The sequence below is a fragment of the Amblyomma mixtum genome, chromosome 1, assembly GCF_055824585.1.
Source record: "Amblyomma mixtum isolate Tamu chromosome 1, ASM5582458v1, whole genome shotgun sequence".
In the NCBI taxonomy this organism is placed as follows: domain Eukaryota; kingdom Metazoa; phylum Arthropoda; class Arachnida; order Ixodida; family Ixodidae; genus Amblyomma; species Amblyomma mixtum.
In genome coordinates this window covers 115,079,825-115,146,089 of record NC_143012.1, presented here as the reverse complement: position 1 = coordinate 115,146,089, position 66,265 = coordinate 115,079,825, and positions in this window count along the sequence as shown.

Below are 66,265 nucleotides of genomic sequence, written 5' to 3'. Positions count from 1 at the left end.
CAGTTTCGGATTTTTGGAGTTCTGGAGTTTCGGAGATTTGGAGTTTTGGCGTTTTCGAGATTCGGAATCTTGGAGTTTCGGAATTTTCTAGTTTTGTAGTTTTGGAGTGTCAGAGTTTTGGAGTGTTGGAGTTTTAGAGCTTTGGAGTTTTGGAGTTTTTGAGTTTTGGATTTTGACACTTGGAGTTTTGGAGTTTTGGAGTTTCGGAGTTTCGGAGTTTCGGAGTTTCGAATTTTTGGAGTTTCAGAGTTTTGGAGGTTCAGGGTTGTGGAGTTTCGGAATTTTTGAGTTTTGGAGTTTCGGAGTTTTGGAGTTTTGGAGTTTTGGAGTTTCGGAGTTTTGGAGTTTCAGAGTTTTGGAGGTTCAGTGTTGTGGAGTTTCGGAATTTTTGAGTATTGGAGATCCGGAGTTTCGGAGTTTTGGAGACTTGCAGTTTTGGAATTTTTGTAGTTTCGAATTTTCAGATTTTCGGATTTTTGGAGTTTTGGAGTTTCGGAGTTTCGGAGTTTTGGAGTTTCAGACTTTTCGAGGTTCAGGGTTGTGGAATTTCGGAATTTTTGAGTTTTGGAGTTTCGGAGTTCCGCAGTTTTGGAGTTTTGGAGTTTTGGAGTTTTGCAGTTTCGGAGTTTTGGAGTTTTGGAGTTTCGGAGTTTTGGAGTTTCAGAGTTTTCGAGGTTCAGGGTTGTGGAGTTTCGGAATTTTTGAGTTTTGGAGTTTCGGAGTTTTGGAGTTTTGGTGTTTTGGAGTTTCGAATTTTCAGAGTTTCGGATTTTTGGAGTTTTGGAGTTCCGGAGATTTGGAGTTTCAGAGTTTTGGAGGTTCAGGGTTGTGGAGTTTCGGAATTTTTGAGTTTTGGAGTTTCGGAGTTTTGGAGTTTGGGAGTTTCGGAGTTTCGGAGTTTCAGAGTTTTCGAGGTTCAGGGTTGTGGAGTTTCGGAATTTTTGAGTTTTGGAGTTTCGGAGTTTCGGAGTTTTGGAGTTTTGGAGTTTTAGAGTTTTGGAGGTTCAGGGTTGTGGAGTTTCGGAATTTTTGAGTTTTGGCGTTTTCGAGATTCGGAATCTTGGAGTTTCTAATTTTGTAGTTTTGTAGTTTTGGAGTGTCGGAGTTTTGGAGTGTTGGAGTTTTGGAGCTTTGGAGCTTTGGAGTTTTGGAGTTTTTGAGTTTTGGATTTTTGCACTTTTTGAAATTTGGAGTTTTGGAGTTTTGGAGTTTCGGAGTTTCGGAGTTTTGGAGTTTCAGAGTTTTGGAGGTTCAGGGTTGTGGAGTTTCGGAATTTTTGAGTTTTGGAGTTTCGGAGTTTCGGAGTTTTGGAGCATTGCAGTTTTGGAGTTCTGGAGTTTTGGAGTTTGGAATTTTCAGAGTTTCGGATTTTTGGAGTTTTGGAGTTTCGGAGATTTGGAGTTTTGGCCTTTTGGAGATTCGGGGTCTTGGAGTTTCGGAATTTTGTAGTTTTGTAGTTTTGGAGTGTCAGAGTTTTGGAGTGTTGGAGTATTGGAGCTTTGGAGTTTTTGAGTTTTTGAGTTTTGGATTTTTGCACTTTTGGAGTTTTGGAGTTTTGGAGTTTCGGAGTTTCGGAGTTTTGGAGTTTCAGAGTTTTGGAGGTTCAGGGTTGTGGAGTTTCGGAATTTTTGAGTATTGGAGTTTCGGAGTTTCGGAGTTTTGGAGAATTGCAGTTTTGGAGTTTTGGAGTTTCGAATTTTCAGAGTTTCGGATTTTTGGAGTTTTGGAGTTTCAGAGTTTTGGAGTTTCAGAGTTTTCGAGGTTCAGGGTTGTGGAGTTTCGGAATTTTTGAGTTTTGGAGTTTCGGAGTTTCGGAGTTTTGGAGTTTTGGAGTTTTGGAGATTTGGAGTTTTGGCGTTTTAGAGATTCGGAACCTTGGAGTTTCGGAATTTTGTAGTTTTGTAGTTTTCGAGTGTCGGAGTTTTGGAGTGTTGGAGTTTTGGAGCTTTGGAGTTTTGGAGTTCTTGAGTTTTGGAGTTTTGGATTTTTGCACTTTTGGAGTTTTGGAGTTTCAGAGTTTTGGAGGTTCAGGGTTGTGGAGTTTCGGAATTTTTGAGTTTTCGAGTTTCGGAGTTTCGGAGTTTTGGAGTATTGCAGTTTTGGAGTTTTGGAGTTTTGGAGTTTCAGAGATTTGGAGTTTTGGCGTTTTGGAGATTTGGAATCTTGGAGTTTCGGAATTTTGTAGTTTTGGAGTTTTGGAGTTTAGGAGTTTCGGAGTTTTGGAGTATTGCTGTTTTGGAGTTTTGGAGTTGCGAATTTTCAGAGTTTAGGATTTTTAGAGTTTGGAGTTTTGGAGTTTTGGAGAATTGGACTTTTGGCGTTTTCGAGATTCGGAATCTTGGAGTTTCGGAATTTTGTAGTTTTGGAGTTTTGGAGTTTAGGAGTTTCGGAGTTTCGGAGTTTTGGAGTTTCAGAGTTTTGGAGATTCAGGGTTGTGGAGTGTCCGAATTTTTGAGTTTTGGAGTTTCGGAGTTTCGGAGTTTTGGAGTTTTGCAGTTTTGGAGTTTTGGTGTTCTGGAGTTTTGGAGTTTCGAATTTTCAGAGTTTCAAATTTTTGGAGTTTTGGAGTTTCGGAGATTTGGAATTTCGGCGTTTTGGGGATTCGGGGTCTTGGAGTTTCGGAATTTTGTAGTTTTGTGGTTTTGGAGTGTCGGAGTTTCGGAGTGTTGGAGTTTTGGAGTTTTAGAGTTTTAGAATTTTGGAGTTTTGAAATTTTTGAGTTTCGGATTTTTGGAGTTTGGAGTTTTTAAGTTTTGGATTTTTGAGTTTTGGATTTTTGGATTTTTGGAGTTTTTGTGTTTTTGAGTTTTTGAGTTTTGGATTTTTGCACTTTTGGAGGTTTGGAGTTTTGGAGTTTTGGATTTTTGGAGCTTTGGATGTATGGATTTTTGGATATTCAGGGTTTTGTTCCAGAATTTTGTAGTTTTGGAGTTTTGGAGTGTCGGAGTTTCGAATTATTGGTGTTTTCGTGTTTTGGAATTTTTGATTTTTGGTGGTATGGATTTTTGGAGTTTCGGAGTTGTGGAGATTCGGGTTTGTGGAGTTTTGGAGTTTTGGAGTTTTGGATTTTTGCACTTTTGGAGTTTTGGAGTTTCGGAGTTTTGGAGTTTCGGAGTTTTGGAGATTCAGGGTTGTGGAGTTTCGGAATTTTTGAGTTTTGGAGTTTCGGAGTTCCAGAGTTTCGGAGTTTCGGAGTTTTGGAGTTTTGCAGTTTCGGAGTTTTGGAGTTTTGGAGTTTCGGAGTTTCGGAGTTTTGGAGTTTCAGAGTTTTCGAGGTTCAGGGTTGTGGAGTTTCTGAATTTTTGAATTTTGGAGTTTCGGAGTTTCGGAGATTTGGAGTTTTGGCGTTTTGGAGATTCGGAATCTTGGAGTTTCGGAATTTTGTAGTTTTGTAGTTTTGGAGTGTCAGAGTTTTGGAGTGTTGGAGTTTTGGAGCTTTGGAGTTTTTGAGTTTTTGAGTTTTTGAGTTTTGGATTTTTGCACTTTTGGAGTTTTGGAGTTTTGGAGTTTCGGAGTTTCGGAGTTTTGGAGTTTCAGAGTTTTCGAGGTTCAGGGTTGTGGAGTTTCTGAATTTTTGAATTTTGGAGTTTCGGAGTTTCGGAGATTTGGAGTTTTGGCGTTTTGGAGATTCGGAATCTTGGAGTTTCGGAATTTTGTAGTTTTGTAGTTTTCGAGTGTCGGAGTTTTGGAGTGTTGGAGTTTTGGAGCTTTGGAGTTTTGGAGTTTTTGAGTTTTGGAGTTTTGGATTTTTGCACTTTTGGAGTTTTGAGTTTCAGAGTTTTGGAGGTTCAGGGTTGTGGAGTTTCGGAATTTTTGAGTTTTGGAGTTTCGGAGTTTCGGAGTTTTGGAGTATTGCAGTTTTGGAGTTTTGGAGTTTTGGAGTTTTGGAGTTTTGGAGTTTCAGAGATTTGGAGTTTTGGCATTTTGGAGATTCGGAATCTTGGAGTTTCGGAATTTTGTAGTTTTGTAGTTTTGGAGTGTCAGAGTTTTGGAGTGTTGGAGCTTTGGAGTTTTGGAGTTTATGAGTTTTTGAGTTTTGGATTTTTGCACATTTGGAGTTTTGGAGTTGTGGAGTTTCGGAGTTTTGGAGTTTTGGAGGTTCAGGGTTGTGGAGTTTCGGAATTTTTGAGTTTTGGAGTTTCGGAGTTTTGGAGTATTGGAGTTTCGGAGACTTGGAGTTTTGGCGTTTTGGAGATTCGGAATCTTGGAGTTTCGGAATTTTGTAGTTTTGTAGTTTTGGAGTGTCAGAGTTTTGGAGTGTTGGAGTTTTGGAGCTTTGGAGTTTTGGAGTTTTTGAGTTTTTGAGTTTTGGATTTTTGCAGTTCTGGAGTTTTGGAGTTTTGGAGTTTTGGAGTTTCGGAGTTTCGGAGTTTCGGAGTTTTGGAGTTTCAGAGTTTTGGAGGTTCAGGGTTGTGGAGTTTCGGAATTTTTGAGTATTGGAGTTTCGGAGTTTCGGAGTTTTGGAGAATTGCAGTTTTGGAGTTTCCAATTTTCAGAGTTTCGGATTTTTGGGGTTTTGGAGTTTCGGAGTTTCGGAGTTTTGGAGTTTCGGTTTTCGAGGTTCAGGGTTGTGGAGTTTCGGAATTTTTGAGTTTTGTAGTTTTCGAGTGTCGGAGTTTTGGAGTGTTGGAGTTTTGGAGCTTTGGAGTTTTGGAGTTTTTGAGTTTTTGAGTTTTGGATTTTTGCACTTTTGGAGTTTTGGAGTTTTGGAGTTTCGGAGTTTCGGAGTTTTGGAGTTTGAGTTTTGGAGGTTCAGGGTTGTGGAGTTTCGGAATTTTTGAGTTTTGGAGTTTCGGAGTTTCGGAGTTTTGGAGTATTGCAGTTTTGGAATTTTGGAGTTTTGGAGTTTCGAATTTTCAGAGTTTCGGATTTTTGGAGTTTTGGAGTTTTGGAGTTTCGGAGTTTCGGAGTTTTGCAGTATTGCAGTTTTGGAGTTTTGGAGTTTTGGAGTTGCGAATTTTCAGAGTTTACGATTTTTGGAGTTTTGGAGTTTTGGAGAATTGGACATTTGGCGTTTTCGAGATTCGGAATCTTGGAGTTTCGGAATTTTGTAGTTTTGGAGTTTTGGAGTTTAGGAGTTTCGGAGTTTCGGAGTTTTGGAGTTTCAGAGTTTTGGAGATTCAGGGTTGTGGAGTGTCGGAATTTTTGAGTTTTGGAGTTTCGGAGTTTTGGAGTTTTGCAGTTTTGGAGTTTTGGTGTTCTGGAGTTTTGGAGTTTCGAATTTTCAGAGTTTCAAATTTTTGGAGTTTTAGAGTTTCGGAGATTTGGAATTTCGGCGTTTTGGGGATTCGGAGTCTTGGAGTTTCGGAATTTTGTAGTTTTGTGGTTTTGGAGTGTCGGAGTGTCGGAGTTTCGGAGTGTTGGAGTTTTGGAGTTTTAGAGTTTTAGAATTTTGGAGTTTTGAAATTTTTGAGTTTCGGATTTTTGGAGTTTGGAGTTTTTAAGTTTTGGATTTTTGAGTTTTGGGTTTTTGGATTTTTTGAGTTTTTGTGTTTTTGAGTTTTTGAGTTTTGGATTTTTGCACTTTTGGAGGTTTGGAGTTTTGGAGTTTTGGATTTTTGGAGCTTTGGAGGTATGGATTTTTGGATATTCAGGGTTTTGTTCCAGAATTTTGTAGTTTTGGAGTTTTGGAGTGTCGGAGTTTCGAATTATTGGAGTTTTCGTGTTTTGGAATTTTTGATTTTTGTAGGTATGGATTTTTGGAGTTTCGGAGTTGTGGAGATTCGGGTTTGTGCAGTTTTGGAGTTTTGGAGTTTTGGATTTTTGCACTTTTGGAGTTTTGGAGTTTCGGAGTTTTGGAGTTTCGGAGTTTTGGAGATTCAGGGTTGTGGAGTTTCGGAATTTTTGAGTTTTGGAGTTTTGGAGTTTCGGAGTTCCGGAGTTTCGGAGTTTCGGAGTTTTGGAGTTTTGCAGTTTCGGAGTTTTGGAGTTTTGGAGTTTCGGAGTTTCGGAGTTTTGGAGTTTCAGAGTTTTCGAGGTTCAGGGTTGTGGAGTTTCTGAATTTTTGAATTTTGGAGTTTCGGAGCTTCGGAGTTTTGGAGTTTTGGAGTTTCGAATTTACAGAGTTTCGGATTTTCGGAGTTTTGGAGTTTCGGAGATTTGGAGTGTTGGAGTTTTGGAGCTTTGGAGTTTTGGAGTTTTTGAGTTTTTTAGTTTTGGATTTTTGCACTTTTGGAGTTTTGGAGTTTCGGAGTTCCGGAGTTTTGGAGTTTCAGAGTTTTGGAGGTTCAGGGTTGTGGAGTTTCGGAATTTTTGAGTTTTGGAGTTTCGGAGTTTTGGAGAATTGCAGTTTTGGAATTTTTGTAGTTTCGAATTTTCAGAGTTTCGGATTTTTGGAGTTTTGGAGTTTCGGAGTTTCGGAGTTTTGGAGTTTCAGACTTTTCGAGGTTCAGGGTTGTGGAATTTCGGAATTTTTGAGTTTTGGAGTTTCGGAGTTCCGGAGTTTCGGAGTTTTGGAGTTTTAGAGTTTTGCAGTTTCGGAGTTTTGGAGTTTTGGAGTTTCGGAGTTTTGGAGTTTCAGAGTTTTCGAGGTTCAGGGTTGTGGAGTTTCGGAATTTTTTAGTTTTGGAGTTTCGGAGTTTTGGAGTTTTGGTGTTTTGGAGTTTCGAATTTTCAGAGTTTCGGATTTTTGGAGTTTTGGAGTTCCGGAGATTTGGAGTTTCAGAGTTTTGGAGGTTCAGGGTTGTGGAGTTTCGGAATTTTTGAGTTTTGGAGTTTCGGAGTTTCGGAGTTTTGGAGTATTGCAGTTTTGGAGTTTTGGAGTATTGGAGTTTCAGAGATTTGGAGTTTTGGCATTTTGGAGATTCGGAATCTTGGAGTTTCGGAATTTTGTAGTTTTGTAGTTTTGGAGTGTCAGAGTTTTGGAGTGTTGGAGCTTTGGAGTTTTGGAGTTTATGAGTTTTTGAGTTTTGGATTTTTGCACTTTTGGAGTTTTGGAGTTTTGGAGTCTCGGAGTTTCGGAGTTTTGGAGTTTCAGAGTTTTGGAGGTTCAGGGTTGTGGAATTTCGGAATTTTTGAGTATTGGAGTTTCGGAGTTTCGGAGTTTTGGAGAATTGCAGTTTTGGAATTTTTGGAGTTTCGAATTTTCAGTTTCGGATTTTTGGAGTTTTGGAGTTTCGGAGTTTCGGAGTTTTGGAGTTTCAGAGTTTTCGAGGTTCAGGGTTGTGGAGTTTCGGAATTTTTGTGTTTTGGAGTTTCAAAGTTTTGGAGTTTTGGAGTTTTGGAGTTTCGAATTTTCAGAGTTTGGGATTTTTGGAGTTTTGGAGTTTCAGAGATTTGGAGTTTTGGCGTTTTGGAGATTCGGAATCTTGGAGTTTCGGAATTTTGTAGTTTTGTAGTTTTGGAGTGTCGGAGTTTTGGAGTGTTGGAGTTTTGGAGCTTTGGAGTTTTGGAGTTTTTGAGTTTTGGAGTTTTGGATTTTTGCACTTTTGGAGTTTTGGAGCTTCGGAGTTTCGGAGTTTTGGAGTTTCAGAGTTTTGGAGGTTCAGGGTTGTGGAGTTTCGGAATTTTTGAGTTTTGGAGTTTCGGAGTTTCGGAGTTTTGGAGTATTGCAGTTTTGGAATTTTGGAGTTTTGGAGTTTCGAATTTTCAGAGTTTCGGATTTTTGGAGTTTTGGAGTTTCGGAGATTTGGAGTTTTGGCGTTTTTGAGATTCGGAATCTTGGAGTTTCGGAATTTTGTAGTTTTGTAGTTTTGGAGTGTCACAGTTTTGGAGTGTTGGAGTTTTGGAGCTTTGGAGTTTTGGAGTTTTGGAGTTTTTGGATTTTTGCACTTTTGGAGTTTTTTTAGTTTTGGAGTTTCGGAGTTTTGGAGTTTCAGAGTTTTGGAGGTTCAGTGTTGTGGAGTTTCGGCATTTTTGAGTATTGGAGTTTCGGAGTTTCGGAGTTTTGGAGAATTGCAGTTTTGGAGTTTTGGAGTTTCGAATTTTCAGAGTTTCGGATTTTTGGAGTTTTGGAGTTTTGGAGTTTTGGAGTTTCGGAGTTTCGGAGTTTTGGAGTATTGCAGTTTTGGAGTTTTGGAGTTTTGGAGTTGCGAATTTTCAGAGTTTAGGATTTTTAGAGTTTTGGAGTTTTGGAGTTTTGGAGAATTGGACTTTTGGCGTTTTCGAGATTCGGAATCTTGGAGTTTCGGAATTTTGTAGTTTTGGAGTTTTGGAGTTTAGGAGTTTCGGAGTTTCGGAGTTTCGGAGTTTTGGAGTTTCAGAGTTTTGGAGATTCAGGGTTGTGGAGTGTCCGAATTTTTGAGTTTTGGAGTTTCGGAGTTTCGGAGTTTTGGAGTTTTGCAGTTTTGGAGTTTTGGTGTTCTGGAGTTTTGGAGTTTCGAATTTTCAGAGTTTCAAATTTTTGGAGTTTTGGAGTTTCGGAGATTTGGAATTTCGGCGTTTTGGGGATTCGGGGTCTTGGAGTGTCGGAATTTTGTAGTTTTGTGGTTTTGGAGTGTCGGAGTTTCGGAGTGTTGGAGTTTTGGAGTTTTAGAGTTTTAGAATTTTGGAGTTTTTAAATTTTTGAGTTTCGGATTTTTGGAGTTTGGAGTTTTTAAGTTTTGGATTTTTGAGTTTTGGATTTTTGGATTTTTGGAGTTTTTGTGTTTTTGAGTTTTTGAGTTCTGGATTTTTGCACTTTTGGAGGTTTGGAGTTTTGGAGTTTTGGATTTTTGGAGCTTTGGAGGTATGGATTTTTGGATATTCAGGGTTTTGTTCCAGAATTTTGTAGTTTTGGAGTTTTGGAGTGTCGGAGTTTCGAATTATTGGAGTTTTCGTGTTTTGGAATTTTTGATTTTTGTAGGTATGGATTTTTGGAGTTTCGGAGTTGTGGAGATTCGGGTTTGTGGAGTTTTGGAGTTTTGGAGTTTTGGATTTTTGCACTTTTGGAGTTTTGGAGTTTCGGAGTTCCAGAGTTTCGGAGTTTCGGAGTTTTGGCGTTTTGCAGTTTCGGAGTTTCGGAGTTTTGGAGTTTTGGAGTTTCGGAGTTTCGGAGTTTTGGAGTTTCAGAGTTTTCGAGGTTCAGGGTTGTGGAGTTTCTGAATTTTTGAATTTTGGAGTTTCGGAGTTTCGGAGATTTGGAGTTTGGGCGTTTTGGAGATTCGGAATCTTGGAGTTTCGGAATTTTGTAGTTTTGTAGTTTTGGAGTGTCAGAGTTTTGGAGTGTTGGAGTTTTGGAGCTTTGGAGTTTTTGAGTTTTTGAGTTTTTGAGTTTTGGATTTTTGCACTTTTGGAGTTTTGGAGTTTTGGAGTTTCGGAGTTTCGGAGTTTTGGAGTTTCAGAGTTTTGGAGGTTCAGGGTTGTGGAGTTTCGGAATTTTTGAGTATTGGAGTTTCGGAGTTTCGGAGTTTTGGAGAATTGCAGTTTTGGAGTTTTGGAGTTTCGAATTTTCAGAGTTTCGGATTTTTGGAGTTGTGGAGTTTCGGAGTTTTGGAGTTTCAGAGTTTTCGAGGTTCAGGGTTGTGCAGTTTCGGAATTTTTGAGTTTTGGAGTTTCGGAGTTTCGGAGTTTTGGCGTTTTGGAGATTCGGAATCTTGGAGTTTCGGAATTTTTTAGTTTTGTAGTTTTCGAGTGTCGGAGTTTTGGAGTGTTGGAGTTTTGGAGCTTTGGAGTTTTGGAGTTTTTGAGTTTTGGAGTTTTGGATTTTTGCACTTTTGGAGTTTTGGAGTTTCAGAGTTTTGGAGGTTCAGGGTTGTGGAGTTTCGGAATTTTTGAGTTTTGGAGTTTCGGAGTTTCGGAGTTTTGGAGTATTGCAGTTTTGGAGTTTTGGAGTTTTGGAGTTTCAGAGATTTGGAGTTTTGGCGTTTTGGAGATTCGGAATCTTGGAGTTTCGGAATTTTGTAGTTTTGTAGTTTTGGAGTGTCAGAGTTTTGGAGTGTTGGAGCTTTGGAGTTTTGGAGTTTATGAGTTTTTGAGTTTTGGATTTTTGCACATTTGGAGTTTTGGAGTTGTGGAGTTTCGGAGTTTTGGAGTTTTGGAGGTTCAGGGTTGTGGAGTTTCGGAATTTTTGAGTTTTGGAGTTTCGGAGTTTTGGAGTATTGGAGTTTCGGAGACTTGGAGTTTTGGCGTTTTGGAGATTCGGAATCTTGGAGTTTCGGAATTTTGTAGTTTTGTAGTTTTGGAGTGTCAGAGTTTTGGAGTGTTGGAGTTTTGGAGCTTTGGAGTTTTGGAGTTTTTGAGTTTTTGAGTTTTGGATTTTTGCACTTCTGGAGTTTTGGAGTTTTGGAGTTTTGGAGTTTTGGAGTTTCGGAGTTTCGGAGTTTCGGAGTTTTGGAGTTTCAGAGTTTTGGAGGTTCAGGGTTGTGGAGTTTCGGAATTTTTGAGTATTGGAGTTTCGGAGTTTCGGAGTTTTGGAGAATTGCAGTTTTGGAGTTTCCAATTTTCAGAGTTTCGGATTTTTGGGGTTTTGGAGTTTCGGAGTTTTGGAGTTTCAGTTTTCGAGGTTCAGGGTTGTGGAGTTTCGGAATTTTTGAGTTTTGTAGTTTTCGAGTGTCGGAGTTTTGGAGTGTTGGAGTTTTGGAGCTTTGGAGTTTTGGAGTTTTTGAGTTTTGGAGTTTTGGATTTTTGCACTTTTGGAGTTTTGGAGTTTTGGAGTTTCGGAGTTTCGGAGTTTCGGAGTTTTGGAGTTTGAGTTTTGGAGGTTCAGGGTTGTGGAGTTTCGGAATTTTTGAGTTTTGGAGTTTCGGAGTTTCGGAGTTTTGGAGTATTGCAGTTTTGGAATTTTGGAGTTTTGGAGTTTCGAATTTTCAGAGTTTCGGATTTTTGGAGTTTTGGAGTTTTGGAGTTTCGGAGTTTCGAAGTTTTGGAGTATTGCAGTTTTGGAGTTTTGGAGTTTTGGAGTTGCGAATTTTTAGAGTTTAGGATTTTTGGAGTTTTGGAGTTTTGGAGAATTGGACTTTTGGCGTTTTCGAGATTCGGAATCTTGGAGTTTCGGAATTTTGTAGTTTTGGAGTTTTGGAGTTTAAGAGTTTTGGAGTTTCGGAGTTTTGGAGTTTCAGAGTTTTAGAGTTTTAGAATTTTGGAGTTTTGAAATTTTTGAGTTTCGGATTTTTGGAGTTTGGAGTTTTTAAGTTTTGGATTTTTGAGTTTTGGATTTTTGGATTTTTTGAGTTTTTGTGTTTTTGAGTTTTTGAGTTTTGGATTTTTGCACTTTTGGAGGTTTGGAGTTTTGGAGTTTTGGATTTTTGGAGCTTTGGAGGTATGGATTTTTGGATATTCAGGGTTTTGTTCCAGAATTTTGTAGTTTTGGAGTTTTGGAGTGTCGGAGTTTCGAATAATTGGAGTTTTCGTGTTTTGGAATTTTTGATTTTTGGAGGTATGGATTTTTGGAGTTTCGGAGTTGTGGAGATTCGGGTTTGTGGAGTTTTGGAGTTTTGGAGTTTTGGATTTTTGCACTTTTGGAGTTTTGGAGTTTCGGAGTTTTGGAGTTTCGGAGTTTTGGAGATTCAGGGTTGTGGAGTTTCGGAATTTTTGAGTTTTGGAGTTTTGGAGTTTCGGAGTTCCGGAGTTTCGGAGTTTCGGAGTTTTGGAGTTTTGCAGTTTCGGAGTTTTGGAGTTTTGGAGTTTCGGAGTTTCGGAGTTTTGGAGTTTCAGAGTTTTCGAGGTTCAGGGTTGTGGAGTTTCTGAATTTTTGAATTTTGGAGTTTCGGAGCTTCGGAGTTTTGGAGTTTTGGAGTTTCGAATTTACAGAGTTTCGGATTTTCGAAGTTTTGGAGTTTCGGAGATTTGGAATTTTGGCGTTTTGGAGATTCGGGGTCTTGGAGTTTCGGAATTTTGCAGTTTTGTAGTTTTGGAGTGTCGGAGTTTTGGAGTGTTGGAGTTTTGGAGCTTTGGAGTTTTGGAGTTTTTGAGTTTTTTAGTTTTGGATTTTTGCACTTTTAGAGTTTTGGAGTTTCGGAGTTTCGGAGTTTTGGAGTTTCAGAGTTTTGGAGGTTCAGGGTTGTGGAGTTTCGGAATTTTTGAGTTTTGGAGTTTCGGAGTTTTGGAGAATTGCAGTTTTGGAATTTTTGTAGTTTCGAATTTTCAGAGTTTCGGATTTTTGGAGTTTTGGAGTTTCGGAGTTTCGGAGTTTTGGAGTTTCAGACTTTTCGAGGTTCAGGGTTGTGGAATTTCGGAATTTTTGAGTTTTGGAGTTTCGGAGTTCCGGAGTTTCGGAGTTTTGGAGTTTTGCAGTTTCGGAGTTTTGGAGTTTTGGAGTTTCGGAGTTTTGGAGTTTCAGAGTTTTCGAGGTTCAGGGTTGTGGAGTTTCGGAATTTTTGAGTTTTGGAGTTTCGGAGTTTTGGAGTTTTGGTGTTTTGGAGTTTCGAATTTTCAGAGTTTCGGATTTTTGGAGTTTTGGAGTTCCGGAGATTTGGAGTTTCAGAGTTTTGGAGGTTCAGGGTTGTGGAGTTTCGGAATTTTTGAGTTTTGGAGTTTCGGAGTTTCGGAGTTTTGGAGTATTGCAGTTTTGGAATTTTGGAGTTTTGGAGTTTCGAATTTTCAGAGTTTCGGATTTTTGGAGTTTTGGAGTTTCAGAGAATTGGAGTTTTGGCGTTTTCGAGATTCGGAATCTTGGAGTTTCGGAATTTTGTAATTTTGTAGTTTTGGAGTGTCGGAGTTTTGGAGTGTTGGAGTTTTGGAGCTTTGGAGCTTTGGAGTTTTGGAGTTTTTGAGTTTTTGAGTTTTGGATTTTTGCACTTTTTGAAATTTGGAGTTTTGGAGTTTTGGAGTTTCGGAGTTTCGGAGTTTTGGAGTTTCAGAGTTTTGGAGGTTCAGGGCTGTGGAGTTTCGGAATTTTTGAGTTTTGGAGTTTCGGAGTTTTGGAGCATTGCAGTTTTGGAGTTCTGGAGTTTTGGAGTTTGGAATTTTCAGAGTTTCAAATTTTTGGAGTTTTGGAGTTTCGGAGATTTGGAATTTCGGCGTTTTGGGGATTCGGGGTCTTGGAGTGTCGGAATTTTGTAGTTTTGTGGTTTTGGAGTGTCGGAGTTTCGGAGTGTTGGAGTTTTGGAGTTTTAGTTTTAGAATTTTGGAGTTTTTAAATTTTTGAGTTTCGGATTTTTGGAGTTTGGAGTTTTTAAGTTTTGGATTTTTGAGTTTTGGATTTTTGGATTTTTGGAGTTTTTGTGTTTTTGAGTTTTTGAGTTTTGGATTTTTGCACTTTTGGAGGTTTGGAGTTTTGGAGTTTTGGATTTTTGGAGCTTTGGAGGTATGGATTTTTGGATATTCAGGGTTTTGTTCCAGAATTTTGTAGTTTTGGAGTTTTGGAGTGTCGGAGTTTCGAATTATTGGAGTTTTCGTGTTTTGGAATTTTTGATTTTTGTAGGTATGGATTTTTGGAGTTTCGGAGTTGTGGAGATTCGGGTTTGTGGAGTTTTGGAGTTTTGGATTTTTGCACTTTTGGAGTTTTGGAGTTTCGGAGTTCCAGAGTTTCGGAGTTTCGGAGTTTTGGCGTTTTGCAGTTTCGGAGTTTCGGAGTTTTGGAGTTTTGGAGTTTCGGAGTTTCGGAGTTTTGGAGTTTCAGAGTTTTCGAGGTTCAGGGTTGTGGAGTTTCTGAATTTTTGAATTTTGGAGTTTCGGAGTTTCGGAGATTTGGAGTTTGGGCGTTTTGGAGATTCGGAATCTTGGAGTTTCGGAATTTTGTAGTTTTGTAGTTTTGGAGTGTCAGAGTTTTGGAGTGTTGGAGTTTTGGAGCTTTGGAGTTTTTGAGTTTTTGAGTTTTTGAGTTTTGGATTTTTGCACTTTTGGAGTTTTGGAGTTTTGGAGTTTCGGAGTTTCGGAGTTTTGGAGTTTCAGAGTTTTGGAGGTTCAGGGTTGTGGAGTTTCGGAATTTTTGAGTATTGGAGTTTCGGAGTTTCGGAGTTTTGGAGAATTGCAGTTTTGGAGTTTTGGAGTTTCGAATTTTCAGAGTTTCGGATTTTTGGAGTTTTGGAGTTTCGGAGTTTTGGAGTTTCAGAGTTTTCGAGGTTCAGGGTTGTGCAGTTTCGGAATTTTTGAGTTTTGGAGTTTCGGAGTTTCGGAGTTTTGGCGTTTTGGAGATTCGGAATCTTGGAGTTTCGGAATTTTTTAGTTTTGTAGTTTTCGAGTGTCGGAGTTTTGGAGTGTTGGAGTTTTGGAGCTTTGGAGTTTTGGAGTTTTTGAGTTTTGGAGTTTTGGATTTTTGCACTTTTGGAGTTTTGGAGATTCAGAGTTTTGGAGGTTCAGGGTTGTGGAGTTTCGGAATTTTTGAGTTTTGGAGTTTCGGAGTTTCGGAGTTTTGGAGTATTGCAGTTTTGGAGTTTTGGAGTTTTGGAGTTTCAGAGATTTGGAGTTTTGGCGTTTTGGAGATTCGGAATCTTGGAGTTTCGGAATTTTGTAGTTTTGTAGTTTTGGAGTGTCAGAGTTTTGGAGTGTTGGAGCTTTGGAGTTTTGGAGTTTATGAGTTTTTGAGTTTTGGATTTTTGCACATTTGGAGTTTTGGAGTTGTGGAGTTTCGGAGTTTTGGAGTTTTGGAGGTTCAGGGTTGTGGAGTTTCGGAATTTTTGAGTTTTGGAGTTTCGGAGTTTTGGAGTATTGGAGTTTCGGAGACTTGGAGTTTTGGCGTTTTGGAGATTCGGAATCTTGGAGTTTCGGAATTTTGTAGTTTTGTAGTTTTGGAGTGTCAGAGTTTTGGAGTGTTGGAGTTTTGGAGCTTTGGAGTTTTGGAGTTTTTGAGTTTTTGAGTTTTGGATTTTTGCACTTCTGGAGTTTTGGAGTTTTGGAGTTTTGGAGTTTTGGAGTTTCGGAGTTTCGGAGTTTCGGAGTTTTGGAGTTTCAGAGTTTTGGAGGTTCAGGGTTGTGGAGTTTCGGAATTTTTGAGTATTGGAGTTTCGGAGTTTCGGAGTTTTGGAGAATTGCAGTTTTGGAGTTTCCAATTTTCAGAGTTTCGGATTTTTGGGGTTTTGGAGTTTCGGAGTTTCGGAGTTTTGGAGTTTCAGTTTTCGAGGTTCAGGGTTGTGGAGTTTCGGAATTTTTGAGTTTTGTAGTTTTCGAGTGTCGGAGTTTTGGAGTGTTGGAGTTTTGGAGCTTTGGAGTTTTGGAGTTTTTGAGTTTTGGAGTTTTGGATTTTTGCACTTTTGGAGTTTTGGAGTTTTGGAGTTTCGGAGTTTCGGAGTTTCGGAGTTTTGGAGCTTGAGTTTTGGAGGTTCAGGGTTGTGGAGTTTCGGAATTTTTGAGTTTTGGAGTTTCGGAGTTTCGGAGTTTTGGAGTATTGCAGTTTTGGAATTTTGGAGTTTTGGAGTTTCGAATTTTCAGAGTTTCGGATTTTTGGAGTTTTGGAGTTTTGGAGTTTCGGAGTTTCGAAGTTTTGGAGTATTGCAGTTTTGGAGTTTTGGAGTTTTGGAGTTGCGAATTTTCAGAGTTTAGGATTTTTGGAGTTTTGGAGTTTTGGAGAATTGGACTTTTTGCGTTTTCGAGATTCGGAATCTTGGAGTTTCGGAATTTTGTAGTTTTGGAGTTTTGGAGTTTAGGAGTTTTGGAGTTTCGGAGTTTTGGAGTTTCAGAGTTTTAGAGTTTTAGAATTTTGGAGTTTTGAAATTTTTGAGTTTCGGATTTTTGGAGTTTGGAGTTTTTAAGTTTTGGATTTTTGAGTTTTGGATTTTTGGATTTTTTGAGTTTTTGTGTTTTTGAGTTTTTGAGTTTTGGATTTTTGCACTTTTGGAGGTTTGGAGTTTTGGAGTTTTGGATTTTTGGAGCTTTGGAGGTATGGATTTTTGGATATTCAGGGTTTTGTTCCAGAATTTTGTAGTTTTGGAGTTTTGGAGTGTCGGAGTTTCGAATAATTGGAGTTTTCGTGTTTTGGAATTTTTGATTTTTGGAGGTATGGATTTTTGGAGTTTCGGAGTTGTGGAGATTCGGGTTTGTGGAGTTTTGGAGTTTTGGATTTTTGCACTTTTGGAGTTTTGGAGTTTCGGAGTTTTGGAGTTTCGGAGTTTTGGAGATTCAGGGTTGTGGAGTTTCGGAATTTTTGAGTTTTGGAGTTTTGGAGTTTCGGAGTTCCGGAGTTTCGGAGTTTCGGAGTTTTGGAGTTTTGCAGTTTCGGAGTTTTGGAGTTTTGGAGTTTCGGAGTTTCGGAGTTTTGGAGTTTCAGAGTTTTCGAGGTTCAGGGTTGTGGAGTTTCTGAATTTTTGAATTTTGGAGTTTCGGAGCTTCGGAGTTTTGGAGTTTTGGAGTTTCGAATTTACAGAGTTTCGGATTTTCGGAGTTTTGGAGTTTCGGAGATTTGGAATTTTGGCGTTTTGGAGATTCGGGGTCTTGGAGTTTCGGAATTTTGCAGTTTTGTAGTTTTGGAGTGTCGGAGTTTTGGAGAGTTGGAGTTTTGGAGCTTTGGAGTTTTGGAGTTTTTGAGTTTTTTAGTTTTGGATTTTTGCACTTTTAGAGTTTTGGAGTTTCGGAGTTTCGGAGTTTTGGAGTTTCAGAGTTTTGGAGGTTCAGGGTTGTGGAGTTTCGGAATTTTTGAGTTTTGGAGTTTCGGAGTTTTGGAGAATTGCAGTTTTGGAATTTTTGTAGTTTCGAATTTTCAGAGTTTCGGATTTTTGGAGTTTTGGAGTTTCGGAGTTTCGGAGTTTTGGAGTTTCAGACTTTTCGAGGTTCAGGGTTGTGGAATTTCGGAATTTTTGAGTTTTGGAGTTTCGGAGTTCCGGAGTTTCGGAGTTTTGGAGTTTTGCAGTTTCGGAGTTTTGGAGTTTTGGAGTTTCGGAGTTTTGGAGTTTCAGAGTTTTCGAGGTTCAGGGTTGTGGAGTTTCGGAATTTTTGAGTTTTGGAGTTTCGGAGTTTTGGAGTTTTGGTGTTTTGGAGTTTCGAATTTTCAGAGTTTCGGATTTTTGGAGTTTTGGAGTTCCGGAGATTTGGAGTTTCAGAGTTTTGGAGGTTCAGGGTTGTGGAGTTTCGGAATTTTTGAGTTTTGGAGTTTCGGAGTTTCGGAGTTTTGGAGTATTGCAGTTTTGGAATTTTGGAGTTTTGGAGTTTCGAATTTTCAGAGTTTCGGATTTTTAGAGTTTTGGAGTTTCAGAGAATTGGAGTTTTGGCGTTTTCGAGATTCGGAATCTTGGAGTTTCGGAATTTTGTAATTTTGTAGTTTTGGAGTGTCGGAGTTTTATAGTGTTGGAGTTTTGGAGCTTTGGAGCTTTGGAGTTTTGGAGTTTTTGAGTTTTTGAGTTTTGGATTTTTGCACTTTTTGAAATTTGGAGTTTTGGAGTTTTGGAGTTTCGGAGTTTCGGAGTTTCGGAGATTTGGAGTTTGGGCGTTTTGGAGATTCGGAATCTTGGAGTTTCGGAATTTTGTAGTTTTGTAGTTTTGGAGTGTCAGAGTTTTGGAGTGTTGGAGTTTTGGAGCTTTGGAGTTTTTGAGTTTTTGAGTTTTTGAGTTTTGGATTTTTGCACTTTTGGAGTTTTGGAGTTTTGGAGTTTCGGAGTTTCGGAGTTTTGGAGTTTCAGAGTTTTGGAGGTTCAGGGTTGTGGAGTTTCGGAATTTTTGAGTATTGGAGTTTCGGAGTTTCGGAGTTTTGGAGAATTGCAGTTTTGGAGTTTTGGAGTTTCGAATTTTCAGAGTTTCGGATTTTTGGAGTTTTGGAGTTTCGGAGTTTTGGAGTTTCAGAGTTTTCGAGGTTCAGGGTTGTGCAGTTTCGGAATTTTTGAGTTTTGGAGTTTCGGAGTTTCGGAGTTTTGGCGTTTTGGAGATTCGGAATCTTGGAGTTTCGGAATTTTTTAGTTTTGTAGTTTTCGAGTGTCGGAGTTTTGGAGTGTTGGAGTTTTGGAGCTTTGGAGTTTTGGAGTTTTTGAGTTTTGGAGTTTTGGATTTTTGCACTTTTGGAGTTTTGGAGTTTCAGAGTTTTGGAGGTTCAGGGTTGTGGAGTTTCGGAATTTTTGAGTTTTGGAGTTTCGGAGTTTCGGAGTTTTGGAGTATTGCAGTTTTGGAGTTTTGGAGTTTTGGAGTTTCAGAGATTTGGAGTTTTGGCGTTTTGGAGATTCGGAATCTTGGAGTTTCGGAATTTTGTAGTTTTGTAGTTTTGGAGTGTCAGAGTTTTGGAGTGTTGGAGCTTTGGAGTTTTGGAGTTTATGAGTTTTTGAGTTTTGGATTTTTGCACATTTGGAGTTTTGGAGTTGTGGAGTTTCGGAGTTTTGGAGTTTTGGAGGTTCAGGGTTGTGGAGTTTCGGAATTTTTTAGTTTTGGAGTTTCGGAGTTTTGGAGTATTGGAGTTTCGGAGACTTGGAGTTTTGGCGTTTTGGAGATTCGGAATCTTGGAGTTTCGGAATTTTGTAGTTTTGTAGTTTTGGAGTGTCAGAGTTTTGGAGTGTTGGAGTTTTGGAGCTTTGGAGTTTTGGAGTTTTTGAGTTTTTGAGTTTTGGATTTTTGCACTTCTGGAGTTTTGGAGTTTTGGAGTTTTGGAGTTTCGGAGTTTCGGAGTTTCGGAGTTTTGGAGTTTCAGAGTTTTGGAGGTTCAGGGTTGTGGAGTTTCGGAATTTTTGAGTATTGGAGTTTCGGAGTTTCGGAGTTTTGGAGAATTGCAGTTTTGGAGTTTCCAATTTTCAGAGTTTCGGATTTTTGGGGTTTTGGAGTTTCGGAGTTTTGGAGTTTCAGTTTTCGAGGTTCAGGGTTGTGGAGTTTCGGAATTTTTGAGTTTTGTAGTTTTCGAGTGTCGGAGTTTTGGAGTGTTGGAGTTTTGGAGCTTTGGAGTTTTGGAGTTTTTGAGTTTTGGAGTTTTGGATTTTTGCACTTTTGGAGTTTTGGAGTTTTGGAGTTTCGGAGTTTCGGAGTTTCGGAGTTTTGGAGTTTGAGTTTTGGAGGTTCAGGGTTGTGGAGTTTCGGAATTTTTGAGTTTTGGAGTTTCGGAGTTTCGGAGTTTTGGAGTATTGCAGTTTTGGAATTTTGGAGTTTTGGAGTTTCGAATTTTCAGAGTTTCGGATTTTTGGAGTTTTGGAGTTTTGGAGTTTCGGAGTTTCGAAGTTTTGGAGTATTGCAGTTTTGGAGTTTTGGAGTTTTGGAGTTGCGAATTTTCAGAGTTTAGGATTTTTGGAGTTTTGGAGTTTTGGAGAATTGGACTTTTGGCGTTTTCGAGATTCGGAATCTTGGAGTTTCGGAATTTTGTAGTTTTGGAGTTTTGGAGTTTAGGAGTTTTGGAGTTTCGGAGTTTTGGAGTTTCAGAGTTTTAGAGTTTTAGAATTTTGGAGTTTTGAAATTTTTGAGTTTCGGATTTTTGGAGTTTGGAGTTTTTAAGTTTTGGATTTTTGAGTTTTGGATTTTTGGATTTTTTGAGTTTTTGTGTTTTTGAGTTTTTGAGTTTTGGATTTTTGCACTTTTGGAGGTTTGGAGTTTTGGAGTTTTGGATTTTTGGAGCTTTGGAGGTATGGATTTTTGGATATTCAGGGTTTTGTTCCAGAATTTTGTAGTTTTGGAGTTTTGGAGTGTCGGAGTTTCGAATAATTGGAGTTTTCGTGTTTTGGAATTTTTGATTTTTGGAGGTATGGATTTTTGGAGTTTCGGAGTTGTGGAGATTCGGGTTTGTGCAGTTTTGGAGTTTTGGAGTTTTGGATTTTTGCACTTTTGGAGTTTTGGAGTTTCGGAGTTTTGGAGTTTCGGAGTTTTGGAGATTCAGGGTTGTGGAGTTTCGGAATTTTTGAGTTTTGGAGTTTTGGAGTTTCGGAGTTCCGGAGTTTCGGAGTTTCGGAGTTTTGGAGTTTTGCAGTTTCGGAGTTTTGGAGTTTTGGAGTTTCGGAGTTTCGGAGTTTTGGAGTTTCAGAGTTTTCGAGGTTCAGGGTTGTGGAGTTTCTGAATTTTTGAATTTTGGAGTTTCGGAGCTTCGGAGTTTTGGAGTTTTGGAGTTTCGAATTTACAGAGTTTCGGATTTTCGGAGTTTTGGAGTTTCGGAGATTTGGAATTTTGGCGTTTTGGAGATTCGGGGTCTTGGAGTTTCGGAATTTTGCAGTTTTGTAGTTTTGGAGTGTCGGAGTTTTGGAGTGTTGGAGTTTTGGAGCTTTGGAGTTTTGGAGTTTTTGAGTTTTTTAGTTTTGGATTTTTGCACTTTTAGAGTTTTGGAGTTTCGGAGTTTCGGAGTTTTGGAGTTTCAGAGTTTTGGAGGTTCAGGGTTGTGGAGTTTCGGAATTTTTGAGTTTTGGAGTTTCGGAGTTTTGGAGAATTGCAGTTTTGGAATTTTTGTAGTTTCGAATTTTCAGAGTTTCGGATTTTTGGAGTTTTGGAGTTTCGGAGTTTCGGAGTTTTGGAGTTTCAGACTTTTCGAGGTTCAGGGTTGTGGAATTTCGGAATTTTTGAGTTTTGGAGTTTCGGAGTTCCGGAGTTTTGGAGTTTCAGAGTTTTGGAGTTTCAGAGTTTTCGAGGTTCAGGGTTGTGGAGTTTCGGAATTTTTGAGTTTTGGAGTTTCGGAGTTTTGGAGTTTTGGTGTTTTGGAGTTTCGAATTTTCAGAGTTTCGGATTTTTGGAGTTTTGGAGTTCCGGAGATTTGGAGTTTCAGAGTTTTGGAGGTTCAGTGTTGTGGAGTTTCGGAATTTTTGAGTTTTGGAGTTTCGGAGTTTCGGAGTTTTGGAGTATTGCAGTTTTGGAATTTTGGAGTTTTGGAGTTTCGAATTTTCAGAGTTTCGGATTTTTGGAGTTTTGGAGTTTCAGAGAATTGGAGTTTTGGCGTTTTCGAGATTCGGAATCTTGGAGTTTCGGAATTTTGTAATTTTGTAGTTTTGGAGTGTCGGAGTTTTGGAGTGTTGGAGTTTTGGAGCTTTGGAGCTTTGGAGTTTTGGAGTTTTTGAGTTTTTGAGTTTTGGATTTTTGCACTTTTTGAAATTTGGAGTTTTGGAGTTTTGGAGTTTCGGAGTTTCGGAGTTTTGGAGTTTCAGAATTTTGGAGGTTCAGGGCTGTGGAGTTTCGGAATTTTTCAGTTTTGGAGTTTCGGAGTTTCGGAGTTTTGGAGCATTGCAGTTTTGGAGTTCTGGAGTTTTGGAGTTTGGAATTTTCAGAGTTTCAAATTTTTGGAGTTTTGGAGTTTCGGAGATTTGGAATTTCGGCGTTTTGGGGATTCGGGGTCTTGGAGTGTCGGAATTTTGTAGTTTTGTGGTTTTGGAGTGTCGGAGTTTCGGAGTGTTGGAGTTTTGGAGTTTTAGAGTTTTAGAATTTTGGAGTTTTTAAATTTTTGAGTTTCGGATTTTTGGAGTTTGGAGTTTTTAAGTTTTGGATTTTTGAGTTTTGGATTTTTGGATTTTTGGAGTTTTTGTGTTTTTGAGTTTTTGAGTTTTGGATTTTTGCACTTTTGGAGGTTTGGAGTTTTGGAGTTTTGGATTTTTGGAGCTTTGGAGGTATGGATTTTTGGATATTCAGGGTTTTGTTCCAGAATTTTGTAGTTTTGGAGTTTTGGAGTGTCGGAGTTTCGAATTATTGGAGTTTTCGTGTTTTGGAATTTTTGATTTTTGTAGGTATGGATTTTTGGAGTTTCGGAGTTGTGGAGATTCGGGTTTGTGGAGTTTTGGAGTTTTGGAGTTTTGGATTTTTGCACTTTTGGAGTTTTGGAGTTTCGGAGTTCCAGAGTTTCGGAGTTTCGGAGTTTTGGCGTTTTGCAGTTTCGGAGTTTCGGAGTTTTGGAGTTTTGGAGTTTCGGAGTTTCGGAGTTTTGGAGTTTCAGAGTTTTCGAGGTTCAGGGTTGTGGAGTTTCTGAATTTTTGAATTTTGGAGTTTCGGAGTTTCGGAGATTTGGAGTTTGGGCGTTTTGGAGATTCGGAATCTTGGAGTTTCGGAATTTTGTAGTTTTGTAGTTTTGGAGTGTCAGAGTTTTGGAGTGTTGGAGTTTTGGAGCTTTGGAGTTTTTGAGTTTTTGAGTTTTTGAGTTTTGGATTTTTGCACTTTTGGAGTTTTGGAGTTTTGGAGTTTCGGAGTTTCGGAGTTTTGGAGTTTCAGAGTTTTGGAGGTTCAGGGTTGTGGAGTTTCGGAATTTTTGAGTATTGGAGTTTCGGAGTTTCGGAGTTTTGGAGAATTGCAGTTTTGGAGTTTTGGAGTTTCGAATTTTCAGAGTTTCGGATTTTTGGAGTTTTGGAGTTTCGGAGTTTTGGAGTTTCAGAGTTTTCGAGGTTCAGGGTTGTGCAGTTTCGGAATTTTTTAGTTTTGTAGTTTTCGAGTGTCGGAGTTTTGGAGTGTTGGAGTTTTGGAGCTTTGGAGTTTTGGAGTTTTTGAGTTTTGGAGTTTTGGATTTTTGCACTTTTGGAGTTTTGGAGATTCAGAGTTTTGGAGGTTCAGGGTTGTGGAGTTTCGGAATTTTTGAGTTTTGGAGTTTCGGAGTTTCGGAGTTTTGGAGTATTGCAGTTTTGGAGTTTTGGAGTTTTGGAGTTTCAGAGATTTGGAGTTTTGGCGTTTTGGAGATTCGGAATCTTGGAGTTTCGGAATTTTGTAGTTTTGTAGTTTTGGAGTGTCAGAGTTTTGGAGTGTTGGAGCTTTGGAGTTTTGGAGTTTATGAGTTTTTGAGTTTTGGATTTTTGCACATTTGGAGTTTTGGAGTTGTGGAGTTTCGGAGTTTTGGAGTTTTGGAGGTTCAGGGTTGTGGAGTTTCGGAATTTTTGAGTTTTGGAGTTTCGGAGTTTTGGAGTATTGGAGTTTCGGAGACTTGGAGTTTTGGCGTTTTGGAGATTCGGAATCTTGGAGGTTCGGAATTTTGTAGTTTTGTAGTTTTGGAGTGTCAGAGTTTTGGAGTGTTGGAGTTTTGGAGCTTTGGAGTTTTGGAGTTTTTGAGTTTTTGAGTTTTGGATTTTTGCACTTCTGGAGTTTTGGAGTTTTGGAGTTTTGGAGTTTTGGAGTTTCGGAGTTTCGGAGTTTCGGAGTTTTGGAGTTTCAGAGTTTTGGAGGTTCAGGGTTGTGGAGTTTCGGAATTTTTGAGTATTGGAGTTTCGGAGTTTCGGAGTTTTGGAGAATTGCAGTTTTGGAGTTTCCAATTTTCAGAGTTTCGGATTTTTGGGGTTTTGGAGTTTCGGAGTTTCGGAGTTTTGGAGTTTCAGTTTTCGAGGTTCAGGGTTGTGGAGTTTCGGAATTTTTGAGTTTTGTAGTTTTCGAGTGTCGGAGTTTTGGAGTGTTGGAGTTTTGGAGCTTTGGAGTTTTGGAGTTTTTGAGTTTTGGAGTTTTGGATTTTTGCACTTTTGGAGTTTTGGAGTTTTGGAGTTTCGGAGTTTCGGAGTTTCGGAGTTTTGGAGTTTGAGTTTTGGAGGTTCAGGGTTGTGGAGTTTCAGAGTTTTCGAGGTTCAGGGTTGTGGAGTTTCGGAATTTTTGAGTTTTGGAGTTTCGGAGTTTTGGAGTTTTGGTGTTTTGGAGTTTCGAATTTTCAGAGTTTCGGATTTTTGGAGTTTTGGAGTTCCGGAGATTTGGAGTTTCAGAGTTTTGGAGGTTCAGGGTTGTGGAGTTTCGGAATTTTTGAGTTTTGGAGTTTCGGAGTTTCGGAGTTTTGGAGTATTGCAGTTTTGGAATTTTGGAGTTTTGGAGTTTCGAATTTTCAGAGTTTCGGATTTTTAGAGTTTTGGAGTTTCAGAGAATTGGAGTTTTGGCGTTTTCGAGATTCGGAATCTTGGAGTTTCGGAATTTTGTAATTTTGTAGTTTTGGAGTGTCGGAGTTTTATAGTGTTGGAGTTTTGGAGCTTTGGAGCTTTGGAGTTTTGGAGTTTTTGAGTTTTTGAGTTTTGGATTTTTGCACTTTTTGAAATTTGGAGTTTTGGAGTTTTGGAGTTTCGGAGTTTCGGAGTTTCGGAGATTTGGAGTTTGGGCGTTTTGGAGATTCGGAATCTTGGAGTTTCGGAATTTTGTAGTTTTGTAGTTTTGGAGTGTCAGAGTTTTGGAGTGTTGGAGTTTTGGAGCTTTGGAGTTTTTGAGTTTTTGAGTTTTTGAGTTTTGGATTTTTGCACTTTTGGAGTTTTGGAGTTTTGGAGTTTCGGAGTTTCGGAGTTTTGGAGTTTCAGAGTTTTGGAGGTTCAGGGTTGTGGAGTTTCGGAATTTTTGAGTATTGGAGTTTCGGAGTTTCGGAGTTTTGGAGAATTGCAGTTTTGGAGTTTTGGAGTTTCGAATTTTCAGAGTTTCGGATTTTTGGAGTTTTGGAGTTTCGGAGTTTTGGAGTTTCAGAGTTTTCGAGGTTCAGGGTTGTGCAGTTTCGGAATTTTTGAGTTTTGGAGTTTCGGAGTTTCGGAGTTTTGGCGTTTTGGAGATTCGGAATCTTGGAGTTTCGGAATTTTTTAGTTTTGTAGTTTTCGAGTGTCGGAGTTTTGGAGTGTTGGAGTTTTGGAGCTTTGGAGTTTTGGAGTTTTTGAGTTTTGGAGTTTTGGATTTTTGCACTTTTGGAGTTTTGGAGTTTCAGAGTTTTGGAGGTTCAGGGTTGTGGAGTTTCGGAATTTTTGAGTTTTGGAGTTTCGGAGTTTCGGAGTTTTGGAGTATTGCAGTTTTGGAGTTTTGGAGTTTTGGAGTTTCAGAGATTTGGAGTTTTGGCGTTTTGGAGATTCGGAATCTTGGAGTTTCGGAATTTTGTAGTTTTGTAGTTTTGGAGTGTCAGAGTTTTGGAGTGTTGGAGCTTTGGAGTTTTGGAGTTTATGAGTTTTTGAGTTTTGGATTTTTGCACATTTGGAGTTTTGGAGTTGTGGAGTTTCGGAGTTTTGGAGTTTTGGAGGTTCAGGGTTGTGGAGTTTCGGAATTTTTTAGTTTTGGAGTTTCGGAGTTTTGGAGTATTGGAGTTTCGGAGACTTGGAGTTTTGGCGTTTTGGAGATTCGGAATCTTGGAGTTTCGGAATTTTGTAGTTTTGTAGTTTTGGAGTGTCAGAGTTTTGGAGTGTTGGAGTTTTGGAGCTTTGGAGTTTTGGAGTTTTTGAGTTTTTGAGTTTTGGATTTTTGCACTTCTGGAGTTTTGGAGTTTTGGAGTTTTGGAGTTTCGGAGTTTCGGAGTTTCGGAGTTTTGGAGTTTCAGAGTTTTGGAGGTTCAGGGTTGTGGAGTTTCGGAATTTTTGAGTATTGGAGTTTCGGAGTTTCGGAGTTTTGGAGAATTGCAGTTTTGGAGTTTCCAATTTTCAGAGTTTCGGATTTTTGGGGTTTTGGAGTTTCGGAGTTTTGGAGTTTCAGTTTTCGAGGTTCAGGGTTGTGGAGTTTCGGAATTTTTGAGTTTTGTAGTTTTCGAGTGTCGGAGTTTTGGAGTGTTGGAGTTTTGGAGCTTTGGAGTTTTGGAGTTTTTGAGTTTTGGAGTTTTGGATTTTTGCACTTTTGGAGTTTTGGAGTTTTGGAGTTTCGGAGTTTCGGAGTTTCGGAGTTTTGGAGTTTGAGTTTTGGAGGTTCAGGGTTGTGGAGTTTCGGAATTTTTGAGTTTTGGAGTTTCGGAGTTTCGGAGTTTTGGAGTATTGCAGTTTTGGAATTTTGGAGTTTTGGAGTTTCGAATTTTCAGAGTTTCGGATTTTTGGAGTTTTGGAGTTTTGGAGTTTCGGAGTTTCGAAGTTTTGGAGTATTGCAGTTTTGGAGTTTTGGAGTTTTGGAGTTGCGAATTTTCAGAGTTTAGGATTTTTGGAGTTTTGGAGTTTTGGAGAATTGGACTTTTGGCGTTTTCGAGATTCGGAATCTTGGAGTTTCGGAATTTTGTAGTTTTGGAGTTTTGGAGTTTAGGAGTTTTGGAGTTTCGGAGTTTTGGAGTTTCAGAGTTTTAGAGTTTTAGAATTTTGGAGTTTTGAAATTTTTGAGTTTCGGATTTTTGGAGTTTGGAGTTTTTAAGTTTTGGATTTTTGAGTTTTGGATTTTTGGATTTTTTGAGTTTTTGTGTTTTTGAGTTTTTGAGTTTTGGATTTTTGCACTTTTGGAGGTTTGGAGTTTTGGAGTTTTGGATTTTTGGAGCTTTGGAGGTATGGATTTTTGGATATTCAGGGTTTTGTTCCAGAATTTTGTAGTTTTGGAGTTTTGGAGTGTCGGAGTTTCGAATAATTGGAGTTTTCGTGTTTTGGAATTTTTGATTTTTGGAGGTATGGATTTTTGGAGTTTCGGAGTTGTGGAGATTCGGGTTTGTGGAGTTTTGGAGTTTTGGAGTTTTGGATTTTTGCACTTTTGGAGTTTTGGAGTTTCGGAGTTTTGGAGTTTCGGAGTTTTGGAGATTCAGGGTTGTGGAGTTTCGGAATTTTTGAGTTTTGGAGTTTTGGAGTTTCGGAGTTCCGGAGTTTCGGAGTTTCGGAGTTTTGGAGTTTTGCAGTTTCGGAGTTTTGGAGTTTTGGAGTTTCGGAGTTTCGGAGTTTTGGAGTTTCAGAGTTTTCGAGGTTCAGGGTTGTGGAGTTTCTGAATTTTTGAATTTTGGAGTTTCGGAGCTTCGGAGTTTTGGAGTTTTGGAGTTTCGAATTTACAGAGTTTCGGATTTTCGGAGTTTTGGAGTTTCGGAGATTTGGAATTTTGGCGTTTTGGAGATTCGGGGTCTTGGAGTTTCGGAATTTTGCAGTTTTGTAGTTTTGGAGTGTCGGAGTTTTGGAGTGTTGGAGTTTTGGAGCTTTGGAGTTTTGGAGTTTTTGAGTTTTTTAGTTTTGGATTTTTGCACTTTTAGAGTTTTGGAGTTTCGGAGTTTCGGAGTTTTGGAGTTTCAGAGTTTTGGAGGTTCAGGGTTGTGGAGTTTCGGAATTTTTGAGTTTTGGAGTTTCGGAGTTTTGGAGAATTGCAGTTTTGGAATTTTTGTAGTTTCGAATTTTCAGAGTTTCGGATTTTTGGAGTTTTGGAGTTTCGGAGTTTCGGAGTTTTGGAGTTTCAGACTTTTCGAGGTTCAGGGTTGTGGAATTTCGGAATTTTTGAGTTTTGGAGTTTCGGAGTTCCGGAGTTTTGGAGTTTCAGAGTTTTGGAGTTTCAGAGTTTTCGAGGTTCAGGGTTGTGGAGTTTCGGAATTTTTGAGTTTTGGAGTTTCGGAGTTTTGGAGTTTTGGTGTTTTGGAGTTTCGAATTTTCAGAGTTTCGGATTTTTGGAGTTTTGGAGTTCCGGAGATTTGGAGTTTCAGAGTTTTGGAGGTTCAGTGTTGTGGAGTTTCGGAATTTTTGAGTTTTGGAGTTTCGGAGTTTCGGAGTTTTGGAGTATTGCAGTTTTGGAATTTTGGAGTTTTGGAGTTTCGAATTTTCAGAGTTTCGGATTTTTGGAGTTTTGGAGTTTCAGAGAATTGGAGTTTTGGCGTTTTCGAGATTCGGAATCTTGGAGTTTCGGAATTTTGTAATTTTGTAGTTTTGGAGTGTCGGAGTTTTGGAGTGTTGGAGTTTTGGAGCTTTGGAGCTTTGGAGTTTTGGAGTTTTTGAGTTTTTGAGTTTTGGATTTTTGCACTTTTTGAAATTTGGAGTTTTGGAGTTTTGGAGTTTCGGAGTTTCGGAGTTTTGGAGTTTCAGAATTTTGGAGGTTCAGGGCTGTGGAGTTTCGGAATTTTTCAGTTTTGGAGTTTCGGAGTTTCGGAGTTTTGGAGCATTGCAGTTTTGGAGTTCTGGAGTTTTGGAGTTTGGAATTTTCAGAGTTTCAAATTTTTGGAGTTTTGGAGTTTCGGAGATTTGGAATTTCGGCGTTTTGGGGATTCGGGGTCTTGGAGTGTCGGAATTTTGTAGTTTTGTGGTTTTGGAGTGTCGGAGTTTCGGAGTGTTGGAGTTTTGGAGTTTTAGAGTTTTAGAATTTTGGAGTTTTTAAATTTTTGAGTTTCGGATTTTTGGAGTTTGGAGTTTTTAAGTTTTGGATTTTTGAGTTTTGGATTTTTGGATTTTTGGAGTTTTTGTGTTTTTGAGTTTTTGAGTTTTGGATTTTTGCACTTTTGGAGGTTTGGAGTTTTGGAGTTTTGGATTTTTGGAGCTTTGGAGGTATGGATTTTTGGATATTCAGGGTTTTGTTCCAGAATTTTGTAGTTTTGGAGTTTTGGAGTGTCGGAGTTTCGAATTATTGGAGTTTTCGTGTTTTGGAATTTTTGATTTTTGTAGGTATGGATTTTTGGAGTTTCGGAGTTGTGGAGATTCGGGTTTGTGGAGTTTTGGAGTTTTGGAGTTTTGGATTTTTGCACTTTTGGAGTTTTGGAGTTTCGGAGTTCCAGAGTTTCGGAGTTTCGGAGTTTTGGCGTTTTGCAGTTTCGGAGTTTCGGAGTTTTGGAGTTTTGGAGTTTCGGAGTTTCGGAGTTTTGGAGTTTCAGAGTTTTCGAGGTTCAGGGTTGTGGAGTTTCTGAATTTTTGAATTTTGGAGTTTCGGAGTTTCGGAGATTTGGAGTTTGGGCGTTTTGGAGATTCGGAATCTTGGAGTTTCGGAATTTTGTAGTTTTGTAGTTTTGGAGTGTCAGAGTTTTGGAGTGTTGGAGTTTTGGAGCTTTGGAGTTTTTGAGTTTTTGAGTTTTTGAGTTTTGGATTTTTGCACTTTTGGAGTTTTGGAGTTTTGGAGTTTCGGAGTTTCGGAGTTTTGGAGTTTCAGAGTTTTGGAGGTTCAGGGTTGTGGAGTTTCGGAATTTTTGAGTATTGGAGTTTCGGAGTTTCGGAGTTTTGGAGAATTGCAGTTTTGGAGTTTTGGAGTTTCGAATTTTCAGAGTTTCGGATTTTTGGAGTTTTGGAGTTTCGGAGTTTTGGAGTTTCAGAGTTTTCGAGGTTCAGGGTTGTGCAGTTTCGGAATTTTTGAGTTTTGGAGTTTCGGAGTTTCGGAGTTTTGGCGTTTTGGAGATTCGGAATCTTGGAGTTTCGGAATTTTTTAGTTTTGTAGTTTTCGAGTGTCGGAGTTTTGGAGTGTTGGAGTTTTGGAGCTTTGGAGTTTTGGAGTTTTTGAGTTTTGGAGTTTTGGATTTTTGCACTTTTGGAGTTTTGGAGATTCAGAGTTTTGGAGGTTCAGGGTTGTGGAGTTTCGGAATTTTTGAGTTTTGGAGTTTCGGAGTTTCGGAGTTTTGGAGTATTGCAGTTTTGGAGTTTTGGAGTTTTGGAGTTTCAGAGATTTGGAGTTTTGGCGTTTTGGAGATTCGGAATCTTGGAGTTTCGGAATTTTGTAGTTTTGTAGTTTTGGAGTGTCAGAGTTTTGGAGTGTTGGAGCTTTGGAGTTTTGGAGTTTATGAGTTTTTGAGTTTTGGATTTTTGCACATTTGGAGTTTTGGAGTTGTGGAGTTTCGGAGTTTTGGAGTTTTGGAGGTTCAGGGTTGTGGAGTTTCGGAATTTTTGAGTTTTGGAGTTTCGGAGTTTTGGAGTATTGGAGTTTCGGAGACTTGGAGTTTTGGCGTTTTGGAGATTCGGAATCTTGGAGGTTCGGAATTTTGTAGTTTTGTAGTTTTGGAGTGTCAGAGTTTTGGAGTGTTGGAGTTTTGGAGCTTTGGAGTTTTGGAGTTTTTGAGTTTTTGAGTTTTGGATTTTTGCACTTCTGGAGTTTTGGAGTTTTGGAGTTTTGGAGTTTTGGAGTTTCGGAGTTTCGGAGTTTCGGAGTTTTGGAGTTTCAGAGTTTTGGAGGTTCAGGGTTGTGGAGTTTCGGAATTTTTGAGTATTGGAGTTTCGGAGTTTCGGAGTTTTGGAGAATTGCAGTTTTGGAGTTTCCAATTTTCAGAGTTTCGGATTTTTGGGGTTTTGGAGTTTCGGAGTTTCGGAGTTTTGGAGTTTCAGTTTTCGAGGTTCAGGGTTGTGGAGTTTCGGAATTTTTGAGTTTTGTAGTTTTCGAGTGTCGGAGTTTTGGAGTGTTGGAGTTTTGGAGCTTTGGAGTTTTGGAGTTTTTGAGTTTTGGAGTTTTGGATTTTTGCACTTTTGGAGTTTTGGAGTTTTGGAGTTTCGGAGTTTCGGAGTTTCGGAGTTTTGGAGTTTGAGTTTTGGAGGTTCAGGGTTGTGGAGTTTCGGAATTTTTGAGTTTTGGAGTTTCGGAGTTTCGGAGTTTTGGAGTATTGCAGTTTTGGAATTTTGGAGTTTTGGAGTTTCGAATTTTCAGAGTTTCGGATTTTTGGAGTTTTGGAGTTTTGGAGTTTCGGAGTTTCGAAGTTTTGGAGTATTGCAGTTTTGGAGTTTTGGAGTTTTGGAGTTGCGAATTTTCAGAGTTTAGGATTTTTGGAGTTTTGGAGTTTTGGAGAATTGGACTTTTTGCGTTTTCGAGATTCGGAATCTTGGAGTTTCGGAATTTTGTAGTTTTGGAGTTTTGGAGTTTAGGAGTTTTGGAGTTTCGGAGTTTTGGAGTTTCAGAGTTTTAGAGTTTTAGAATTTTGGAGTTTTGAAATTTTTGATTTTCGGATTTTTGGAGTTTGGAGTTTTTAAGTTTTGGATTTTTGAGTTTTGGATTTTTGGATTTTTTGAGTTTTTGTGTTTTTGAGTTTTTGAGTTTTGGATTTTTGCACTTTTGGAGGTTTGGAGTTTTGGAGTTTTGGATTTTTGGAGCTTTGGAGGTATGGATTTTTGGATATTCAGGGTTTTGTTCCAGAATTTTGTAGTTTTGGAGTTTTGGAGTGTCGGAGTTTCGAATAATTGGAGTTTTCGTGTTTTGGAATTTTTGATTTTTGGAGGTATGGATTTTTGGAGTTTCGGAGTTGTGGAGATTCGGGTTTGTGGAGTTTTGGAGTTTTGGATTTTTGCACTTTTGGAGTTTTGGAGTTTCGGAGTTTTGGAGTTTCGGAGTTTTGGAGATTCAGGGTTGTGGAGTTTCGGAATTTTTGAGTTTTGGAGTTTTGGAGTTTCGGAGTTCCGGAGTTTCGGAGTTTCGGAGTTTTGGAGTTTTGCAGTTTCGGAGTTTTGGAGTTTTGGAGTTTCGGAGTTTCGGAGTTTTGGAGTTTCAGAGTTTTCGAGGTTCAGGGTTGTGGAGTTTCTGAATTTTTGAATTTTGGAGTTTCGGAGCTTCGGAGTTTTGGAGTTTTGGAGTTTCGAATTTACAGAGTTTCGGATTTTCGGAGTTTTGGAGTTTCGGAGATTTGGAATTTTGGCGTTTTGGAGATTCGGGGTCTTGGAGTTTCGGAATTTTGCAGTTTTGTAGTTTTGGAGTGTCGGAGTTTTGGAGTGTTGGAGTTTTGGAGCTTTGGAGTTTTGGAGTTTTTGAGTTTTTTAGTTTTGGATTTTTGCACTTTTAGAGTTTTGGAGTTTCGGAGTTTCGGAGTTTTGGAGTTTCAGAGTTTTGGAGGTTCAGGGTTGTGGAGTTTCGGAATTTTTGAGTTTTGGAGTTTCGGAGTTTTGGAGAATTGCAGTTTTGGAATTTTTGTAGTTTCGAATTTTCAGAGTTTCGGATTTTTGGAGTTTTGGAGTTTCGGAGTTTCGGAGTTTTGGAGTTTCAGACTTTTCGAGGTTCAGGGTTGTGGAATTTCGGAATTTTTGAGTTTTGGAGTTTCGGAGTTCCGGAGTTTCGGAGTTTTGGAGTTTTGCAGTTTCGGAGTTTTGGAGTTTTGGAGTTTCGGAGTTTTGGAGTTTCAGAGTTTTCGAGGTTCAGGGTTGTGGAGTTTCGGAATTTTTGAGTTTTGGAGTTTCGGAGTTTTGGAGTTTTGGTGTTTTGGAGTTTCGAATTTTCAGAGTTTCGGATTTTTGGAGTTTTGGAGTTCCGGAGATTTGGAGTTTCAGAGTTTTGGAGGTTCAGGGTTGTGGAGTTTCGGAATTTTTGAGTTTTGGAGTTTCGGAGTTTCGGAGTTTTGGAGTATTGCAGTTTTGGAATTTTGGAGTTTTGGAGTTTCGAATTTTCAGAGTTTCGGATTTTTGGAGTTTTGGAGTTTCAGAGAATTGGAGTTTTGGCGTTTTCGAGATTCGGAATCTTGGAGTTTCGGAATTTTGTAATTTTGTAGTTTTGGAGTGTCGGAGTTTTGGAGTGTTGGAGTTTTGGAGCTTTCGAGCTTTGGAGTTTTGGAGTTTTTGAGTTTTTGAGTTTTGGATTTTTGCACTTTTTGAAATTTGGAGTTTTGGAGTTTTGGAGTTTCGGAGTTTCGGAGTTTTGGAGTTTCAGAGTTTTGGAGGTTCAGGGCTGTGGAGTTTCGGAATTTTTGAGTTTTGGAGTTTCGGAGTTTCGGAGTTTTGGAGCATTGCAGTTTTGGAGTTCTGGAGTTTTGGAGTTTGGAATTTTCAGAGTTTCGGATTTTTGGAGTTTTGGAGTTTCGGAGATTTGGAGTTTTGGCCTTTTGGAGATTCGGGGTCTTGGAGTTTCGGAATTTTGTAGTTTTGCAGTTTTGGAGTGTCGGAGGTTTGGAGTGTTGGAGTTTTGGAGTTTTGGAGTTTTGGAGTTTCGGAGTTTCGGAGTTTCGAAGTTTCAGAGTTTTGGAGGTTCAGGGTTGTGGAATTTCGGAATTTTTGAGTTTTGGAGTTTGGGAGTTTTGGAGTTTTGGAGTATTCCAGTTTTGGAATTTTGGAGTTTTGGAGTTTCGAATTTTCAGTTTCGGATTTTTGGAGTTCTGGAGTTTCGGAGATTTGGAGTTTTGGCGTTTTCGAGATTCGGAATCTTGGAGTTTCGGAATTTTCTAGTTTTGTAGTTTTGGAGTGTCAGAGTTTTGGAGTGTTGGAGTTTTAGAGCTTTGGAGTTTTGGAGTTTTTGAGTTTTGGATTTTGACACTTGGAGTTTTGGAGTTTTGGAGTTTCGGAGTTTCGGAGTTTCGGAGTTTCGAATTTTTGGAGTTTCAGAGTTTTGGAGGTTCAGGGTTGTGGAGTTTCGGAATTTTTGAGTTTTGGAGTTTCGGAGTTTTGGAGTTTTGGAGTTTTGGAGTTTCGGAGTTTTGGAGTTTCAGAGTTTTGGAGGTTCAGTGTTGTGGAGTTTCGGAATTTTTGAGTATTGGAGATTCGGAGTTTCGGAGTTTTGGAGACTTGCAGTTTTGGAATTTTTGTAGTTTCGAATTTTCAGATTTTCGGATTTTTGGAGTTTTGGAGTTTCGGAGTTTCGGAGTTTTGGAGTTTCAGACTTTTCGAGGTTCAGGGTTGTGGAATTTCGGAATTTTTGAGTTTTGGAGTTTCGGAGTTCCGCAGTTTTGGAGTTTTGGAGTTTTGGAGTTTTGCAGTTTCGGAGTTTTGGAGTTTTGGAGTTTCGGAGTTTTGGAGTTTCAGAGTTTTCGAGGTTCAGGGTTGTGGAGTTTCGGAATTTTTGAGTTTTGGAGTTTCGGAGTTTTGGAGTTTTGGTGTTTTGGAGTTTCGAATTTTCAGAGTTTCGGATTTTTGGAGTTTTGGAGTTCCGGAGATTTGGAGTTTCAGAGTTTTGGAGGTTCAGGGTTGTGGAGTTTCGGAATTTTTGAGTTTTGGAGTTTCGGAGTTTTGGAGTTTGGGAGTTTCGGAGTTTCGGAGTTTCAGAGTTTTCGAGGTTCAGGGTTGTGGAGTTTCGGAATTTTTGAGTTTTGGAGTTTCGGAGTTTCGGAGTTTTGGAGTTTTGGAGTTTTGGAGTTTTAGAGTTTTGGAGGTTCAGGGTTGTGGAGTTTCGGAATTTTTGAGTTTTGGCGTTTTCGAGATTCGGAATCTTGGAGTTTCTAATTTTGTAGTTTTGTAGTTTTGGAGTGTCGGAGTTTTGGAGTGTTGGAGTTTTGGAGCTTTGGAGCTTTGGAGTTTTGGAGTTTTTGAGTTTTGGATTTTTGCACTTTTTGAAATTTGGAGTTTTGGAGTTTTGGAGTTTCGGAGTTTCGGAGTTTTGGAGTTTCAGAGTTTTGGAGGTTCAGGGTTGTGGAGTTTCGGAATTTTTGAGTTTTGGAGTTTCGGAGTTTCGGAGTTTTGGAGCATTGCAGTTTTGGAGTTCTGGAGTTTTGGAGTTTGGAATTTTCAGAGTTTCCGATTTTTGGAGTTTTGGAGTTTCGGAGATTTGGAGTTTTGGCCTTTTAGAGATTCGGGGTCTTGGAGTTTCGGAATTTTGTAGTTTTGTAGTTTTGGAGTGTCAGAGTTTTGGAGTGTTGGAGTATTGGAGCTTTGGAGTTTTTGAGTTTTTGAGTTTTGGATTTTTGCACTTTTGGAGTTTTGGAGTTTTGGAGTTTCGGAGTTTCGGAGTTTTGGAGTTTCAGAGTTTTGGAGGTTCAGGGTTGTGGAGTTTCGGAATTTTTGAGTATTGGAGTTTCGGAGTTTCGGAGTTTTGGAGAATTGCAGTTTTGGAGTTTTGGAGTTTCGAATTTTCAGAGTTTCGGATTTTTGGTGTTTTGGAGTTTCGGAGTTTTGGAGTTTCAGAGTTTTCGAGGTTCAGGGTTGTGGAGTTTCGGAATTTTTGAGTTTTGGAGTTTCGGAGTTTCGGAGTTTTGGAGTTTTGGAGTTTTGGAGATTTGGAGTTTTGGCGTTTTAGAGATTCGGAACCTTGGAGTTTCGGAATTTTGTAGTTTTGTAGTTTTCGAGTGTCGGTGTTTTGGAGTGTTGGAGTTTTGGAGCTTTGGAGTTTTGGAGTTCTTGAGTTTTGGAGTTTTGGATTTTTGCACTTTTGGAGTTTTGGAGTTTCAGAGTTTTGGAGGTTCAGGGTTGTGGAGTTTCGGAATTTTTGAGTTTTCGAGTTTCGGAGTTTCGGAGTTTTGGAGTATTGCAGTTTTGGAGTTTTGGAGTTTTGGAGTTTCAGAGATTTGGAGTTTTGGCGTTTTGGAGATTTGGAATCTTGGAGTTTCGGAATTTTGTAGTTTTGGAGTTTTGGAGTTTAGGAGTTTTGGAGTTTCGGAGTTTTGGAGTTTCAGAGTTTTAGAGTTTTAGAATTTTGGAGTTTTGAAATTTTTGAGTTTCGGATTTTTGGAGTTTGGAGTTTTTAAGTTTTGGATTTTTGAGTTTTGGATTTTTGGATTTTTTGAGTTTTTGTGTTTTTGAGTTTTTGAGTTTTGGATTTTTGCACTTTTGGAGGTTTGGAGTTTTGGAGTTTTGGATTTTTGGAGCTTTGGAGGTATGGATTTTTGGATATTCAGGGTTTTGTTCCAGAATTTTGTAGTTTTGGAGTTTTGGAGTGTCGGAGTTTCGAATAATTGGAGTTTTCGTGTTTTGGAATTTTTGATTTTTGGAGGTATGGATTTTTGGAGTTTCGGAGTTGTGGAGATTCGGGTTTGTGGAGTTTTGGAGTTTTGGAGTTTTGGATTTTTGCACTTTTGGAGTTTTGGAGTTTCGGAGTTTTGGAGTTTCGGAGTTTTGGAGATTCAGGGTTGTGGAGTTTCGGAATTTTTGAGTTTTGGAGTTTTGGAGTTTCGGAGTTCCGGAGTTTCGGAGTTTCGGAGTTTTGGAGTTTTGCAGTTTCGGAGTTTTGGAGTTTTGGAGTTTCGGAGTTTCGGAGTTTTGGAGTTTCAGAGTTTTCGAGGTTCAGGGTTGTGGAGTTTCTGAATTTTTGAATTTTGGAGTTTCGGAGCTTCGGAGTTTTGGAGTTTTGGAGTTTCGAATTTACAGAGTTTCGGATTTTCGGAGTTTTGGAGTTTCGGAGATTTGGAATTTTGGCGTTTTGGAGATTCGGGGTCTTGGAGTTTCGGAATTTTGCAGTTTTGTAGTTTTGGAGTGTCGGAGTTTTGGAGTGTTGGAGTTTTGGAGCTTTGGAGTTTTGGAGTTTTTGAGTTTTTTAGTTTTGGATTTTTGCACTTTTAGAGTTTTGGAGTTTCGGAGTTTCGGAGTTTTGGAGTTTCAGAGTTTTGGAGGTTCAGGGTTGTGGAGTTTCGGAATTTTTGAGTTTTGGAGTTTCGGAGTTTTGGAGAATTGCAGTTTTGGAATTTTTGTAGTTTCGAATTTTCAGAGTTTCGGATTTTTGGAGTTTTGGAGTTTCGGAGTTTCGGAGTTTTGGAGTTTCAGACTTTTCGAGGTTCAGGGTTGTGGAATTTCGGAATTTTTGAGTTTTGGAGTTTCGGAGTTCCGGAGTTTCGGAGTTTTGGAGTTTTGCAGTTTCGGAGTTTTGGAGTTTTGGAGTTTCGGAGTTTTGGAGTTTCAGAGTTTTCGAGGTTCAGGGTTGTGGAGTTTCGGAATTTTTGAGTTTTGGAGTTTCGGAGTTTTGGAGTTTTGGTGTTTTGGAGTTTAGAATTTTCAGAGTTTCGGATTTTTGGAGTTTTGGAGTTCCGGAGATTTGGAGTTTCAGAGTTTTGGAGGTTCAGGGTTGTGGAGTTTCGGAATTTTTGAGTTTTGGAGTTTCGGAGTTTCGGAGTTTTGGAGTATTGCAGTTTTGGAATTTTGGAGTTTTGGAGTTTCGAATTTTCAGAGTTTCGGATTTTTGGAGTTTTGGAGTTTCAGAGAATTGGAGTTTTGGCGTTTTCGAGATTCGGAATCTTGGAGTTTCGGAATTTTGTAATTTTGTAGTTTTGGAGTGTCGGAGTTTTGGAGTGTTGGAGTTTTGGAGCTTTGGAGTTTTGGAGTTTTTGAGTTTTTGAGTTTTGGATTTTTGCACTTTTTGAAATTTGGAGTTTTGGAGTTTTGGAGTTTCGGAGTTTCGGAGTTTTGGAGTTTCAGAGTTTTGGAGGTTCAGGGCTGTGGAGTTTCGGAATTTTTGAGTTTTGGAGTTTCGGAGTTTCGGAGTTTTGGAGCATTGCAGTTTTGGAGTTCTGGAGTTTTGGAGTTTGGAATTTTCAGAGTTTCGGATTTTTGGAGTTTTGGAGTTTCGGAGATTTGGAGTTTTGGCCTTTTGGAGATTCGGGGTCTTGGAGTTTCGGAATTTTGTAGTTTTGCAGTTTTGGAGTGTCGGAGGTTTGGAGTGTTGGAGTTTTGGAGTTTTGGAGTTTCGGAGTTTCGGAGTTTCGAAGTTTCAGAGTTTTGGAGGTTCAGGGTTGTGGAATTTCGGAATTTTTGAGTTTTGGAGTTTGGGAGTTTTGGAGTTTTGGAGTATTCCAGTTTTGGAATTTTGGAGTTTTGGAGTTTCGAATTTTCAGTTTCGGATTTTTGGAGTTCTGGAGTTTCGGAGATTTGGAGTTTTGGCGTTTTCGAGATTCGGAATCTTGGAGTTTCGGAATTTTCTAGTTTTGTAGTTTTGGAGTGTCAGAGTTTTGGAGTGTTGGAGTTTTAGAGCTTTGGAGTTTTGGAGATTTTGAGTTTTGGATTTTGACACTTGGAGTTTTGGAGTTTTGGAGTTTCGGAGTTTCGGAGTTTCGGAGTTTCGAATTTTTGGAGTTTCAGAGTTTTGGAGGTTCAGGGTTGTGGAGTTTCGGAATTTTTGAGTTTTGGAGTTTCGGAGTTTTGGAGTTTTGGAGTTTTGGAGTTTCGGAGTTTTGGAGTTTCAGAGTTTTGGAGGTTCAGTGTTGTGGAGTTTCGGAATTTTTGAGTATTGGAGATCCGGAGTTTCGGAGTTTTGGAGACTTGCAGTTTTGGAATTTTTGTAGTTTCGAATTTTCAGATTTTCGGATTTTTGGAGTTTTGGAGTTTCGGAGTTTCGGAGTTTTGGAGTTTCAGACTTTTCGAGGTTCAGGGTTGTGGAATTTCGGAATTTTTGAGTTTTGGAGTTTCGGAGTTCCGGAGTTTTGGAGTTTTGGAGTTTTGGAGTTTTGCAGTTTCGGAGTTTTGGAGTTTTGGAGTTTCGGAGTTTTGGAGTTTCAGAGTTTTCGAGGTTCAGGGTTGTGGAGTTTCGGAATTTTTGAGTTTTGGAGTTTCGGAGTTTTGGAGTTTTGGTGTTTTGGAGTTTCGAATTTTCAGAGTTTCGGATTTTTGGAGTTTTGGAGTTCCGGAGATTTGGAGTTTCAGAGTTTTGGAGGTTCAGGGTTGTGGAGTTTCGGAATTTTTGAGTTTTGGAGTTTCGGAGTTTCGGAGTTTTGGAGTTTGGGAGTTTCGGAGTTTCGGAGTTTCAGAGTTTTCGAGGTTCAGGGTTGTGGAGTTTCGGAATTTTTGAGTTTTGGAGTTTCGGAGTTTCGGAGTTTTGGAGTTTTGGAGTTTTAGAGTTTTGGAGGTTCAGGGTTGTGGAGTTTCGGAATTTTTGAGTTTTGGCGTTTTCGAGATTCGGAATCTTGGAGTTTCTAATTTTTTAGTTTTGTAGTTTTGGAGTGTCGGAGTTTTGGAGTGTTGGAGTTTTGGAGCTTTGGAGCTTTGGAGTTTTGGAGTTTTTGAGTTTTGGATTTTTGCACTTTTTGAAATTTGGAGTTTTGGAGTTTTGGAGTTTCGGAGTTTCGGAGTTTTGGAGTTTCAGAGTTTTGGAGGTTCAGGGTTGTGGAGTTTCGGAATTTTTGAGTTTTGGAGTTTCGGAGTTTCGGAGTTTTGGAGCATTGCAGTTTTGGAGTTCTGGAGTTTTGGAGTTTGGAATTTTCAGAGTTTCGGATTTTTGGAGTTTTGGAGTTTCGGAGATTTGGAGTTTTGGCCTTTTGGAGATTCGGGGTCTTGGAGTTTCGGAATTTTGTAGTTTTGTAGTTTTGGAGTGTCAGAGTTTTGGAGTGTTGGAGTATTGGAGCTTTGGAGTTTTTGAGTTTTTGAGTTTTGGATTTTTGCACTTTTGGAGTTTTGGAGTTTTGGAGTATCGGAGTTTCGGAGTTTTGGAGTTTCAGAGTTTTGGAGGTTCAGGGTTGTGGAGTTTCGGAATTTTTGAGTATTGGAGTTTCGGAGTTTCGGAGTTTTGGAGAATTGCAGTTTTGGAGTTTTGGAGTTTCGAATTTTCAGAGTTTCGGATTTTTGGAGTTTTGGAGTTTCGGAGTTTTGGAGTTTCAGAGTTTTCGAGGTTCAGGGTTGTGGAGTTTCGGAATTTTTGAGTTTTGGAGTTTCGGAGTTTCGGAGTTTTGGAGTTTTGGAGTTTTGGAGATTTGGAGTTTTGGCGTTTTAGAGATTCGGAACCTTGGAGTTTCGGAATTTTGTAGTTTTGTAGTTTTCGAGTGTCGGAGTTTTGGAGTGTTGGAGTTTTGGAGCTTTGGAGTTTTGGAGTTCTTGAGTTTTGGAGTTTTGGATTTTTGCACTTTTGGAGTTTTGGAGTTTCAGAGTTTTGGAGGTTCAGGGTTGTGGAGTTTCGGAATTTTTGAGTTTTCGAGTTTCGGAGTTTCGGAGTTTTGGAGTATTGCAGTTTTGGAGTTTTGGAGTTTTGGAGTTTCAGAGATTTGGAGTTTTGGCGTTTTGGAGATTTGGAATCTTGGAGTTTCGGAATTTTGTAGTTTTGTAGTTTTGGAGTGTCAGAGTTTTGGAGTGTTGGAGCTTTGGAGTTTTGGAGTTTATGAGTTTTTGAGTTTTTTAATTTTTGCACATTTGGAGTTTTGGAGTTTCGGAGTTTCGGAGTTTCGGAGTTTTGGAGTTCCAGAGTTTTGAAGGTTCAGGGTTGTGGAGTTTCGGAATTTTTGAGTATTGGAGTTTCGGAGTTTCGGAGTTTTGGAGAATTGCAGTTTTGGAGTTTCGAATTTTCAGAGTTTCGGATTTTAGGGGTTTTGGAGTTTCGGAGTTTCGGAGTTTTGGAGTTTCAGAGTTTTCGAGGTTCAGGGTTGTGGAGTTTCGGAATTTTTGAGTTTTGGAGTTTCGGAGTTTCGGAGTTTTGGAGTTTTGGAGTTTCGAATTTCCAGAGTTTCGGATTTTTGGAGTTTTGGAGTTTCGGACATTTGGAGTTTTGGCGTTTTGGAGATTCGGAATCTTGGAGTTTCTGAATTTTGTAGTTTTGTAGTTTTCGAGTGTCGGAGTTTTGGAGTGTTGGAGTTTTGGAGCTTTGGAGTTTTGGAGTTTTTGAGTTTTGGAGTTTTGGATTTTTGCACTTTTGGAGTTTTGGAGTTTCAGAGTTTCGGAGTTTCGGAGTTTTGGAGTTTCAGAGTTTTGGAGGTTCAGGGTTGTGGAGTTTCGGAATTTTTGAGTTTTGGAGTTTCGGAGTTTCGGAGTTTTGGAGTATTGCAGTTTTGGAATTTTGGAGTTTTGGAGTTTCGAATTTTCAGAGTTTCGGATTTTTGGAGTTTTGGAGTTTCGGAGATTTGGAGTTTTGGCGTTTTTGAGATTCGGAATCTTGGAGTTTCGGAATTTTGTAGTTTTGTAGTTTTGGAGTGTCACAGTTTTAGAGTGTTGGAGTTTTGGAGCTTTGGAGTTTTGGAGTTTTTGAGTTTTTGTATTTTTGCACTTTTGGAGTTTTGGAGTTTCGGAGTTTCGGAGTTTTGGAGTTTCAGAGTTTTGGAGGTTCAGTGTTGTGGAGTTTCGGCATTTTTGAGTATTGGAGTTTCGGAGTTTCGGAGTTTTGGAGAATTGCAGTTTTGGAGTTTTGGAGTTTCGAATTTTCAGAGTTTCGGATTTTTGGAGTTTTGGAGTTTTGGAGTTTCGGAGTTTCGAAGTTTTGGAGTATTGCAGTTTTGGAGTTTTGGAGTTTTGGAGTTGCGAATTTTCAGAGTTTATGATTTTTGGAGTTTTGGAGTTTTGGAGAATTGGACTTTTGGCGTTTTCGAGATTCGGAATCTTGGAGTTTCGGAATTTTGTAGTTTTGGAGTTTTGGAGTTTAGGAGTTTCGGACTTTCGGAGTTTTGGAGTTTCAGAGTTTTGGAGATTCAGGGTTGTGGAGTGTCGGAATTTTTGAGTTTTGGAGTTTCGGAGTTTCGGAGTTTTGGAGTTTTGCAGTTTTGGAGTTTTGGTGTTCTGGAGTTTTGGAGTTTCGAATTTTCAGAGTTTCAAATTTTTGGAGTTTTGGAGTTTCGGAGATTTGGAATTTCGGCGTTTTGGGGATTCGGGGTCTTGGAGTTTCGGAATTTTGTAGTTTTGTGGTTTTGGAGTGTCGGAGTTTCGGAGTGTTGGAGTTTTGGAGTTTTAGAGTTTTAGAGTTTTGGAGTTTTGAAATTTTTGAGTTTCGGATTTTTGGAGTTTGGAGTTTTTAAGTTTTGGATTTTTGAGTTTTGGATTTTTGGATTTTTGGAGTTTGGAGTTTTTAAGTTTTGGATTTTTGAGTTTTGGAGTTTTGGATTTTTGCACTTTTGGAGGTTTGGAGTTTTGGAGTTTTGGATTTTTGGAGCTTTGGAGGTATGGATTTTTGGATATTCAGGGTTTTGTTCCAGAATTTTGTAGTTTTGGAGTTTTGGAGTGTCGGAGTTTCGAATTATTGGAGTTTTCGTGTTTTGGAATTTTTGATTTTTGGAGGTATGGATTTTTGGAGTTTCGGAGTTGTGGAGATTCGGGTTTGTGGAGTTTTGGAGTTTTGGAGTTTTGGATTTTTGCACTTTTGGAGTTTTGGAGTTTCGGAGTTTTGGAGATTCAGGGTTGTGGAGTTTCGGAATTTTTGAGTTTTGGAGTTTTGGAGTTTCGGAGTTCCGGAGTTTCGGAGTTTCGGAGTTTCGGAGTTTTGGAGTTTTGCAGTTTCGGAGTTTTGGAGTTTTGGAGTTTCGGAGTTTCGGAGTTTTGGAGTTTCAGAGTTTTCGAGGTTCAGGGTTGTGGAGTTTCTGAATTTTTGAATTTTGGAGTTTCGGAGTTTCAGTGTTTTGGAGTTTTGGAGTTTCGAATTTTCAGTTTCGGATTTTTGGAGTTCTGGAGTTTCGGAGATTTGGAGTTTTGGCGTTTTCGAGATTCGGAATCTTGGAGTTTCGGAATTTTCTAGTTTTGTAGTTTTGGAATGTCAGAGTTTTGGAGTGTTGGAGTTTTAGAGCTTTGGAGTTTTGTAGTTTTTGAGTTTTGGATTTTGACACTTGGAGTTTTGGAGTTTTGGAGTTTCGGAGTTTCGGAGTTTCGGAGTTTCGAATTTTTGGAGTTTCAGAGTTTTGGAGGTTCAGGGTTGTGGAGTTTCGGAATTTTTGAGTTTTGGAGTTTCGGAGTTTTGGAGTTTTGGAGTTTTGGAGTTTCGGAGTTTTGGAGTTTCAGAGTTTTGGAGGTTCAGTGTTGTGGAGTTTCGGAATTTTTGAGTATTGGAGATCCGGAGTTTCGGAGTTTTGGAGACTTGCAGTTTTGGAATTTTTGTAGTTTCGAATTTTCAGATTTTCGGATTTTTGGAGTTTTGGAGTTTCGGAGTTTCGGAGTTTTGGAGTTTCAGACTTTTCGAGGTTCAGGGTTGTGGAATTTCGGAATTTTTGAGTTTTGGAGTTTCGGAGTTCCGGAGTTTTGGAGTTTTGGAGTTTTGGAGTTTTGCAGTTTCGGAGTTTTGGAGTTTTGGAGTTTCGGAGTTTTGGAGTTTCAGAGTTTTCGAGGTTCAGGGTTGTGGAGTTTCGGAATTTTTGAGTTTTGGAGTTTCGGAGTTTTGGAGTTTTGGTGTTTTGGAGTTTCGAATTTTCAGAGTTTCGGATTTTTGGAGTTTTGGAGTTCCGGAGATTTGGAGTTTCAGAGTTTTGGAGGTTCAGGGTTGTGGAGTTTCGGAATTTTTGAGTTTTGGAGTTTCGGAGTTTCGGAGTTTTGGAGTTTGGGAGTTTCGGAGTTTCGGAGTTTCAGAGTTTTCGAGGTTCAGGGTTGTGGAGTTTCGGAATTTTTGAGTTTTGGAGTTTCGGAGTTTCGGAGTTTTGGAGTTTTGGAGTTTTAGAGTTTTGGAGGTTCAGGGTTGTGGAGTTTCGGAATTTTTGAGTTTTGGCGTTTTCGAGATTCGGAATCTTGGAGTTTCTAATTTTGTAGTTTTGTAGTTTTGGAGTGTCGGAGTTTTGGAGTGTTGGAGTTTTGGAGCTTTGGAGCTTTGGAGTTTTGGAGTTTTTGAGTTTTGGATTTTTGCACTTTTTGAAATTTGGAGTTTTGGAGTTTTGGAGTTTCGGAGTTTCGGAGTTTTGGAGTTTCAGAGTTTTGGAGGTTCAGGGTTGTGGAGTTTCGGAATTTTCGAGTTTTGGAGTTTCGGAGTTTCGGAGTTTTGGAGCATTGCAGTTTTGGAGTTCTGGAGTTTTGGAGTTTGGAATTTTCAGAGTTTCGGATTTTTGGAGTTTTGGAGTTTCGGAGATTTGGAGTTTTGGCCTTTTGGAGATTCGGGGTCTTGGAGTTTCGGAATTTTGTAGTTTTGTAGTTTTGGAGTGTCAGAGTTTTGGAGTGTTGGAGTATTGGAGCTTTGGAGTTTTTGAGTTTTTGAGTTTTGGATTTTTGCACTTTTGGAGTTTTGGAGTTTTGGAGTTTCGGAGTTTCGGAGTTTTGGAGTTTCAGAGTTTTGGAGGTTCAGTGTTGTGGAGTTTCGGCATTTTTGAGTATTGGAGTTTCGGAGTTTCGGAGTTTTGGAGAATTGCAGTTTTGGAGTTTTGGAGTTTCGAATTTTCAGAGTTTCGGATTTTTGGAGTTTTGGAGTTTTGGAGTTTCGGAGTTTCGAAGTTTTGGAGTATTGCAGTTTTGGAGTTTTGGAGTTTTGGAGTTGCGAATTTTCAGAGTTTATGATTTTTGGAGTTTTGGAGTTTTGGAGAATTGGACTTTTGGCGTTTTCGAGATTCGGAATCTTGGAGTTTCGGAATTTTGTAGTTTTGGAGTTTTGGAGTTTAGGAGTTTCGGACTTTCGGAGTTTTGGAGTTTCAGAGTTTTGGAGATTCAGGGTTGTGGAGTGTCGGAATTTTTGAGTTTTGGAGTTTCGGAGTTTCGGAGTTTTGGAGTTTTGCAGTTTTGGAGTTTTGGTGTTCTGGAGTTTTGGAGTTTCGAATTTTCAGAGTTTCAAATTTTTGGAGTTTTGGAGTTTCGGAGATTTGGAATTTCGGCGTTTTGGGGATTCGGGGTCTTGGAGTTTCGGAATTTTGTAGTTTTGTGGTTTTGGAGTGTCGGAGTTTCGGAGTGTTGGAGTTTTGGAGTTTTAGAGTTTTAGAGTTTTGGAGTTTTGAAATTTTTGAGTTTCGGATTTTTGGAGTTTGGAGTTTTTAAGTTTTGGATTTTTGAGTTTTGGATTTTTGGATTTTTGGAGTTTGGAGTTTTTAAGTTTTGGATTCTTGAGTTTTGGAGTTTTGGATTTTTGCACTTTTGGAGGTTTGGAGTTTTGGAGTTTTGGATTTTTGGAGCTTTGGAGGTATGGATTTTTGGATATTCAGGGTTTTGTTCCAGAATTTTGTAGTTTTGGAGTTTTGGAGTGTCGGAGTTTCGAATTATTGGAGTTTTCGTGTTTTGGAATTTTTGATTTTTGGAGGTATGGATTTTTGGAGTTTCGGAGTTGTGGAGATTCGGGTTTGTGGAGTTTTGGAGTTTTGGAGTTTTGGATTTTTGCACTTTTGGAGTTTTGGAGTTTCGGAGTTTTGGAGATTCAGGGTTGTGGAGTTTCGGAATTTTTGAGTTTTGGAGTTTTGGAGTTTCGGAGTTCCGGAGTTTCGGAGTTTCGGAGTTTCGGAGTTTTGGAGTTTTGCAGTTTCGGAGTTTTGGAGTTTTGGAGTTTCGGAGTTTCGGAGTTTTGGAGTTTCAGAGTTTTCGAGGTTCAGGGTTGTGGAGTTTCTGAATTTTTGAATTTTGGAGTTTCGGAGTTTCAGTGTTTTGGAGTTTTGGAGTTTCGAATTTTCAGTTTCGGATTTTTGGAGTTCTGGAGTTTCGGAGATTTGGAGTTTTGGCGTTTTCGAGATTCGGAATCTTGGAGTTTCGGAATTTTCTAGTTTTGTAGTTTTGGAATGTCAGAGTTTTGGAGTGTTGGAGTTTTAGAGCTTTGGAGTTTTGTAGTTTTTGAGTTTTGGATTTTGACACTTGGAGTTTTGGAGTTTTGGAGTTTCGGAGTTTCGGAGTTTCGGAGTTTCGAATTTTTGGAGTTTCAGAGTTTTGGAGGTTCAGGGTTGTGGAGTTTCGGAATTTTTGAGTTTTGGAGTTTCGGAGTTTTGGAGTTTTGGAGTTTTGGAGTTTCGGAGTTTTGGAGTTTCAGAGTTTTGGAGGTTCAGTGTTGTGGAGTTTCGGAATTTTTGAGTATTGGAGATCCGGAGTTTCGGAGTTTTGGAGACTTGCAGTTTTGGAATTTTTGTAGTTTCGAATTTTCAGATTTTCGGATTTTTGGAGTTTTGGAGTTTCGGAGTTTCGGAGTTTTGGAGTTTCAGACTTTTCGAGGTTCAGGGTTGTGGAATTTCGGAATTTTTGAGTTTTGGAGTTTCGGAGTTCCGGAGTTTTGGAGTTTTGGAGTTTTGGAGTTTTGCAGTTTCGGAGTTTTGGAGTTTTGGAGTTTCGTAGTTTTGGAGTTTCAGAGTTTTCGAGGTTCAGGGTTGTGGAGTTTCGGAATTTTTGAGTTTTGGAGTTTCGGAGTTTTGGAGTTTTGGTGTTTTGGAGTTTCGAATTTTCAGAGTTTCGGATTTTTGGAGTTTTGGAGTTCCGGAGATTTGGAGTTTCAGAGTTTTGGAGGTTCAGGGTTGTGGAGTTTCGGAATTTTTGAGTTTTGGAGTTTCGGAGTTTCGGAGTTTTGGAGTTTGGGAGTTTCGGAGTTTCGGAGTTTCAGAGTTTTCGAGGTTCAGGGTTGTGGAGTTTCGGAATTTTTGAGTTTTGGAGTTTCGGAGTTTCGGAGTTTTGGAGTTTTGGAGTTTTAGAGTTTTGGAGGTTCAGGGTTGTGGAGTTTCGGAATTTTTGAGTTTTGGCGTTTTCGAGATTCGGAATCTTGGAGTTTCTAATTTTGTAGTTTTGTAGTTTTGGAGAGTCGGAGTTTTGGAGTGTTGGAGTTTTGGAGCTTTGGAGCTTTGGAGTTTTGGAGTTTTTGAGTTTTGGATTTTTGCACTTTTTGAAATTTGGAGTTTTGGAGTTTTGGAGTTTCGGAGTTTCGGAGTTTTGGAGTTTCAGAGTTTTGGAGGTTCAGGGTTGTGGAGTTTCGGAATTTTTGAGTTTTGGAGTTTCGGAGTTTCGGAGTTTTGGAGCATTGCAGTTTTGGAGTTCTGGAGTTTTGGAGTTTGGAATTTTCAGAGTTTCGGATTTTTGGAGTTTTGGAGTTTCGGAGATTTGGAGTTTTGGCCTTTTGGAGATTCGGGGTCTTGGAGTTTCGGAATTTTGTAGTTTTGTAGTTTTGGAGTGTCAGAGTTTTGGAGTGTTGGAGTATTGGAGCTTTGGAGTTTTTGAGTTTTTGAGTTTTGGATTTTTGCACTTTTGGAGTTTTGGAGTTTTGGAGTTTCGGAGTTTCGGAGTTTTGGAGTTTCAGAGTTTTGGAGGTTCAGGGTTGTGGAGTTTCGGAATTTTTGAGTATTGGAGTTTCGGAGTTTCGGAGTTTTGGAGATTTGCAGTTTTGGAGTTTTGGAGTTTCGAATTTTCAGAGTTTCGGATTTTTGGAGTTTTGGAGTTTCGGAGTTTTGGAGTTTCAGAGTTTTCGAGGTTCAGGGTTGTGGAGTTTCGGAATTTTTGAGTTTTGGAGTTTCGGAGTTTCGGAGTTTTGGAGTACTGCAGTTTTGGAATTTTGGAGTTTTGGAGTTTCGAATTTTCAGAGTTTCGGATTTTTGGAGTTTTGGAGTTTCGGAGATTTGGAGTTTTGGCGTTTTTGAGATTCGGAATCTTGGAGTTTCGGAATTTTGTAGTTTTGTAGTTTTGGAGTGTCACAGTTTTAGAGTGTTGGAGTTTTGGAGCTTTGGAGTTTTGGAGTTTTTGAGTTTTTGTATTTTTGCACTTTTGGAGTTTTGGAGTTTCGGAGTTTCGGAGTTTTGGAGTTTCAGAGTTTTGGAGGTTCAGTGTTGTGGAGTTTCGGCATTTTTGAGTATTGGAGTTTCGGAGTTTCGGAGTTTTGGAGAATTGCAGTTTTGGAGTTTTGGAGTTTCGAATTTTCAGAGTTTCGGATTTTTGGAGTTTTGGAGTTTTGGAGTTTCGGAGTTTCGAAGTTTTGGAGTATTGCAGTTTTGGAGTTTTGGAGTTTTGGAGTTGCGAATTTTCAGAGTTTATGATTTTTGGAGTTTTGGAGTTTTGGAGAATTGGACTTTTGGCGTTTTCGAGATTCGGAATCTTGGAGTTTCGGAATTTTGTAGTTTTGGAGTTTTGGAGTTTAGGAGTTTCGGACTTTCGGAGTTTTGGAGTTTCAGAGTTTTGGAGATTCAGGGTTGTGGAGTGTCGGAATTTTTGAGTTTTGGAGTTTCGGAGTTTCGGAGTTTTGGAGTTTTGCAGTTTTGGAGTTTTGGTGTTCTGGAGTTTTGGAGTTTCGAATTTTCAGAGTTTCAAATTTTTGGAGTTTTGGAGTTTCGGAGATTTGGAATTTCGGCGTTTTGGGGATTCGGGGTCTTGGAGTTTCGGAATTTTGTAGTTTTGTGGTTTTGGAGTGTCGGAGTTTCGGAGTGTTGGAGTTTTGGAGTTTTAGAGTTTTAGAGTTTTGGAGTTTTGAAATTTTTGAGTTTCGGATTTTTGGAGTTTGGAGTTTTTAAGTTTTGGATTTTTGAGTTTTGGATTTTTGGATTTTTGGAGTTTGGAGTTTTTAAGTTTTGGATTTTTGAGTTTTGGAGTTTTGGATTTTTGCACTTTTGGAGGTTTGGAGTTTTGGAGTTTTGGATTTTTGGAGCTTTGGAGGTATGGATTTTTGGATATTCAGGGTTTTGTTCCAGAATTTTGTAGTTTTGGAGTTTTGGAGTGTCGGAGTTTCGAATTATTGGAGTTTTCGTGTTTTGGAATTTTTGATTTTTGGAGGTATGGATTTTTGGAGTTTCGGAGTTGTGGAGATTCGGGTTTGTGGAGTTTTGGAGTTTTGGAGTTTTGGATTTTTGCACTTTTGGAGTTTTGGAGTTTCGGAGTTTTGGAGATTCAGGGTTGTGGAGTTTCGGAATTTTTGAGTTTTGGAGTTTTGGAGTTTCGGAGTTCCGGAGTTTCGGAGTTTCGGAGTTTCGGAGTTTTGGAGTTTTGCAGTTTCGGAGTTTTGGAGTTTTGGAGTTTCGGAGTTTCGGAGTTTTGGAGTTTCAGAGTTTTCGAGGTTCAGGGTTGTGGAGTTTCTGAATTTTTGAATTTTGGAGTTTCGGAGTTTCAGTGTTTTGGAGTTTTGGAGTTTCGAATTTTCAGTTTCGGATTTTTGGAGTTCTGGAGTTTCGGAGATTTGGAGTTTTGGCGTTTTCGAGATTCGGAGTCTTGGAGTTTCGGAATTTTCTAGTTTTGTAGTTTTGGAGTGTCAGAGTTTTGGAGTGTTGGAGTTTTAGAGCTTTGGAGTTTTGGAGTTTTTGAGTTTTGGATTTTGACACTTGGAGTTTTGGAGTTTTGGAGTTTCGGAGTTTCGGAGTTTCGAATTTTTGGAGTTTCAGAGTTTTGGAGGTTCAGGGTTGTGGAGTTTCGGAATTTTTGAGTTTTGGAGTTTCGGAGTTTTGGAGTTTTGGAGTTTTGGAGTTTCGGAGTTTTGGAGTTTCAGAGTTTTGGAGGTTCAGTGTTGTGGAGTTTCGGAATTTTTGAGTATTGGAGATCCGGAGTTTCGGAGTTTTGGAGACTTGCAGTTTTGGAATTTTTGTAGTTTCGAATTTTCAGATTTTCGGATTTTTGGAGTTTTGGAGTTTCGGAGTTTCGGAGTTTTGGAGTTTCAGACTTTTCGAGGTTCAGGGTTGTGGAATTTCGGAATTTTTGAGTTTTGGAGTTTCGGAGTTCCGGAGTTTTGGAGTTTTGGAGTTTTGGAGTTTTGCAGTTTCGGAGTTTTGGAGTTTTGGAGTTTCGGAGTTTTGGAGTTTCAGAGTTTTCGAGGTTCAGGGTTGTGGAGTTTCGGAATTTTTGAGTTTTGGAGTTTCGGAGTTTTGGAGTTTTGGTGTTTTGGAGTTTCGAATTTTCAGAGTTTCGGATTTTTGGAGTTTTGGAGTTCCGGAGATTTGGAGTTTCAGAGTTTTGGAGGTTCAGGGTTGTGGAGTTTCGGAATTTTTGAGTTTTGGAGTTTCGGAGTTTCGGAGTTTTGGAGTTTGGGAGTTTCGGAGTTTCGGAGTTTCAGAGTTTTCGAGGTTCAGGGTTGTGGAGTTTCGGAATTTTTGAGTTTTGGAGTTTCGGAGTTTCGGAGTTTTGGAGTTTTGGAGTTTTAGAGTTTTGGAGGTTCAGGGTTGTGGAGTTTCGGAATTTTTGAGTTTTGGCGTTTTCGAGATTCGGAATCTTGGAGTTTCTAATTTTGTAGTTTTGTAGTTTTGGAGTGTCGGAGTTTTGGAGTGTTGGAGTTTTGGAGCTTTGGAGCTTTGGAGTTTTGGAGTTTTTGAGTTTTGGATTTTTGCACTTTTTGAAATTTGGAGTTTTGGAGTTTTGGAGTTTCGGAGTTTCGGAGTTTTGGAGTTTCAGAGTTTTGGAGGTTCAGGGTTGTGGAGTTTCGGAATTTTTGAGTTTTGGAGTTTCGGAGTTTCGGAGTTTTGGAGCATTGCAGTTTTGGAGTTCTGGAGTTTTGGAGTTTGGAATTTTCAGAGTTTCGGATTTTTGGAGTTTTGGAGTTTCGGAGATTTGGAGTTTTGGCCTTTTGGAGATTCGGGGTCTTGGAGTTTCGGAATTTTGTAGTTTTGTAGTTTTGGAGTGTCAGAGTTTTGGAGTGTTGGAGTATTGGAGCTTTGGAGTTTTTGAGTTTTTGAGTTTTGGATTTTTGCACTTTTGGAGTTTTGGAGTTTTGGAGTTTCGGAGTTTCGGAGTTTTGGAGTTTCAGAGTTTTGGAGGTTCAGGGTTGTGGAGTTTCGGAATTTTTGAGTATTGGAGTTTCGGAGTTTCGGAGTTTTGGAGATTTGCAGTTTTGGAGTTTTGGAGTTTCGAATTTTCAGAGTTTCGGATTTTTGGAGTTTTGGAGTTTCGGAGTTTTGGAGTTTCAGAGTTTTCGAGGTTCAGGGTTGTGGAGTTTCGGAATTTTTGAGTTTTGGAGTTTCGGAGTTTCGGAGTTTTGGAGTATTGCAGTTTTGGAATTTTGGAGTTTTGGAGTTTCGAATTTTCAGAGTTTCGGATTTTTGGAGTTTTGGAGTTTCGGAGATTTGGAGTTTTGGCGTTTTTGAGATTCGGAATCTTGGAGTTTCGGAATTTTGTAGTTTTGTAGTTTTGGAGTGTCACAGTTTTAGAGTGTTGGAGTTTTGGAGCTTTGGAGTTTTGGAGTTTTTGAGTTTTTGTATTTTTGCACTTTTGGAGTTTTGGAGTTTCGGAGTTTCGGAGTTTTGGAGTTTCAGAGTTTTGGAGGTTCAGTGTTGTGGAGTTTCGGCATTTTTGAGTATTGGAGTTTCGGAGTTTCGGAGTTTTGGAGAATTGCAGTTTTGGAGTTTTGGAGTTTCGAATTTTCAGAGTTTCGGATTTTTGGAGTTTTGGAGTTTTGGAGTTTCGGAGTTTCGAAGTTTTGGAGTATTGCAGTTTTGGAGTTTTGGAGTTTTGGAGTTGCGAATTTTCAGAGTTTATGATTTTTGGGGTTTTGGAGTTTTGGAGAATTGGACTTTTGGCGTTTTCGAGATTCGGAATCTTGGAGTTTCGGAATTTTGTAGTTTTGGAGTTTTGGAGTTTAGGAGTTTCGGACTTTCGGAGTTTTGGAGTTTCAGAGTTTTGGAGATTCAGGGTTGTGGAGTGTCGGAATTTTTGAGTTTTGGAGTTTCGGAGTTTCGGAGTTTTGGAGTTTTGCAGTTTTGGAGTTTTGGTGTTCTGGAGTTTTGGAGTTTCGAATTTTCAGAGTTTCAAATTTTTGTAGTTTTGTAGTTTTGGAGTGTCACAGTTTTAGAGTGTTGGAGTTTTGGAGCTTTGGAGTTTTGGAGTTTTTGAGTTTTTGTATTTTTGCACTTTTGGAGTTTTGGAGTTTCGGAGTTTCGGAGTTTTGGAGTTTCAGAGTTTTGGAGGTTCAGTGTTGTGGAGTTTCGGCATTTTTGAGTATTGGAGTTTCGGAGTTTCGGAGTTTTGGAGAATTGCAGTTTTGGAGTTTTGGAGTTTCGAATTTTCAGAGTTTCGGATTTTTGGAGTTTTGGAGTTTTGGAGTTTCGGAGTTTCGAAGTTTTGGAGTATTGCAGTTTTGGAGTTTCGGAGTTTTGGAGTTTTGGTGTTTTGGAGTTTCGAATTTTCAGAGTTTCGGATTTTTGGAGTTTTGGAGTTCCGGAGATTTGGAGTTTCAGAGTTTTGGAGGTTCAGGGTTGTGGAATTTCGGAATTTTTGAGTTTTGGAGTTTCGGAGTTCCGGAGTTTTGGAGTTTTGGAGTTTTGGAGTTTTGCAGTTTCGGAGTTTTGGAGTTTTGGAGTTTCGGAGTTTTGGAGTTTCAGAGTTTTCGAGGTTCAGGGTTGTGGAGTTTCGGAATTTTTGAGTTTTGGAGTTTCGGAGTTTTGGAGTTTTGGTGTTTTGGAGTTTCGAATTTTCAGAGTTTCGGATTTTTGGAGTTTTGGAGTTCCGGAGATTTGGAGTTTCAGAGTTTTGGAGGTTCAGGGTTGTGGAGTTTCGGAATTTTTGAGTTTTGGAGTTTCGGAGTTTCGGAGTTTTGGAGTTTGGGAGTTTCGGAGTTTCGGAGTTTCAGAGTTTTCGAGGTTCAGGGTTGTGGAGTTTCGGAATTTTTGAGTTTTGGAGTTTCGGAGTTTCGGAGTTTTGGAGTTTTGGAGTTTTAGAGTTTTGGAGGTTCAGGGTTGTGGAGTTTCGGAATTTTTGAGTTTTGGCGTTTTCGAGATTCGGAATCTTGGAGTTTCTAATTTTGTAGTTTTGTAGTTTTGGAGTGTCGGAGTTTTGGAGTGTTGGAGTTTTGGAGCTTTGGAGCTTTGGAGTTTTGGAGTTTTTGAGTTTTGGATTTTTGCACTTTTTGAAATTTGGAGTTTTGGAGTTTTGGAGTTTCGGAGTTTCGGAGTTTTGGAGTTTCAGAGTTTTGGAGGTTCAGGGTTGTGGAGTTTCGGAATTTTTGAGTTTTGGAGTTTCGGAGTTTCGGAGTTTTGGAGCATTGCAGTTTTGGAGTTCTGGAGTTTTGGAGTTTGGAATTTTCAGAGTTTCGGATTTTTGGAGTTTTGGAGTTTCGGAGATTTGGAGTTTTGGCCTTTTGGAGATTCGGGGTCTTGGAGTTTCGGAATTTTGTAGTTTTGTAGTTTTGGAGTGTCAGAGTTTTGGAGTGTTGGAGTATTGGAGCTTTGGAGTTTTTGAGTTTTTGAGTTTTGGATTTTTGCACTTTTGGAGTTTTGGAGTTTTGGAGTTTCGGAGTTTCGGAGTTTTGGAGTTTCAGAGTTTTGGAGGTTCAGGGTTGTGGAGTTTCGGAATTTTTGAGTATTGGAGTTTCGGAGTTTCGGAGTTTTGGAGATTTGCAGTTTTGGAGTTTTGGAGTTTCGAATTTTCAGAGTTTCGGATTTTTGGAGTTTTGGAGTTTCGGAGTTTTGGAGTTTCAGAGTTTTCGAGGTTCAGGGTTGTGGAGTTTCGGAATTTTTGAGTTTTGGAGTTTCGGAGTTTCGGAGTTTTGGAGTATTGCAGTTTTGGAATTTTGGAGTTTTGGAGTTTCGAATTTTCAGAGTTTCGGATTTTTGGAGTTTTGGAGTTTCGGAGATTTGGAGTTTTGGCGTTTTTGAGATTCGGAATCTTGGAGTTTCGGAATTTTGTAGTTTTGTAGTTTTGGAGTGTCACAGTTTTAGAGTGTTGGAGTTTTGGAGCTTTGGAGTTTTGGAGTTTTTGAGTTTTTGTATTTTTGCACTTTTGGAGTTTTGGAGTTTCGGAGTTTCGGAGTTTTGGAGTTTCAGAGTTTTGGAGGTTCAGTGTTGTGGAGTTTCGGCATTTTTGAGTATTGGAGTTTCGGAGTTTCGGAGTTTTGGAGAATTGCAGTTTTGGAGTTTTGGAGTTTCGAATTTTCAGAGTTTCGGATTTTTGGAGTTTTGGAGTTTTGGAGTTTCGGAGTTTCGAAGTTTTGGAGTATTGCAGTTTTGGAGTTTTGGAGTTTTGGAGTTGCGAATTTTCAGAGTTTATGATTTTTGGAGTTTTGGAGTTTTGGAGAATTGGACTTTTGGCGTTTTCGAGATTCGGAATCTTGGAGTTTCGGAATTTTGTAGTTTTGGAGTTTTGGAGTTTAGGAGTTTCGGACTTTCGGAGTTTTGGAGTTTCAGAGTTTTGGAGATTCAGGGTTGTGGAGTGTCGGAATTTTTGAGTTTTGGAGTTTCGGAGTTTCGGAGTTTTGGAGTTTTGCAGTTTTGGAGTTTTGGTGTTCTGGAGTTTTGGAGTTTCGAATTTTCAGAGTTTCAAATTTTTGTAGTTTTGTAGTTTTGGAGTGTCACAGTTTTAGAGTGTTGGAGTTTTGGAGCTTTGGAGTTTTGGAGTTTTTGAGTTTTTGTATTTTTGCACTTTTGGAGTTTTGGAGTTTCGGAGTTTCGGAGTTTTGGAGTTTCAGAGTTTTGGAGGTTCAGTGTTGTGGAGTTTCGGCATTTTTGAGTATTGGAGTTTCGGAGTTTCGGAGTTTTGGAGAATTGCAGTTTTGGAGTTTTGGAGTTTCGAATTTTCAGAGTTTCGGATTTTTGGAGTTTTGGAGTTTTGGAGTTTCGGAGTTTCGAAGTTTTGGAGTATTGCAGTTTTGGAGTTTCGGAGTTTTGGAGTTTTGGTGTTTTGGAGTTTCGAATTTTCAGAGTTTCGGATTTTTGGAGTTTTGGAGTTCCGGAGATTTGGAGTTTCAGAGTTTTGGAGGTTCAGGGTTGTGGAGTTTCGGAATTTTTGAGTTTTGGAGTTTCGGAGTTTCGGAGTTTCGGAGTTTTGGAGTTTGGGAGTTTCGGAGTTTCGGAGTTTCAGAGTTTTCGAGGTTCAGGGTTGTGGAGTTTCGGAATTTTTGAGTTTTGGAGTTTCGGAGTTTCGGAGTTTTGGAGTTTTGGAGTTTTAGAGTTTTGGAGGTTCAGGGTTGTGGAGTTTCGGAATTTTTGAGTTTTGGCGTTTTCGAGATTCGGAATCTTGGAGTTTCTAATTTTGTAGTTTTGTAGTTTTGGAGTGTCGGAGTTTTGGAGTGTTGGAGTTTTGGAGCTTTGGAGCTTTGGAGTTTTGGAGTTTTTGAGTTTTGGATTTTTGCACTTTTTGAAATTTGGAGTTTTGGAGTTTTGGAGTTTCGGAGTTTCGGAGTTTTGGAGTTTCAGAGTTTTGGAGGTTCAGGGTTGTGGAGTTTCGGAATTTTTGAGTTTTGGAGTTTCGGAGTTTCGGAGTTTTGGAGCATTGCAGTTTTGGAGTTCTGGAGTTTTGGAGTTTGGAATTTTCAGAGTTTCGGATTTTTGGAGTTTTGGAGTTTCGGAGATTTGGAGTTTTGGCCTTTTGGAGATTCGGGGTCTTGGAGTTTCGGAATTTTGTAGTTTTGTAGTTTTGGAGTGTCAGAGTTTTGGAGTGTTGGAGTATTGGAGCTTTGGAGTTTTTGAGTTTTGGATTTTTGCACTTTTGGAGTTTTGGAGTTTTGGAGTTTCGGAGTTTTGGAGTTTCAGAGTTTTCGAGGTTCAGGGTTGTGGAGTTTCGGAATTTTTGAGTTTTGGAGTTTCGGAGTTTCGGAGTTTTGGAGTTTTGGAGTTTTGGAGATTTGGAGTTTTGGCGTTTTAGAGATTCGGAACCTTGGAGTTTCGGAATTTTGTAGTTTTGTAGTTTTCGAGTGTCGGAGTTTTGGAGTGTTGGAGTTTTGGAGCTTTGGAGTTTTGGAGTTCTTGAGTTTTGGAGTTTTGGATTTTTGCACTTTTGGAGTTTTGGAGTTTCAGAGTTTTGGAGGTTCAGGGTTGTGGAGTTTCGGAATTTTTGAGTTTTCGAGTTTCGGAGTTTCGGAGTTTTGGAGTATTGCAGTTTTGGAGTTTTGGAGTTTTGGAGTTTCAGAGATTTGGAGTTTTGGCGTTTTGGAGATTTGGAATCTTGGAGTTTCGGAATTTTGTAGTTTTGTAGTTTTGGAGTGTCAGAGTTTTGGAGTGTTGGAGCTTTGGAGTTTTGGAGTTTATGAGTTTTTGAGTTTTTTAATTTTTGCACATTTGGAGTTTTGGAGTTTCGGAGTTTCGGAGTTTCGGAGTTTTGGAGTTCCAGAGTTTTGAAGGTTCAGGGTTGTGGAGTTTCGGAATTTTTGAGTATTGGAGTTTCGGAGTTTCGGAGTTTTGGAGAATTGCAGTTTTGGAGTTTCGAATTTTCAGAGTTTCGGATTTTAGGGGTTTTGGAGTTTCGGAGTTTCGGAGTTTTGGAGTTTCAGAGTTTTCGAGGTTCAGGGTTGTGGAGTTTCGGAATTTTTGAGTTTTGGAGTTTCGGAGTTTTGGAGTTTTGGAGTTTCGAATTTCCAGAGTTTCGGATTTTTGGAGTTTTGGAGTTTCGGACATTTGGAGTTTTGGCGTTTTGGAGATTCGGAATCTTGGAGTTTCGGAATTTTGTAGTTTTGTAGTTTTCGAGTGTCGGAGTTTTGGAGTGTTGGAGTTTTGGAGCTTTGGAGTTTTGGAGTTTTTGAGTTTTGGAGTTTTGGATTTTTGCACTTTTGGAGTTTTGGAGTTTCAGAGTTTCGGAGTTTCGGAGTTTTGGAGTTTCAGAGTTTTGGAGGTTCAGGGTTGTGGAGTTTCGGAATTTTTGAGTTTTGGAGTTTCGGAGTTTCGGAGTTTTGGAGTATTGCAGTTTTGGAATTTTGGAGTTTTGGAGTTTCGAATTTTCAGAGTTTCGGATTTTTGGAGTTTTGGAGTTTCGGAGATTTGGAGTTTTGGCGTTTTTGAGATTCGGAATCTTGGAGTTTCGGAATTTTGTAGTTTTGTAGTTTTGGAGTGTCACAGTTTTAGAGTGTTGGAGTTTTGGAGCTTTGGAGTTTTGGAGTTTTTGAGTTTTTGTATTTTTGCACTTTTGGAGTTTTGGAGTTTCGGAGTTTTGGAGTTTCAGAGTTTTGGAGGTTCAGTGTTGTGGAGTTTCGGCATTTTTGAGTATTGGAGTTTCGGAGTTTCGGAGTTTTGGAGAATTGCAGTTTTGGAGTTTTGGAGTTTCGAATTTTCAGAGTTTCGGATTTTTGGAGTTTTGGAGTTTCGGAGTTTCGAAGTTTTGGAGTATTGCAGTTTTGGAGTTTTGGAGTTTTGGAGTTGCGAATTTTCAGAGTTTAGGATTTTTGGAGTTTTGGAGTTTTGGAGAATTGGACTTTTGGCGTTTTCGAGATTCGGAATCTTGGAGTTTCGGAATTTTGTAGTTTTGGAGTTTTCGAGTGTCGGAGTTTTGGAGTGTTGGAGTTTTGGAGCTTTGGAGTTTTGGAGTTCTTGAGTTTTGGAGTTTTGGATTTTTGTACTTTTGGAGTTTTGGAGTTTCAGAGTTTTGGAGGTTCAGGGTTGTGGAGTTTCGGAATTTTTGAGTTTTCGAGTTTCGGAGTTTCGGAGTTTTGGAGTTTTGGAGTTTTGGAGTTTCAGAGATTTGGAGTTTTGGCGTTTTGGAGATTTGGAATCTTGGAGTTTCGGAATTTTGTAGTTTTGTAGTTTTGGAGTGTCAGAGTTTTGGAGTGTTGGAGCTTTGGAGTTTTGGAGTTTATGAGTTTTTGAGTTTTTTAATTTTTGCACATTTGGAGTTTTGGAGTTTCGGAGTTTCGGAGTTTCGGAGTTTTGGAGTTCCAGAGTTTTGAAGGTTCAGGGTTGTGGAGTTTCGGAATTTTTGAGTATTGGAGTTTCGGAGTTTCGGAGTTTTGGAGAATTGCAGTTTTGGAGTTTCGAATTTTCAGAGTTTCGGATTTTAGGGGTTTTGGAGTTTCGGAGTTTCGGAGTTTTGGAGTTTCAGAGTTTTCGAGGTTCAGGGTTGTGGAGTTTCGGAATTTTTGAGTTTTGGAGTTTCGGAGTTTCGGAGTTTTGGAGTTTTGGAGTTTCGAATTTCCAGAGTTTCGGATTTTTGGAGTTTTGGAGTTTCGGACATTTGGAGTTTTGGCGTTTTGGAGATTCGGAATCTTGGAGTTTCGGAATTTTGTAGTTTTGTAGTTTTCGAGTATCGGAGTTTTGGAGTGTTGGAGTTTTGGAGCTTTGGAGTTTTGGAGTTTTTGAGTTTTGGAGTTTTGGATTTTTGCACTTTTGGAGTTTTGGAGTTTCAGAGTTTCGGAGTTTCGGAGTTTTGGAGTTTCAGAGTTTTGGAGGTTCAGGGTTGTGGAGTTTCGGAATTTTTGAGTTTTGGAGTTTCGGAGTTTCGGAGTTTTGGAGTATTGCAGTTTTGGAATTTTGGAGTTTTGGAGTTTCGAATTTTCAGAGTTTCGGATTTTTGGAGTTTTGGAGTTTCGGAGATTTGGAGTTTTGGCGTTTTTGAGATTCGGAATCTTGGAGTTTCGGAATTTTGTAGTTTTGTAGTTTTGGAGTGTCACAGTTTTAGAGTGTTGGAGTTTTGGAGTTTCAGAGTTTTGGAGGTTCAGTGTTGTGGAGTTTCGGCATTTTTGAGTATTGGAGTTTCGGAGTTTCGGAGTTTTGGAGAATTGCAGTTTTGGAGTTTTGGAGTTTCGAATTTTCAGAGTTTCGGATTTTTGGAGTTTTGGAGTTTTGGAGTTTCGGAGTTTCGAAGTTTTGGAGTATTGCAGTTTTGGAGTTTTGGAGTTTTGGAGTTGCGAATTTTCAGAGTTTAGGATTTTTGGAGTTTTGGAGTTTTGGAGAATTGGACTTTTGGCGTTTTCGAGATTCGGAATCTTGGAGTTTCGGAATTTTGTAGTTTTGGAGTTTTGGAGTTTAGGAGTTTCGGACTTTCGGAGTTTTGGAGTTTCAGAGTTTTGGACATTCAGGGTTGTGGAGTGTCGGAATTTTTGAGTTTTGGAGTTTCGGAGTTTCGGAGTTTTGGAGTTTTGCAGTTTTGGAGTTTTGGTGTTCTGGAGTTTTGGAGTTTCGAATTTTCAGAGTTTCAAATTTTTGGAGTTTTGGAGTTTCGGAGATTTGGAATTTCGGCGTTTTGGGGATTCGGGGTCTTGGAGTTTCGGAATTTTGTAGTTTTGTGGTTTTGGAGTGTCGGAGTTTCGGAGTGTTGGAGTTTTGGAGTTTTAGAGTTTTAGAGTTTTAGAGTTTTGGAGTTTTGAAATTTTTGAGTTTCAGATTTTTGGAGTTTGGAGTTTTTAAGTTTTGGATTTTTGAGTTTTGGATTTTTGGATTTTTGGAGTTTGGAGTTTTTAAGTTTTGGATTTTTGAGTTTTGGAGTTTTGGATTTTTGCACTTTTGGAGGTTTGGAGTTTTGGAGTTTTGGATTTTTGGAGCTTTGGAGGTATGGATTTTTGGATATTCAGGGTTTTGTTCCAGAATTTTGTAGTTTTGGAGTTTTGGAGTGTCGGAGTTTCGAATTATTGGAGTTTTCGTGTTTTGGAATTTTTGATTTTTGGAGGTATGGATTTTTGGAGTTTCGGAGTTGTGGAGATTCGGGTTTGTGGAGTTTTGGAGTTTTGGAGTTTTGGATTTTTGCACTTTTGGAGTTTTGGAGTTTCGGAGTTTTGGAGATTCAGGGTTGTGGAGTTTCGGAATTTTTGAGTTTTGGAGTTTTGGAGTTTCGGAGTTCCGGAGTTTCGGAGTTTCGGAGTTTCGGAGTTTTGGAGTTTTGCAGTTTCGGAGTTTTGGAGTTTTGGAGTTTCGGAGTTTCGGAGTTTTGGAGTTTCAGAGTTTTCGAGGTTCAGGGTTGTGGAGTTTCTGAATTTTTGAATTTTGGAGTTTCGGAGTTTCAGTGTTTTGGAGTTTTGGAGTTTCGAATTTACAGAGTTTCGGATTTTCGGAGTTTTGGAGTTTCGGAGATTTGGAATTTTGGCGTTTTGGAGATTCGGGGCCTTGGAGTTTCGGAATTTTGCAGTTTTGTAGTTTTGGAGTGTCGGAGTTTCGGAGTTTCGGAGTTTTGGAGTTTCAGAGTTTCAGAGTTTCAGAGTTTCAGAGTTCTGGAGGTTCAGGGTTGTGGAGTTTCGGAATTTTTGAGTTTTGGAGTTTCGGAGTTTCGGAGTTTTGGAGTTTTGCGGTTTTGGAGTTTTGGAGTTTCGAATTTTCAGTTTCGGATTTTTGGAGTTTTGGAGTTTTCGAGATTTGGAGTTTCGGCGTTTTGGAGATTCGGAGTCTTGGAGTGTCGGAATTTTGTAGTTTTGTAGTTTTGGAGTGTCGGAGTTTTGGAGTGTTGGAGTTTTGGAGCTTTGGAGTTTTGGAGTTTTTGAGTTTTTTAGTTTTGGATTTTTGCACTTTTGGAGTTTTGGAGTTTCGGAGTTTCGGAGTTTTGGAGTTTCAGAGTTTTGGAGGTTCAGGGTTGTGGAGTTTCGGAATTTTTGAGTTTTGGAGTTTCGGAGTTTCGGAGTTTTGGAGAATTGCAGGTTTGGAATTTTTGTAGTTTCGAATTTTCAGAGTTTCGGATTTTGGAGTTTTGGAGTTTCGGAGTTTCGGAGTTTTGGAGTTTCAGACTTTTCTAGGTTCAGGGTTGTGGAATTTCGGAATTTTTGAGTTTTGGAGTTTCGGAGTTCCGGAGTTTCGGAGTTTTGGAGTTTTGCAGTTTCGGAGTTTCGGAGTTTTGGAGTTTTGGAGTTTCGGAGTTCTGGAGTTTCAGAGTTTTCGAGGTTCAGGGTTGTGGAGTTTCGGAATTTTTGAGTTTTGGAGTTTCGGAGTTTTGGAGTTTTGGTGTTTTGGAGTTTCGAATTTTCAGAGTTTCGGATTTTCAGAGTTTCGGATTTTTGGAGTTTTGGAGTTTCGGAGTTTCGGAGTTTTGGAGTTTCAGACTTTTCGAGGTTCAGGGTTGTGGAATTTCGGAATTTTTGAGTTTTGGAGTTTCGGAGTTCCGGAGTTTCGGAGTTTGGAGTTTTGCAGTTTCGGAGTTTTGGAGTTTTGGAGTTTCGGAGTTTTGGAGTTTCAGAGTTTTCGAGGTTCAGGGTTGTGGAGTTTCGGAATTTTTGAGTTTTGGAGTTTCGGAGTTTTGGAGTTTTGGTGTTTTGGAGTTTCGAATTTTCAGAGTTTCGGATTTTTGGAGTTTTGGAGTTCCGGAAATTTGGAGTTTGAGAGTTTTGGAGGTTCAGGGTTGTGGAGTTTCGGAATTTTTGAGTTTTGGAGTTTCGGAGTTTTGGAGTATTGAAGTTTTGGAATTTTGGAGTTTTGGAGTTTCGAATTTTCAGAGTTTCGGATTTTTGGAGTTTTGGAGTTTCAGAGAATTGGAGTTTTGGCGTTTTCGAGATTCGGAATCTTGGAGTTTCGGAATTTTGTAGTTTTGTAGTTTTGTAGCGTCGGAGTTTTGGAGTGTTGGAGTTTTGGAGCTTTGGAGCTTTGGAGTTTTGGAGTTTTTGAGTTTTTGAGTTTTGGATTTTTGCACTTTTTGAGATTTGGAGTTTTGGAGTTTTGGAGTTTTGGAGTTTCGGAGTTTTGGAGTTTCAGAGTTTTGGAGGTTCAGGGCTGTGGAGTTTCGGAATTTTTGAGTTTTTGAGTTTCGGAGTTTCGGAGTTTTGGACCATTGCAGTTTTGGAGTTCTGGAGTTTTGGAGTTTGGAATTTTCAGAGTTTCGGATTTTTGGAGTTTTGGAGTTTCGGAGATTTGGAGTTTTGGCCTTTTGGAGATTCGGGGTCTTGGAGTTTCGGAATTTTGTAGTTTTGCAGTTTTGGAGTGTCGGAGGTTTGGAGTGTTGGAGTTTTGGAGTTTTGGAGTTTTGGAGTTTCGGAGTTTTGGAGTTTCAGAGTTTTCGAGGTTCAGGGTTGTGGAGTTTCGGAATTTTTGAGTTTTGGAGTTTCGGAGTCTCGGAGTTTTGGAGTTTTGGAGTTTTGGAGATTTGGAGTTTTGGCGTTTTGGAGATTCGGAATCTTGGAGTTTCGGAATTTTGTAGTTTTGTAGTTTTGGAGTGTCAGAGTTTTGGAGTGTTGGAGCTTTGGAGTTTTGGAGTTTATGAGTTTTTGAGTTTTGGATTTTTGCACATTTGGAGTTTTGGAGTTGTGGAGTTTCGGAGTTTCGGAGTTTTGGAGTTTCAGAGTTTTGGAGGTTCAGGGTTGTGGAGTTTCGGAATTTTTGAGTTTTGGAGTTTCGGAGTTTTGGAGTATTGCAGTTTTGGAATTTTGGAGTTTTGGAGTTTCGAATTTTCAGAGTTTCGGATTTTTGGAGTTTTGGAGTTTCGGAGACTTGGAGTTTTGGCATTTTGGAGATTCGGAATCTTGGAGTTTCGGAATTTTGTAGTGTTGTAGTTTTGGAGTGTCAGAGTTTTGGAGTGTTTGAGTTTTGGAGCTTTGGAGTTTTGGAGTTTTGGTGTTTTTGAGTTTTGGATTTTTGCACTTTTGGAGTTTTGGAGTTTTGGAGTTTTGGAGTTTTGGAGTTTCGGAGTTTCGGAGTTTCGGAGTTTTGGAGTTTCAGAGTTTTGAAGGTTCAGGGTTGTGGAGTTTCGGAATTTTTGAGTATTGGAGTTTCGGAGTTTCGGAGTTTTGGAGAATTGCAGTTTTGGAGTTTCGAATTTTCAGAGTTTCGGAGTTTTGGGGTTTTGGAGTTTCGGAGTTTCGGAGTTTTGGAGTTTCAGAGTTTTCGAGGTTCAGGGTTGTGGAGTTTCGGAATTTTTGAGTTTTGGAGTTTCGGAGTTTCGGAGTTTTGGAGTTTTGGAGTTTCGAATTTCCAGAGTTTCGGATTTTTGGAGTTTTGGAGTTTCGGAGATTTGGAGTTTTGGCGTTTTGGAGATTCGGAATCTTGGAGTTTCGGAATTTTGTAGTTTTGTAGTTTTCGAGTGTCGGAGTTTTGGAGTGTTGGAGTTTTGGAGCTTTGGAGTTTTGGAGTTTTTGAGTTTTGGAGTTTTGGATTTTTGCACTTTTGGAGTTTTGGAGTTTCAGAGTTTTGGAGGTTCAGGGTTGTGGAGTTTCGGAATTTTTTAGTTTTGGAGTTTCGGAGTTTCGGAGGTTTGGAGTATTGCAGTTTTGGAGTTTTGGAGTTTTGGAGTTTCAGAGATTTGGAGTTTTGGCGTTTTGGAGATTCGGAATCTTGGAGTTTCGGAATTTTGTAGTTTTGTAGTTTTGGAGTGTCAGAGTTTTGGAGTGTTGGAGCTTTGGAGTTTTGGAGTTTATGAGTTTTTGAGTTTTGGATTTTTGCAGTTTTGGAGTTTTGGAGTTTTGTAGTTTTGGAGTGTCAGAGTTTTGGAGTGTTGGAGCTTTGGAGTTTTGGAGTTTATGAGTTTTTGAGTTTTGGATTTTTGCAGTTTTGGAGTTTTGGAGTATTGGAGTTTCGGAGTTTCGGAGTTTTGGAGAATTGCAGTTTTGGAATTTTTGGAGTTTCGAATTTTCAGTTTCGGATTTTTGGAGTTTTGGAGTTTCGGAGTTTCGGAGTTTTGGAGTTTCAGAGTTTTCGAGGTTCAGGGTTGTGGAGTTTCGGAATTTTTGTGTTTTGGAGTTTCAAAGTTTTGGAGTTTTGGAGTTTTGGAGTTTCGAATTTTCAGAGTTTGGGATTTTTGGAGTTTTGGAGTTTCAGAGATTTGGAGTTTTGGCGTTTTGGAGATTCGGAATCTTGGAGTTTCGGAATTTTGTAGTTTTGTAGTTTTGGAGTGTCGGAGTTTTGGAGTGTTGGAGTTTTGGAGCTTTGGAGTTTTGGAGTTTTTGAGTTTTGGAGTTTTGTATTTTTGCACTTTTGGAGTTTTGGAGGTTCGGAGTTTCGGAGTTTCGGAGTTTTGGAGTTTCAGAGTTTTGGAGGTTCAGGGTTGTGGAGTTTCGGAATTTTTGAGTTTTGGAGTTTCGGAGTTTTGGAGTTTTGGAGTATTGCAGTTTTGGAATTTTGGAGTTTTGGAGTTTCGAATTTTCAGAGTTTCGGATTTTTGGAGTTTTGGAGTTTCGGAGTTTCGGAATTTTGTAGTTTTGTAGTTTTGGAGTGTCACAGTTTTGGAGTGTTGGAGTTTTGGAGCTTTGGAGTTTTGGAGTTTTTGAGTTTTTGGATTTTTGCACTTTTGGAGTTTTGGAGTTTTGGAGTTTCGGAGTTTCGGAGTTTTGGAGTTTCAGAGTTTTGGAGGTTCAGCGTTGTGGAGTTTCGGCATTTTTGAGTATTGGAGTTTCGGAGTTTCGGAGTTTTGGAGAATTGCAGTTTTGGAGTTTTGGAGTTTCGAATTTTTCAGTTTCGGATTTTTGGAGTTTTGGAGTTTCGGAGATTTGGAGTTTTGGCGTTTTTGAGATTCGGAATCTTGGAGTTTCGGAATTTTGTAGTTTTGTAGTTTTGGAGTGTCACAGTTTTGGAGTGTTGGAGTTTTGGAGCTTTGGAGTTTTGGAGTTTTTGAGTTTTTGGATTTTTGCACTTTTGGAGTTTTGGAGTTTCGGAGTTTTGGAGTTTCAGAGTTTTGGAGGTTCAGTGTTGTGGAGTTTCGGCATTTTTGAGTATTGGAGTTTCGGAGTTTTGGAGAATTGCAGTTTTGGAGTTTTGGAGTTTCGGAGTTCCGGAGTTTCGGAGTTTCGGAGTTTTGGAGTTTTGCAGTTTCGGAGTTTTGGAGTTTTGGAGTTTCGGAGTTTCGGAGTTTTGGAGTTTCAGAGTTTTCGAGGTTCAGGGTTGTGGAGTTTCTGAATTTTTGAATTTTGGAGTTTCGGAGTTTCGGAGATTTGGAGTTTTGGCGTTATGGAGATTCGGAATCTTGGAGTTTCGGAATTTTGTAGTTTTGTAGTTTTGGAGTGTTGGAGTTTTGGAGCTTTGGAGTTTTTGAGTTTTTGAGTTTTTGAGTTTTGGATTTTTGCACTTTTGGAGTTTTGGAGTTTTGGAGTTTCGGAGTTTCGGAGTTTTGGAGTTTCAGAGTTTTGGAGGTTCAGGGTTGTGGAGTTTCGGAATTTTTGAGTATTGGAGTTTCGGAGTTTCGGAGTTTTGGAGAATTGCAGTTTTGGAGTTTTGGAGTTTCGAATTTTCAGAGTTTCGGATTTGTGGAGTTTTGGAGTTTCGGAGTTTTGGAGTTTCAGAGTTTTCGAGGTTCAGGGTTGTGCAGTTTCGGAGTTTCGGAGTTTTGGCGTTTTGGAGATTCGGAATCTTGGAGTTTCGGAATTTTGTAGTTTTGTAGTTTTCGAGTGTCGGAGTTTTGGAGTGTTGGAGTTTTGGAGTTTTTGAGTTTTGGAGTTTTGGATTTTTGCACTTTTGGAGTTTTGGAGTTTCAGAGTTTTGAAGGTTCAGGGTTGTGGAGTTTCGGAATTTTTGATTATTGGAGTTTCGGAGTTTCGGAGTTTAGGAGAATTGCAGTTTTGGAGTTTCGAATTTTCAGAGTTTCGGATTTTTGGGGTTTTGGAGTTTCGGAGTTTCGGAGTTTTGGAGTTTCAGAGTTTTCGAGGTTCAGGGTTGTGGAGTTTCGGAATTTTTGAGTTTTGGAGTTTCGGAGTTTCGGAGTTTTGGAGTTTTGGAGTTTCGAATTTCCAGAGTTTCGGATTTTTGGAGTTTTGGAGTTTCGGAGATTTGGAGTTTTGGCGTTTTGGAGATTCGGAATCTTGGAGTTTCGGAATTTTGTAGTTTTGTAGTTTTCGAGTGTCGGAGTTTTGGAGTGTTGGAGTTTTGGAGCTTTGGAGTTTTGGAGTTTTTGAGTTTTGGAGTTTTGGATTTTTGCACTTTTGGAGTTTTGGAGTTTCAGAGTTTTGGAGGTTCAGGGTTGTGGAGTTTCGGAATTTTTTAGTTTTGGAGTTTCGGAGTTTCGGAGGTTTGGAGTATTGCAGTTTTGGAGTTTTGGAGTTTTGGAGTTTCAGAGATTTGGAGTTTTGGCGTTTTGGAGATTCGGAATCTTGGAGTTTCGGAATTTTGTAGTTTTGTAGTTTTGGAGTGTCAGAGTTTTGGAGTGTTGGAGCTTTCTAGTTTTGGAGTTTATGAGTTTTTGAGTTTTGGATTTTTGCACTTTTGGAGTTTTGGAGTTTTGGAGTTTTGGAGTTTCGGAGTTTCGGAGTTTTGGAGTTTCAGAGTTTTGGAGGTTCAGGGTTGTGGAATTTCGGAATTTTTGAGTATTGGAGTTTCGGAGTTTCGGAGTTTTGGAGAATTGCAGTTTTGGAATTTTTGGAGTTTCGAATTTTCAGTTTCGGATTTTTGGAGTTTTGGAGTTTCGGAGTTTCGGAGTTTTGGAGTTTCAGAGTTTTCGAGGTTCAGGGTTGTGGAGTTTCGGAATTTTTGTGTTTTGGAGTTTCAAAGTTTTGGAGTTTTGGAGTTTTGGAGTTTCGAATTTTCAGAGTTTGGGATTTTTGGAGTTTTGGAGTTTCAGAGATTTGGAGTTTTGGCGTTTTGGAGATTCGGAATCTTGGAGTTTCGGAATTTTGTAGTTTTGTAGTTTTGGAGTGTCGGAGTTTTGGAGTGTTGGAGTTTTGGAGCTTTGGAGTTTTGGAGTTTTTGAGTTTTGGAGTTTTGTATTTTTGCACTTTTGGAGTTTTGGAGGTTCGGAGTTTCGGAGTTTCGGAGTTTTGGAGTTTCAGAGTTTTGGAGGTTCAGGGTTGTGGAGTTTCGGAATTTTTGAGTTTTGGAGTTTCGGAGTTTCGGAGTTTTGGAGTATTGCAGTTTTGGAATTTTGGAGTTTTGGAGTTTGGAATTTTCAGAGTTTCGGATTTTTGGAGTTTTGGAGTTTCGGAGATTTGGAGTTTTGGCCTTTTGGAGATTCGGGGTCTTGGAGTTTCGGAATTTTGTAGTTTTGCAGTTTTGGAGTGTCGGAGGTTTGGAGTGTTGGAGTTTTGGAGTTTCGGAGTTTTGGAGTTTCAGAGTTTTGGAGGTTCAGGGTTGTGGAGTTTCGGAATTTTTGAGTTTTGGAGTTTCGGAGTTTTGGAGTATTGCAGTTTTGGAATTTTGGAGTTTTGGAGTTTCGAATTTTCAGAGTTTCGGATTTTTGGAGTTTTGGAGTTTTGGAGACTTGGAGTTTTGGCGTTTTGGAGATTCGGAATCTTGGAGTTTCGGAATTTTGTAGTGTTGTAGTTTTGGAGTGTCAGAGTTTTGGAGTGTTGGAGTTTTGGAGCTTTGGAGTTTTGGAGTTTTGGAGTTTTTGAGTTTTGGATTTTTGCACTTTTGGAGTTTTGGAGTTTTGGAGTTTCGGAGTTTCGGAGTTTCGGAGTTTCGGAGTTTTGGAGTTTCAGAGTTTTGAAGGTTCAGGGTTGTGGAGTTTCGGAATTTTTGAGTATTGCAGTTTCGGAGTTTCGGAGTTTTGGAGAATTGCAGTTTTGGAGTTTCGAATTTTCAGAGTTTCGGATTTTTCGGGTTTTGGAGTTTCGGAGTTTCGGAGTTTTGGAGTTTCAGAGTTTTCGAGGTTCAGGGTTGTAGAGTTTCGGAATTTTTGAGTTTTGGAGTTTCGGAGTTTCGGAGTTTTGGAGTTTTGGAGTTTCGAATTTCCAGAGTTTCGGATTTTTGGAGTTTTGGAGTTTCGGAGATTTGGAGTTTTGGCGTTTTGGAGATTCGGAATCTTGGAGTTTCGGAATTTTGTAGTTTTGTAGTTTTCGAGTGTCGGAGTTTTGGAGTGTTGGAGTTTTGGAGCTTTGGAGTTTTGGAGTTTTTGAGTTTTGGAGTTTCGGATTTTTGCACTTTTGGAGTTTTGGAGTTTCAGAGTTTTGGAGGTTCAGGGTTGTGGAGTTTCGGAATTTTTTAGTTTTGGAGTTTCGGAGTTTCGGAGTTTTGGAGAATTGCAGTTTTGGAGTTTCGAATTTTCAGAGTTTCGGATTTTTGGGGTTTTGGAGTTTCGGAGTTTCGGAGTTTTGGAGTTTCAGAGTTTTCGAGGTTCAGGGTTGTGGAGTTTCGGAATTTTTTAGTTTTGGAGTTTCGGAGTTTCGGAGGTTTGGAGTATTGCAGTTTTGGAGTTTTGGAGTTTTGGAGTTTCAGAGATTTGGAGTTTTGGCGTTTTGGAGATTCGGAATCTTGGAGTTTCGGAATTTTGTAGTTTTGTAGTTTTCGAGTGTCGGAGTTTTGGAGTGTTGGAGTTTTGGAGCTTTGGAGTTTTGGAGTTTTTGAGTTTTGGAGTTTTGGATTTTTGCACTTTTGGAGTTTTGGAGTTTCAGAGTTTTGAAGGTTCAGGGTTGTGGAGTTTCGGAATTTTTGAGTATAGGAGTTTCGGAGTTTCGGAGTTTTGGAGAATTGCAGTTTTGGAGTTTCGAATTTTCAGAG